The 72,089-nt window shown below is 37.7% G+C and overlaps 3 protein-coding genes across 9 annotated transcripts; 2 read left to right on the top strand and 1 right to left on the bottom strand.

Annotated features, from left to right (window-relative positions):
• Positions 1–647: 647 nt before the first annotated feature.
• On the top strand, positions 648–6,341 carry dhdh.2 (dihydrodiol dehydrogenase, tandem duplicate 2). The gene is made up of 7 exons (XM_046864372.1): positions 648–802; positions 2,736–2,847; positions 2,926–3,089; positions 3,210–3,462; positions 4,354–4,478; positions 4,570–4,720; positions 6,026–6,341. Exons 1-7 carry the CDS (start codon positions 713–715, stop codon positions 6,133–6,135), a joined length of 1,005 nt encoding a protein of 334 aa, XP_046720328.1. The 5' UTR covers positions 648–712; the 3' UTR covers positions 6,136–6,341.
• Position 6,342: 1 nt separating this feature from the next.
• Positions 6,343–23,133, bottom strand: pkma (pyruvate kinase M1/2a). 4 transcript variants are annotated; one of them, XM_046864370.1, is made up of 11 exons: positions 23,110–23,133; positions 13,554–13,738; positions 13,204–13,295; positions 12,025–12,156; positions 11,751–11,937; positions 11,304–11,574; positions 11,008–11,158; positions 10,695–10,847; positions 9,481–9,647; positions 7,983–8,164; positions 6,343–7,352 (listed from the first exon to the last, which is right to left on the bottom strand). In XM_046864370.1, exons 2-11 carry the CDS (start codon positions 13,708–13,710, stop codon positions 7,246–7,248), a joined length of 1,599 nt encoding a protein of 532 aa, XP_046720326.1. In that variant the 5' UTR covers positions 13,711–13,738; positions 23,110–23,133; the 3' UTR covers positions 6,343–7,245. The 4 variants fall into 4 exon arrangements, with proteins under 4 accessions (XP_046720326.1, XP_046720327.1, XP_046720325.1 ...); XM_046864371.1 differs by lacking the exon at positions 23,110–23,133 and adding an exon at positions 20,248–20,364; XM_046864369.1 differs by lacking the exons at positions 9,481–9,647; positions 23,110–23,133 and adding exons at positions 8,968–9,134; positions 17,253–17,385.
• A 1,677-nt stretch (positions 23,134–24,810) lies between these two features.
• LOC124396187 (protein mono-ADP-ribosyltransferase PARP6) lies at positions 24,811–53,991 on the top strand. Of its 4 annotated transcripts, none has more exons than XM_046865241.1 (23): positions 24,811–25,164; positions 26,816–26,949; positions 27,887–27,964; positions 28,870–28,964; positions 30,638–30,698; positions 30,807–30,897; positions 32,053–32,119; positions 32,717–32,866; positions 34,168–34,318; positions 35,056–35,187; positions 36,398–36,493; positions 37,115–37,207; positions 41,219–41,344; positions 41,587–41,652; positions 42,893–42,960; positions 43,075–43,123; positions 43,275–43,384; positions 43,587–43,659; positions 45,200–45,269; positions 45,919–45,998; positions 46,121–46,184; positions 48,879–48,963; positions 50,250–53,991. In XM_046865241.1, the coding sequence occupies exons 2-23, from the start codon at positions 26,935–26,937 to the stop codon at positions 50,350–50,352; spliced, it is 1,923 nt and encodes a 640-aa protein (XP_046721197.1). In that variant the 5' UTR covers positions 24,811–25,164; positions 26,816–26,934; the 3' UTR covers positions 50,353–53,991. The 4 variants fall into 4 exon arrangements, with proteins under 4 accessions (XP_046721197.1, XP_046721199.1, XP_046721196.1 ...); XM_046865243.1 differs by having other exon boundaries at positions 35,134–35,187; XM_046865240.1 differs by having other exon boundaries at positions 24,812–25,164; positions 43,272–43,384.
• Positions 53,992–72,089: the final 18,098 nt, after the last annotated feature.

Here is a 72,089-nt window from a genome sequence, read left to right on the forward strand (position 1 = left end):
TCAGACTAGTTATAATGGGTAAGTTCTGCCAATTTAGATGGTTTCATGCTGGGTCTATCTGGGTAGGCAGGGTATAACTGTTCAACAATTTTGGATTTATAGGTGGCACTAATTCTAACATTTTTGGTTTAGTCCTAGTTTTTTAGACAAGGTCTTTTGGTCAGGTTGATTATAGCTGGTTATGATGGTTCAGGCAGGTCAGCTGGTTGTATCTAGTCAGGCTAGTTATAATAAATATTTATGCTCAGGTTTGAAGGCTTTAATGTATGTTTTATTTTTTATTTATTTATTTTCAGGATGACTCTTCTCACAAATGGCATTGCAGGCCAAATCAAAGGGTCACCACAGGTTTACTTTGGCTGCTGGGCCCCAGTTTGGGCATATCTGCACTGTAGGGTCTAGGTAGATTTAACAGGTCAGGCAAAGATTCAGGTCGGGTTTAATGGTTTTTGTGGTTTTATTAGGGCTTAGACATCTGTTTTCACAATTTTGTGTGTATTCAATTCAGTTATTTCACTGCAAAACCAACTTCTCATGGTAATCGCTGCTGCATAGAAAACCAAAAGCAATACTACTTGAGTTTGGCGCCCTCTTGTGGTCCTATTTATAAACGTCAAATCCTCCATATAGGGACTGGGAAACGCCTCTATGGGAGTGTGAGTAGGAGTGTGTGAGTGAGAGAGAGTGTGTGTAATGTGCAATAGTCGCCATCATGGTGGTCAGGTGGGGAATCTGTAGCGCTGGGAAAATCAGCCATGACTTCACAGTGGCGTTGAAGACTCTTGCTCCTGAAGACCACCAGGTAGTGCAGATGCATACACACTTCCTTCATGTATTTTTATCCTGTTTGGTTTCACTCTGAAAACGAAACCGAAGTGCATTAAAAGAATGGACAGATTACATTAGATTAGACAGAGTTGTCCTGAACTTCTGCATGGCTCAAGAATAAGCTTCATGAACTTCAGCTTCAGCACTCGAGTTTTATCAAATCAAAACTATTAGATCATTGAAACACACTGAATAAGGATGTTACAGACCAATACCCTAAAAAACACCAGCCCATAAGATTATGTGCTTTTAGGACATCGTGTTCCACATTTAGTCCCTATGTGATCTTATAGTATCCTTCACTTTTCTGGAAAGATGTTCCACTACATTTTGGAGTTTACTTCTGGAGATTTGTGCTAACATTCATCCCAAAGGAATTACGCAGGGTTCAGTGTCATAGGTTTATAGCAGGAGATCTTCCACTCTTGAATGATTCGTTCATTTTAAACGAGTCTTTAATTTGACTCAGAAGAACGAGTGATTTGTTCATTTTAAACGAGTCTTTAATTTGACTCAGACGAACGAGTGATTTGTTCATTTTAAACGAGTCTTCAATTTGACTCAGAAGAACGAGTGATTTGTTCATTTTAAACGAGTCTTCAATTTGACTCAGAAGAACGAGTGATCTGTTCATTTCTACCGGACGCGCATGAACAAAACATCGCAAAATCTCCGTAGTTTATATACAGGAAACATAATTGAGTAGTTTAACTCCTGACTCTTATAGTCCGAGTCGTTTGTTCTTTAATCACGTGACTCCCATAGACGCTATGCAGTGCATTACACAGGAACCGAACTACATGACTCAACAAAAGATTCGTTCATGTAGATGAACTAGATTCAAAGAACCGAGTCACTAAAATGAGCCGATCCTCACTGCTTCCTAACATTGCTGGAATTTGTGAAGAAATAATTTCACTAATATAAAGAACATCGCAGGTATACACTGTAGTTCCAAAGGACACTTGTTTGTGGACACTTGACCATAACATTGATGTTTTTTGAGCAACGTGTTCAACATTTAGTCCCAATTTGCTTGTGCCTCATTCAGACATAAGGGTGTTGGTAAAATCAGGTACTGATGTAGGTGAGGTGAGGAGGCCTGGGGGTGCAATCAGCGTGAAAAATTCATCCCAAAGGTGTTCAGTAGGGTTGGAGATCTTCCACTCCAACCCATGGAGCTGGCTTTGTGCACAAGAGCATTGTCATGCTGGAACAGGTTTGGGTCTCTTAGTTCAAGAGAAGGGAAAATGTCATGCTACTGCATCCAAAGACATCAGATACAATCGTGTGCCTTCAACTCTGTGGTAACAGTTTAGGAAAGAACCACATACGGCTGGAAAAGTCAGGTGTCCCAATACTTTTGTCCATATAGTGTACAATATTATCAGTAATTCAATATTCTCACAGGCTAAAGTTCATGTATATTTTTGCAGATTAGTTGCAGAGTTGAAAATAGCCAAAACCAGCTCATTGTATTTATATGTTTATTAGCATATTCGTTGTTAAAATTTGCATAATTATTTTAAAGAAATGAGGCAAAATTATAGAATGTTGGCGTATTGTGATGGTCTTTTATTATCTATAGATGTTTTATATAGTAGTGGAAATAATGCTTTTTACATACTGACCGACAGAAATTTGAACTTTTGCTAGAATATAAACGTCGACTCAAAATAAACCTTAAATCATGAATATGCTCTGAACCATTAGATTCGATAAAATGGTCGAAAACTCGCCACTTTGGCAATCTCACTATTATAAGGACATGGTTTTGAGGAACAAGATCATCTTTCATCCTTTTTTTACATTCTTGAGGCACTAATGCAATCTGGTTCTGCAAAATGTCAAGGTATTGCACGTTTCCTGTTCTCGTGGACGTATTAAAGTCTATAACGTCGTTTCAGGTGGTCGCCGTGGCGGCACGGAGCTCAAAGCGAGCGGAAGAGTTTGCACAGAAACACCGCATCCCCAACGTGTACAGCAGCTACGAGGAGCTCGCTAAAGATCCCGAGATAGGTACGGAGACGTTCGCGCGTTTTCTATCCACACGAACCGAGTAGTAGTACGAGTGGAATAAAAATCACTTTATTGTAGACGTGGTATACGTGGGCACCATCCATCCTCATCATCACCCAGTAGGCATCATGTTCCTCAACGCTAAGAAGAACGTCCTGTGCGAGAAACCTCTAGCTATGAACCTGAGAAAGGTGAAGGAGCTGCAGGCTGCTGCAAAGACCAATGACGTCTTCTTGATGGAAGTAAGAAGTGTGTGTTTTTTTTTTGTTTTTTTTTAACATTTGATGAGGATTTTTACTTTGAGACATCCTGGGTGGATTTTTTTTTTTAACTGAACTTTTCTCCTCTTACGTCCTCTCCAGGCTGTGTGGACGCGCTTCTTTCCTGCCTCGTTAGAGATCTCCAGGTTGTTGGAGCAAAAAGCGGTCGGGGAGGTGAAGCTGGTGAGAGCAGATTTCGGGGCGTTTTTGAAGAACGTCCCTCGCTCTGTGGAAAAGGAGCTGGGAGGAGGGGCTCTGCTCGATATCGGGATCTACTGTTTGCAGTTTGCCCTCATGGTGTACGACGGGGAGAAGCCTGAAAGCATCCAGGCGACCGGGGTTTGTCTGGACACAGGTAGTAGCAAGGTGTTTTAATCAACATGCTACGTGCATTTGGAAAACTCCAGCTGTGGCTGATAACTGATTTATTAAATAACCTCTAAATTAGGGGTGTAACGTTACACGTGTACTGAATGCAATCCTTTTGTGGAAAATCTGAGTTTCCTTACGAATGTATTAAGTGGCCGACTGCAGCTTTGTTTAGTCCCACCTCACACTTGAGCTGTTTGTATTTTTTCATATATATATATATATATATATATATATATATATATATATATATATATATATATATATATATTATTGTTAAACTTTATACACAGCAATGCAAGGGATATAAATAAAAATTTGTGTATGTATATATATATATATATATATATATATATATATATATATATATATATATATATATGCACACACACACACACACACATACATACACACACATCTGTATTAACCAAATAAGGTCTAACAAATGTAAACTATTTAATTAAATCTTTCCATTTATTTAATATATTTTAGTCAATAAATTATATTGAATCAATATAAGTGTATTGCATTCATTTTATTCTAGTAAATTTTTATATTTCTATTTATAATTTTATTATAAAAATATTATTTAACCATTTTTTAATGGTTTTGAAAAAGTAAAAAATGATTGATGTTGATGTTCCCAAATGCTAATAATAATAAAAATAAAAAAACTGCGTTAACAAAAAAAACGACAAGCAATTTTTCCCTCTATCGTACAAAAAAATGAACCGTACATGACTTTAAACCCGTTATTTACCGAACCGTGAATTTTGTGTACCGTTACACCCCTACTCTAAATAGCAATTATGTTACGACTGTACCATTAAGACAAGAGTGACAGAGTGAAGCTTCTCCATCGACATGTGCACTGCAGGAGTGGACGAGAGCATGGTGGTCACACTGAAGTTCTCTCAGGGAAGATTAGCAGTGTGCACGTGCACCATAGCTGTGGATCTTCCAAGCGAAGCCATTATCTTTGGGACTGAAGGAACTATCAGGGTGAGGACGTGTTTTGCTTTGCTAATGTTAATTATGCCCAAGCCACATGCACAGCTAAACACATTCTGGTCATTTTGATGTATCTAAACAGGTTCCTGCTCATATGTGGTCTCCTACATCCATAATTGTAAATGGGAAAGAGGCGCAATACCCAGTACCTAAACCGTACCTGCCTCTCAACTTCATAAACAGCACTGGAATGAGATACGAGGCTGAGGAAGTGAGACAGTGTCTCCTTAAAGGTGAGAACTGGAATGAATACAAAAATGAGTGGTTTGATTTTTATATAAATACACAGTGCATCTGGAAAGTATTCACAGGCTTGACTTTTAAATTCATTATTTTCCTCAAAAAATGGTCAGGTTTGCTTCTCCTTGTACAAGTGAAGGGAAAATTTAGTGCTGCTGCATCCAAAAACACTAAATTTGTGTCCCTCCTTTTCTGCGTTAATGGTTAGGAAACAACCTCATACGGCCGGAAAAGTCAAGTGTCCCAATACTTCTGTCCACATAGTGTATACACATTACTGCCACATCATAAAATAAACCACTAGATGGCGCTTGAACTCTCGTTCTGTTTTTTCCCTCCCCATCAAGGTCACATTGAGAGGGCAAAGAATGTAATTTAAATTAATTAAATCTTCATGATTTTGGAATAATCAGAGCAATCAGATGAACGTATCACCCTAAATCAACTCCTCTGACTCCTAACTGGTTCTTTATTTCAAAGCCAAGGTCACGCTTTCGAAAAGGTCCTTAAATGATGAGAATCACGGTTTCTGTGTGATACTTTTGAGGAACTCGGTTCAGGGGATCGGTATCGATCACTCCAACTGTTAAAAAATGAAATAATCAAATGTTAAAACAAATGCAGCCATTCTAAACATGACTATCATTTTAGTGGAGCAGTGAAAATAAACAGCCACCATCACCACTATATAATGCAGTTGACTGAAGCTGTTTCATGTAAAAACAGCAAATGCATTTTTAACACCACCGATATGTTTGTGACTACATCAATACATGTGCAACACCAAGACTTTTCCAACCACAATGTTAAATATAGTGTTGTATATTTACACGGATCAGGCATAACATTATAACATGACATTATGAGCAGTGAAGTAAATAACACTGATTATCTCCATCATGCCTACAAACAGGGGAAATGTTAAAGAGATAGTGTTTTTCACTTCCCTGCTCTTAATCTTAAACGTTTTCGCCTTAAAGCTGACATGTTAGAAGAAGGAAAGAGGAAAAAATTTTAATGGCGAGACGACTTGGAACAGAGATGAACCTCCAACAGGATCGTGGGCGGCCGAGGCTCATTGATGCATGTGGGGAGCGAAGGCTGGTCTGTGTGGTCAGATCCAACAGACAAGCTCCTGTAGCTCAAACTGCTAAAGAAGTTGATGCTCGATGGGTCATGACAGTTTTGGCAGCAAAAGGGGGAAACAATATTAGGAAGGTGGTCTTAATGATATGACTGAACGGTGTATTATTATATATATATATCTCCCAAATGTATTTATTTTGTATTCCCCTCAGGACTGAAGGAGAGTTTGCGGATGTCACATTCAGATTCGGCTCTGCTGGCTGAGATAATGGATGAATGCAGGAGGCAGGTCGGAGTAGTATACAGCCAAGACCACCATTAAACTTTTCACCAATCATTCTGGAAGTTTGCCCCAGTTTTCCTCTAATAGATTAAATAAAATGTCTGGGGTCCCCCTTTCCTTTTTTTTTGTTTTACATTAACATCAAAATGCTAGAGTAAGATGGTTTTTCCAGGTTGCTCCACCTGGTACAGAGCTGTATAGAGGCTGTACATGTGTTGAAATAAAGTACACGATTGAAGACCAGAGTCAGTCATGACAGGTGCTCTTCTCTTTAATCAATTAAACCAGTATTTGACAACGCAACAAAACAAGTCTGAGCTCACAATACAAACACTTTAAATGCTAGCGTCACAATCAGAAGCGTTTGGATAAGAAAACTGCACACGGACGCGAGTTCGAAATGCGAGCCAGAGAGCAGAAAAGGGGTGATGGAACCGATTAGCTTTCATTTCTATATTCTTTTAGATTCTTTCTGAAACCCCACTGAATTAACTGAAGAACACTTACAGCATCTGAATAGGAGAAAAATATACTCTATTAGGAGGTGCTGGCTTTCCCCAAATACAGTCATCTCGGGGTCAAGTATAATACAGGATGTAACATCGCCTACAGTAGCCGTGGGAGTGCATTGCAGGTAAATAAACTAACACACAGACAAAAATCACATTTGCACATATACATTCCTCTGCACTTGGTCATTGTGAAGAAAGGTGGAAAAGTTGAAGCTGCTAGGTTAGCATTTTTGCTTCAGTACATCGTGGTTGATTTTACGGTCAATGTGGAGCTCTAGATGAATACTGAATGCATTTGAAGTACAGTAGCTCTGGCCTACGATCTCCTATACGCTGCAGTCTGACAGGTTTATTCCGCCTGACTCGTGTATGGAATAAATACATTGCCGTTTGTGAACATAAAGGACTATGGATTGACACGCGTGCCAAAAAAAAAAAAAAAAAAAGCAAATATTTAGGCAAAAATACTTGACTGGGATTAGACAAGATGTCACAACTGGCCTTGTTACAGGTGAAGCCCAGACTGGAGCACCTTGCTAAAGCTAATGCCAGTCTGCTAGAAGTGCTTTGAGTGTAAAGGAGCAAGAGAAAGGTTAGAAGTGCTGGAATGTAGAGGAGGAGGAGGAGGAGTGAAGGTCTACTGCACGGGTACCACACGCATGGTGTTGGTGTAACCAGAGCCGGGGCGCCAGCCGGTGAGCACGATAACGACATCACCGGGCTTGAAGAATCCTCGAGCCTTGCCTAAAGAACAAGGGAAAGGAAAGATGAGGGAAAGATGAGAGAAAAATGAAATAACATTTTTTAAAGTCAAATGCAGTCTGGGAGTTTAGATATTTTATGGATGTGATCACAAGTGGGCAGGTGTGAACTTGTAAATGATCTGATCACTCAAACCACTTGTGAGGGAGTCAGAGACACTTGGTATGTAACATTTCCAGAGAGAACAGATTCTAGTGCAGGTGTGTGTGTAGGGTATTTAGGGAAGCTAAAGGGGCTTTTTATTCGTCACATGCACATTACAGCACACAGTGAAATTCTTTCAAATCCATTTGATTTGCAAACTGGGCTCAGTCCTAAATAATGCATTTCTGTTTGTAAAAAGTTTTCTTGAGAATTTAAAACGTACGAATAAGTTAAGGAATAAAATTAATAAATTAAGGACAGACACCCTGGCAAGTGATCCAAGGATGCACCTGGCATTAATCCTTCCCATAGTTCAACAGTGTAACACCTGATTAAAATGCATCTAATGCCATGAGCCACTTGAATTTATTCTTTAGCTGATGCAGTGCTGCAACTGGTGAAACCAGAGACAATCAACACCACAAACAATAAAAGTTTATATTTTTAAGTCTTCCAGCCTCCTCTTACCAACTTCCATGGCAAAGTTGACTCGGAGGTCAACATCCTCAGCCCAGACGTCATGAGCGGCTTGGTTGTAAAATACGGGGAAGATGCCGCGATACAAGTGAGCCTGGCGGGCCGTCTGCCCGTTACGTGTCACGGCGATGATGGGGGCACGGGGGCGATACCGGGAGAGCAAATGAGCAGACCTGATAATGAAATGACCATGATGTAACACAGATGGTTATCAATAACGGTGAATAAAATAAAATGTAATAACTTCTATTAATACTGTACATACTGACAGAAGAGTTAATAAAATAAAAAATAAAAATTTATAAGCTTTCAATTAAAGTTTGATACTTAACGCAGAACTCCTCATAGTCTAAAAACTGCTCAGTACTTTCACTTTTAAGGGGAAATGACAAACTTTCACATTACTTTTTTTAAACAAAAAAGAATAAAATAACTTCTACACTGCCCAGCCCTATTCATAGCCATACATTATTACTCACACATTCAGAGGTAGAACAGAGGAAGGAAGATTCATATTTATACAGTGAACGTGTAATTTCCCCTAAGCTCTTTTATACATTTCCCAACACATGTACGTTTAACACACTCATTATCTTTTACTTCCCTAGGCTCCGGGTCCAGGGTAGGGGCACTGGGGTGGGGAAATACTGTAAACGAGTATATTTGGTTATGCAGAACAAGCTTGTGCTATGTGATGAACTTATCCTACAAATAAAACAAAAAGATCAACACGCATTGTGAGCATGTGCAGAAACACGTGCCTGAAAAATAATCTATATCCATATTTAGCGGTATAACAATAATGGACTGGTTTCCAATTTTACACCCTAGCCAATTAATAAATTATTTATAAGAAAAGAAAGGACTGAAAATAAACCGACAAATGGCAACCGAGCCATTGTAATATGGTCATACAGAGTAGTTAGACATCCTGGCACTGGTTTCCTCCTTCCCTACCCCAGCAGTCTTATCTTACCTGCCAGTCTTGGTGAGAATAATTAAAGCACTGGCACAGCATTTGAAGGAGGCCTCGACAGCCCCAATGGCTACGGCCTCGGAGGGATCTTGGCTTAGTTTCGTGGAGCGCCTCAGCTCCTCAAACAGCTGCCGGTGGAACATGGCTGCTTCTGCCTCTCTGGCAATCTGAGTGTGTGTGAGGGAAAGGAAAGAGTGCCACCAAGGGGAGGGAGGTGGAGTGAAAAAGGGAAGGGTTATAATAAAGCAGTCACACCGCCAATAGCATTCGCACTGCCCGAGTGAGAGCGAGAGACAGAGATGGGCCAAATGTTTAAGAGTTAACTTGGTTGCCAAAAGTCCATAATTTTATTTATGTTTTTTTTGTTTGTTTGTTTGTTTTTTGATTAAGATGAACATCAAGCCCATTGTAACATTCACGTCTCTCTCTCCCCTTCTCTCTCATGCTCCCTGTCTGTCCCTGCTGTACACTTCCTGGCTGCGGTTGTCCTTCAGATCTTGACCTCCTGCCTACCTGCCGGAGCCTGTGAGCACTATGAAAGCGGAGGCGAGGATTTTAAGTGAAGCCTCCACGGCCCCGATGGCGATGGCCTCAGCAGGATCGGTAGAGTAGGCTGTGCAGCGGCGCAGGTCCTCAAACAACTGCCGGTGGAACATGGCTGCCTCTGCCTCACGAGCGATCTGACTCAACCATGCAGCAAGCACATGAGGCAAAGGCATTGAAAAGAGGGGGGAAAAAATAAATAAATAAAAAATGGAAAGACAGGTGCAGACAGTGAGACGGGTCGGGCAAAGAAGGAAATCAAAAGATGAAGTATGAGAGAAAATGTTGCAAAGAAGACACAGAAGGAAGAATTAGTGCAAGTGTTACACCACAGAATACAGATGAGTCAGGAGGACACAAATAAAAAACAAAAATAAATTGACTATGTTAGAATTAATCCCAGATTCATGTGGCTATTGTCAGTCATGCAAGAATTGTCACAACAATTATTCAAACACCAATTATGATTTATAAGCACATTTTGGCAAATTCCTTAGTAAATCGCATCTGATCTCAAACAAAGAATGCTGGAGGAGAAAGAGGGGGGATTAAGTTGCTTAACGGAGGCGTAACATGCAGGTACACAGGGTTAGTCCACTGCTCATGCCTAGCACTTTATGGAATAGTTTCACCAGAACAGTGCTAAAAATCCATTAAAAGCTCATGAATCTGCTGACATTTGGTTGCACTACACTTTTAAATAGCAAGCAATGATAGGAAAGGGGAGACGTACAGAAGCCAAGCTTGCGGAAGACAAACACTGACACATGTATATGACCCTGCTTTGAAAATAAAATCAAATATCCGTGTTGGAGATTAAGGTTAATAAAGCTATAAGCCACTTGGCACAGTGTTCAAGGCTAACGAGGGCTCAGCATGCACGTCATGCTCCCATTGGACTGCCCGGGTGACTAAGCAGCCAGAGTGCGACACCAAGTGAACACTAAGAAGCGGAAAACACTGAATCAGCCGAAGGAAGTCGGCAGCATGCAGACGTGTTAGGAGTAAAGACAGCAAAGCCATTCTGTTTCTCAACAACCAAAAATCAATAAATCAGCTGCCAATATGGTTCTTAAGCTCTCTCTGGAATCTGACCCTACTGTAACGGCAAGCATCACCTGAACACATTAACGAAGCAAGTTTAGCGTTTTTGTTCTGAAATGCACCAGTTGCGGCGTACGTACCATATGCTGTGTGCGCACGGCTTCCAGAGGATAGTCTCCCTTTGCAGTCTCTCCACTCAACATGATGCAGTCGGCCCCATCCAGAACAGCGTTAGCCACGTCACTACCTTCGGCACGTGTGGGCCGGGGCTTTTTGATCATGCTCTCCAACATCTAGAGGACAGGAAAGAGATCTGAATCAATTTTCTTGTTCATGTTCTTGATAAGGAGAAAAGCAAATTATACAAAAACAAACAAAAAATAAATAAAAAACACACGACACTCAAACACAAACACCTATAAATGACAAGAAGAAAAAACATTAAATCATAACCTGTGTGGCGCATGTAATTGGCTTGCCGGCTCTATTACAGCGTCCAATCATCATCTTCTGGGCGAGGAAAACCTTCTCAGTGGGGATCTCAATTCCCAGGTCACCACGAGCAACCATGATGCCATCACTGGCCTCCATAATCTCATCAAACCTGCAAGTAGACAATTTTACATACTTTTTAAATTCTTCATACAAATCAAGTATAAGACCAGGAGAATACGCCAGCCAAAAGAAATTCTAGAAATAGAGCTGTAAATTTTGCACAGCCATATGTATTAACCCCAATTATTGCTTACCTACGAACTCCTTCATGGTTCTCCAGCTTGCTAATGATCTTGATGTTCTTTCCCTTCTCTCCCAGCACCTTCCTGACCTCATGGACATCAGCTGCTTTGCGGATGAATGAAGCGAAGACCATGTCGACTCCCATTTCCACTCCGAACTGCAGGTCCTTGATGTCCTTCTCGGACACGGCAGGCAGGTCCACGGCCGCCCCAGGCAGGTTGACGCCCTTCTTGCTGCCGAGGGTACCGCCGTTCTCAATGTCACAAATTAGGTAGTCGGAGCCTGTTAAATACACGAGGCGGATAAAAACCTTTGAGTTAAAGTCACATTTACACAACTGTAAAGCAGAAACAAGTGACTGGAATATAAAATATTACATTGTTGTACTTCTGAACTCCACTTTCCCCCATGTAAATCCAGCTTTTACAATTTGGAGAAAAAGGAAACATTATGCTCACCAATCTCTTTGACTTGGAGAGAGATGAGGCCATCATCGATGTAGACCTTGCTGCCCACTTCCACCACATTAGTGATGTTCTTGTAATCCAGCCAAAGGACGTTCTCGTCACAGTTCTCCATGTAGCTATCATCCAGAGACACCTTGATCTGGTTCCCTTTCTTCAGCTCCACCTCAGCAGTGCCACTCTGTCATACACAGAAATTAACATTAGGGAGTACTTTTCTAAGCATTACACCCGATCTAGCTTTCCTGTAAAAGATAAATCAAGTTACCCCTTTGATGAGTCCAGTTCTGATCTCTGGTCCCTTGGTATCCAGGGCGATGCCTATAGGCCGGTAGTGGATGCTGCCTGCTTCAAAGCTCTCGCACGCCTCACGGACATTCTTTATGGTCTCACGATGATACTGTAAATACATGCAACGTAATGTTTATGCCCAACAAGCTTCACCTTTTTCAATTGAAGAAATGAAAACTAATGCTACAGTACATAACGCTATTCTGTTTATACAACAGTGTGATTTTGACAGAAAAACAGATATGGTCTAATAGTCAGGTGTCCTGAATTTCATTACAAATATAACGCTGGTGCTGAAGATGCCGTGTGCCTATGCTGAAGATTTGGAGGTAGAAAAATCTATGCGATTTTTCTTATACATCTTGTCAATTTCCTTATTTTCACTCAATATCTAGATCTATAGGTTTTTCAATTGGTGCGTTGTCCATGATTTTTGTTAATGCCACAATCTGCTATCGATGGCAAAAGCAATAACATGTATCCAGTTATCAGGAGAGGGATTTTGATCGGTCAGATCACAAACATCAAAAGAACATGGACCTGATTTAGACCTTTCAATGCCAGCCAAGAGTTTCCACCAATTACATCAAGTCTCGCTCTGCCGTGATATTCGAAATCTTAAAAGCCTCACAAAAGGTTTAGTTGGGTTTGACCAATATTGTGCCGTTTTGCACAGGAGGTATGAATGGCAGTGGGAAAGCTCTAGAAATCCTGGAGAGGAAAACATTCAAGTTCTCACTAAATTAGATAAAAAAATGAAATCAACTGCTTCATTGAAAGTCCATGAAAAAAGAAATTTAAGGATTTAAAGAGGCTGAAGGAAATTAAGAATTACAAAAAAGGCCTTTTTTTCCAAATCATAATTTTTAAAGTTCGACAGAGAATACTTGTTTGGGCCACTGTAAGAGAGCCTCAATCTTTTTTGTTTAAAGGAGATAAGGCTCTGTTGAGAGTCTGAAGAGTTATTTATAGCGCCATCGCTCTCCAGTTTAGTGGCCACAATGACCTTGAAATCCTTATCATGATCATGTGACTGACACTGGGACTGTCTGCGATCTTTGAGCCCAAATGCAGTTGAGCTCATTTAGTCACTGTCTAAGCGCTACATAATTTCATGGCGTCACATAGATGATAAGCGAAAAGCAGAAGGTCGAACCTCGTGGGAACCGTGGGAGAAGTTCATGCGAGCGATGTTCATTCCTGACTTGATCATTTCTTTCAGCATATCCACTGAGCGGGAGGCTGGTCCTGCAAAAAAAATAAATAAATAAATAAATAAATAAAAATTATACATTTTATATTATAATCCAGATTATATATGTTATATTTAAGTCAAAGCTGCTTTACTGATACATCACTGATCAATTATCATGTTTTAAATAAATAATTTAAAATACAAATGCTGTTATTGGCAAAATTCAAAACCCTCTAATAATATGGAACATTAATAAAATGCCAACATTAATCAATCCAACACTAATACATGTGCAATGTAAGATGACGGACCGATGGTGCAGATGATGCCAGTGTTGCGGGCACTGGTGGGCTCTGAGTCGATGTCCAGCAGGCACATGTGCTCCAGGAAAGTGTCTGCCATGGCAGCATTCAGCTGCTGCGTCTGAATGAACGCGGAGCCCAAATCCGGAGTCTTCGTTTGCGACATGTTGAGAGCAGAGTTGCCTGGTGATGTCCTTGAGATAAACAGGAAGAAACAGAGTGATCGATATAAGAAGGTGGACATAATAGGCATTAGTTGTGCATTCATTACAAATATCTACACTATAGGGATAAAAGTATTGGGACACTTTACATTTCCAGCAATTTGTAGCTCTTCCCCAAAAATGTTACCACAAAGCTATAGGCACACGATTGTTTAGTATGTCAAAGGATGAGACCGCATGGCATTTTTTCCTTCAGACCCGAACCTGTTCCCACATGACAATGCCTCTGTGCAAAGCGGTGTCCCAATACGTTTCTCCACATAGTGTACGTTTCAGTCTTTTCCAGGAAAAACTTGCATGTGCTCTACATCCCCTCCTCCCATCACTTACAAAAAGCTTTGTGTTTTAATAACTGAGGATGTTGGGTAATTCTTTTGTGCAATTTAAAAGAAAAAAATATATTTTCACATTCTATGCCAAAAATGGGCATTTTATTTGCAGGGTTCTATAAATACTATAGTGGAGTCTAATAGTACAAATCAATAGGGCATGCAATTGATCTTCTGTGGAGGACAACAGACAGGGCACACTGACAATTTTAGCTCCAATCCTTTTCTAATCATCCATCAACATTTCAGAGCCATGTGATTATCTTCTTGGATGCACAAAACAGTAACAGACTTAATTTTCACTCCAGTGTTTAAACAGCAGGGAAGCTTTGGAACGGTTTTCATTTTCCTATTTGCTGTATCAGTTTATTCACCATGTCTACATCTCTTTTCTTATTGTGTCTAGGATTTGGAGAAAAGCCACTGCAGCAGTGTTCTTCCCCACCCTGAAATATATGGACAGATTGTAGCATTGAAAAGAACAAATCAAACAGTACCAAACTAAATATCGTTGAGAGATTACAGCAAATGTTCGAGACAATGCGAAGGGCAGGAGCATGAATGTCCTGCTGAGCCCCATGTTTCACAAAGATCAAATGATAAGTCCAAACTTTCTGAACAATTCATGACTGCCTACAGTTTTACACTGTGCGAGAGTGTGAGCACAAGTGTGTGTACGCTTTGGGGAGTCCAGTGTTACACAAGAAAGGAATGCAGTGAGGGTCAGTACAGCAAGTGGCGAAGAACAAGACATTTCAATAGTCACAAGACTGCTGGAGAAGATCAACATGAATATTTAATGCAAAGTAAATCCAGAAAGCCTTTCCCAAATCCCAGTGTAACTTAAAAACAGGAGATCAGTTCCCTACAGTGCTATGTCTCTACACACACCCACAAAATGCACATGAATAACAGATTTGTCTCCACCTAGAATCAATTAATTGGCATGACAATGTGAGAAATCCTTACACTGTTCAGATCTCTTTAAATGGCATAATAAAAAGTTGCAAATCTTTTTCTTCCTCTTACCCACAAAAAAACAAAAAACAAATAAGTAGACGGGGAAATACGCCACCATTTTAGGTTTTAGGAGCATAGGGGAGCTTGTAATAATATTATAACCAATAACATGACCTGGATGGTGCATTGTTTCCATTCACTGTGACACACAAAAACCTGTAACCAAGATATAGTGCGATTTGGAAAGGAAAAAAAAGAAAAGAAAAGAAAAGTTTAAAGTCAGGCAATATTTATATTAAGTTTTTAGTAAGCACTTTATTTTTCATCAGCTAAGGATGTTTTAATGCCAAGAACATTTATTTGCTTATCAAGTAGCTTACAGTATAGTGCTTAACATCCATCCAAATATAAAGGTGTTTAAAGCATTAAAATATTAGCATGACATGTTTAAAGAGAGTCCAGTAGAGAGTCTGCCCACCCACAGATTTCCTGAAGTCCTCATTTATTACACGTGTCTGACTACCAGTAAATTCTGACTCATCACAAACAGTCACACAATTTATTCCACTGCAGCTCAGACCAGGATGGTGAGACGGGGCTGAGCCAGTAAGCTGCTGTACGTGAGGAATCTCACATCACAACACTCACACACATTCTGACCAAACCCTACTGCAGTCAGGGATGAAAATCAAATCCCAGCTTGCTGTGGACAGAATCACCAGAGGTTTAGATGTACAACCTATAAAGAATAAACTGCTCGAGGCCTCAAATGCAATATGTTATAATCAGAAACTTTAGAATCTGATGACTAGCAACCAGCATCTTTGCATACACTTTCAGCACATATAACATGTATAGCAGAAACAGCGATTTGTAGGATCTAAGCAACATCAAGTAGCCGGTTCTTGCCAAGTTACAATAAGCAATAAGAACCAGTGTTCTGAGATACTTTTCTGCATTCCACCAGATGCAAAAGGGTAAATACTCCAAAGGTCTAGACACTCGAGATGCTGTAGCAACACTGACTATGCATCCAAATTCATTTTAGAGGTGGAATAATAAAACATGGCCAATATTTTTCCAGTCTGAAAGAAAACACAACCAGCACAAGTCATGATTAGATTAGATTACCAGTGTCAGATATCAGTTGGCCTTCTGAAGATGATCTGATTAAACAAATTTGCACAAATTAAGCACTTCTGGTTTTCTCAAGGTTGCACAAGACTGTCCTCTTTCAAAATCAAGATGTAAAAAAAAAAAAAATAATCCAAGTTTTCACAGTATTATTACAAAGACTTAAAAAGCATTTAACACTTAAGTACCAAAGGCTTTTAATTTAACACCCTAAAAAAAAAATACTCACTCAATTGTATGGAAAAACATTAATCAGATTTGACATTAAGAAAATATGTGCACCAGCCATGAAGATACAGCTTTAGAGAGGATTCAAATCAATTTCGAGGACGATGAAGCAACTACCTGCCGCTGTCGATCTGTACCGAGAGCTGTTCAATATTGTAAATGTGCCACAAAGCATGTATAATATAAACAACTCTACTCACACACAGATACTAAACACATCTTCATACAAGGGGACATTATTAGTTTCAGGCAGATGACCAAGTGTCCATAAACCGTTTTCAAAGAGAGTTTGGAAAAAGCATGGAAAAGGATGTGCTCTGGTGAGGGCGCACCACAATATATTCTAACTAATAGCTTTTCATTGTCCAGGAGTTTTATATCTGACTGCTTGCTGCTGTAATTATTTTGTTCGATGACCGCTTCAGTGTACACCTCCAGCATGCCTGCCCATAAAGCAGCTCGATATCAGCGTAGTTGTTAGATTTGCTAGCGGGAAAAAAAAAGGTCACCAGGCTGAAACCACAGAACTGACCCCCATCTCAAGCATAAGAACCCACTGGGTACCATATAAACACCGTATTGCTTTCTACGGCTGCTGAATAACCTTGTGACTAAATTTATGAGATTTATTCATTCAAAAACCTGACACAGCCGCAACACTTTACACCATTGTCCGTTAACCCACATACACCTACTCACTCTCACACACACACAATAACTCAATAAGCTCCCGTACTCAAATTCTTATCTAGTCTCAATCCTTCATGTCTTAACAACCTTGGCTACACTCCAGTCCTACATAAGACCTTGATTTATTAAATTAATACACATACCTGTGGAGCTCCCAGATTTTCTGTGAACTATAAGAACACCGAGTCAGCAGAATCGTCCCCAACTGGTCCGATCTGAATATTGGCTTTTCCCTACCCGAGAGATTGAACCGAATGAACCCGGGTTCTGCATGCTCTGCAAAGACTTGAACATGAAATCCTCTTCCCTTAAGAACGGATAAACTGCGCAAGTCAATCAGGCCTTTCCTAAAGCTTTGGACCAACATGAGTCAACGGAGAGGTTAACTGCTTTAGCTAAGCAAAACCACCACAACCTGGATCAGGTTACATGCACAGACACTAAAATAGCAAACGGCCTAAAATAATACTCTATGTGAGGGTATGTTATAGACCGATCAATCAAAGAGGACCTCGTATACATCCTGATATTCACTCATCAACTTTGGGTTAATAATTGAGTGTTATATATGAGAAAGAGAGAAGGGGGTGGGGGGGGGGGGGATTATTGCACATTTATGATGACCTCATTTCTGTGATTTAAACACAGCTCTTGTATCCTGTGACCATTAATTAATGCTGATTGAGGAACATAAGAACATCTAAAACTACAAAGTCATGGGGTAATTTCTTATCTTACAGGTGCATTTTTCTGTTGATTTCCTTTTCAGCGGTATGACAGGCTGAGGGCCCCCCCTCTAAATTTTTTTATATTGAATTGAAACTCAATGATTTGAATGATGCAAACATCCAGGATCAGAGAATATACAACTCTTTTATTGCTGTTCAGATGAGTGTTTCATAACCAGGCCCACACTGATATCCACCCAATCCAAACAGAGCTCTACAAACAATTTGAATACGACCAACATGCAAATTTTACACATTTTTTTTCCCCCCCTTGCCCAAAGAAATGAATCACAAGATCCTGAAGTGTCTTTGTGGGCAGGAATTTTTTTTTTCCCCCACCGAGCCTGTAATTACTCAAAACCTGCCAACGCATTCTTAAAAAAAAAGAAAAAGATGACTAACACTCTGTTCTTTGACTTGGCTTCAGAAGATGTGATTTGAGTCACTGCAAAAATACACAGCAAACCACCATTAAGAACTGACTGACTATTTGTTTCTTTACTATAAATGATTAATTTCCTTTCTTTCCACTCAACGTGAATGCCCCTAAATTTTATTTGTAAATCTTTCTGAAAGCTCGAACATTCTAGAATGAAATCTGGTTGATTGAGTGCCTGTTTGTATAACTGCATGTACAGCAGGCAGACTTCTGCTTCCTCTCCATCATTGTGAAGAGCAAAAAAAGGGCCTGGTTACCCAACCTGCCTTCCTGCCAAAGGGTGGGGTAAAGGGGCACATGACACTGCTGATTTTACTTGATAAGAAAACAAATGAGCCTGGTAACAACTTTGGATGTTCCACCATTGCAACTGCAAACCATCAAACTAATCAATCATTACAGCTCAGAATACAGTCACACTAAACCAGATAAATCTGAAATCACGTCTTTTCCCTCTATTTCTTTGCCGTTCCATCCACATCAATAGACTCAATTTCAGAGACATGGAAAGCAAATAAACACCTGATGAAAGTGATGCCAACCAGAAGCTTCTTGGCTCCTCTACCCCCCCCATCAGGATCTGAGTGAGGTGCTCGGTAATCGGAGACGAGCGAGAAATAAATGATAAACGTATCAGGTTTTCCTGTACCCTTTCACCACATGCACAATGTGCTGAAAAAGGAATGAAGCAGACATTAGGAAACAAATAATGGTTTTCAGTGCACCGGGGCGTCGAGGGGCACAACGGAAAAACATTTTCACCATCATCAGGAGACAATCCCAAGGACACACGGTGCAGGGAGCCAAGAGAGCAAAACGGTTATAGATGCAATAAATGGCATAACACAATCGTCAGAGTGAAATGATCTGTTTTGCAAGCTCATGCTTGAAGGAGCCTGAAAAGAGGAAGAACGTGGTACGTGATTGAGAGAACATGGTACGTGATTGAGAGAAGGTAGACCTGGCTGGTGGGTGGGTGGGCATATGGGTGGGCAAATGGAAGGGAGGGGCAATTTGGCAACACACCAAGAAAAACAGGGTAGAAATGCATTTATTTTCTCTCTTTTTTTAATGCATCATTGATCCTTAAAGCTATTTTTGAGAGACAGATTTTTTTCCACATATAATTCACATAATCTAAAACATCACTTCAACCTTGGGCAGATTTGAAGATCAATCTTAAGGATGAATCTGTGTTTTTTGCAAAGCAGTCTCTCGTGTATTTACTGAAGATCTCATTAATCCCAGGGATGATATATACGGATACACAATGTGGGTTTTTCCTGCCTATTAAACAGCATTGCGGCGGATGTGTTCAAAGTCACGTTCACGCTGCGTCACATTTTCCTCCAAGTAGGAAGCAGTGGAACTGAGCCAAAAAGGACATAAAACGCAGGCAACGTTTACCCTCCGACCTACACGTGAACAAATCCGTGCTGTCAGTCAGATCATTTATAATTATAATAATTATAATAAAAAAAGGTTGCGCGGTATGACATCCACCACAGTAGAAAGCAAACCGCGCATGCGCAATACGGCTAGTTCATGCTAGCACGTAGCCAGGAAATAACGTGGGAATGTAATTCTTAGTGATTAACCTTCAATTAATTTAAAGCTTACTTAATATATGTTTTGGTTTAACAACTGTTCCAGCATTCCAAAATGTTTTTAGCACATATACCTCGTTAAACCTGCAGCGATGGGCAGAATCGCAAATAGCAGAGTATTTCCTAAACATGCGCACTACCTCAGGGACTAAATCAGAGAGAAATAGTTCACTACAGTTTCTCCACATGAAGATTTGGGATACAGCCATCTGACGTGAAAACACTGAGAAAGGTTAGGTTAATTTCTCCAAAAAGAAAAAGCTTGCTAGGCTACTTATTAGTTAAACAGTACATATGTATTTATGTATTTATTAGCGTGTAAAGCCATAATAACGGCTGAATTTTGTGCATCAGTAAGCCTTACCTTCCTGAAATGACCGTCAGCCTCAAGTGATGCGCTTCACAACGCCGCCCGATAGTCCTCAAGGTGATCCGAGTAATCAGCCGGCGCTACTTTAAACCACAACACGCGAGTGTATTCCTACGCAACCGAGCAAATAGTTTCCTTCAGAAACATCTATAACTTTAAACTTCATTTGATATTACAATTTATTTTGTATAGTATCTAAGTTTATATATATATAAAGAAAAACTCCCACTCCAAATATAAAACAATATTTCCCAAAATGAACAATGTCAGCGGAAGGTTATGTGGCACAAAAAAGGAAGAAGTAAGGCTTGCCGGGATAGCCAATCAGAAAACGAGATTAGGGCACGTTGTCGTGCATGAGCCGCGCACGCGTCTGACAGGAGATGCTGTACACTGCAAAGGCTTGCTGCAGAAACCTATGACGTTATAACGCGCTATAAAACGCACAGCTTGATTATATTCAAGCATGCATCAGTCCTCTTTAATATGCATTGCAGCGCAGAGCTTAAAATCAACCCATTCTAATTATGGATTATAATGTGTTTAATTAGCATAGATTGCAATGTATTTACTTTTTTTTCTTCTTTTTTTTTTTTAGAATCTCAGCACTAAACAAAAGCACAAATCTGGAGTGCAAGGATATTTCTGGACTAGGGCTAAGATCCTGAGATGTAAATTCCTAACAGAATCAGATTTTCTTTTCCATACAAACTTCCTGAAATTACTTCTGCTACAAAAGCTCCCTCTATTGTCCGACTGCGACATTGCAATTATATAGTTCTACCAGAGCAGCCATTTTATTTCATACAAGTCCAAATCAGATTTGACACAGTTTCTTGGGGAAGTTGTAGCTCACATGTTTAGGCTCTGGGTTACTGATCGGAAGGTTCAAACCCCATCATGGCCAAGCTGCCACCGTTCTGCCCTTGAGCAAGCCCCCTGTACTCCAGGAGTGCTGTATCATGCATCAGCTTCCTAACATCATTGGGATATGAACAGATAGAATTTCACTGTGCTGTAAAGTACATGTTACAAGTAGAAAAAAACCTCTCTACTGTAAGTGATCATATATATATTTCCTCAGAAGCACCTTTTCTCCATGGCAGGCCATCAGGACCAACAAGACCTTCTCTGCTTGCTTAAACCCTGTTAGAATCATTGACTTAGGTTTTAATATATTTTTTCCATAAACATGTATTTAATTATCCCCCAAAATCTATTCTGTTAATTTTATAGGGTTTTTCTCTATTGTGCTGCTGCAAATTAGTGTCTGTATGCGTTGGAGTTTCTATCCAATCAGATGTCACATCACATGTTGCCGGGGCAAAGGAATCTATCTGCCGTAAGGCCTTCAGAAATCATCACTGCGGGCTTTTGGCAGCGTGCAGTACATTAGAATGAAGCTGTTGGCTTAACCAATTAGACTGCAGGTTTTTGCAAGTCATGTCAAGTCAAGTCAAATCAAGTCAAGAGGCTTTTATTGTCAATTCAACCATACACAGTGGTACACAGTACACAGTAAAAACAAGACAACATTCCTCCAGAACCCTGGTGCTACACTAAACAACATAGAGCTACAACACAACACAAAGCTACATAAAGTGCATCGAGTGCAACCTAGTGCAAACAGTGCAGAAGAAAAACAGTGCAGACAGACAGACAGACAGACAGACAGACAGACAGACAACACAAGACAAAACACATAACCCAAGATAGCGCCGAAAGGGCCCTCTAGAAGGCGTCCAGTCATGTCGGCATTTTCACGTTCTTTGATTAGATGGTCAGAGAGCACACTAATCAGAGCTCGCACACGGCATCTGTAGAAAACTGCACAAGCTCTATATTCAGTAGCTGTATTTTTATTCCTCAATGGCTGACAGAGGAAAAGAAATTGATTTGGTCACAAATATACTTACAAGGACATTTACAAGATGGAATTTTCTAAAAAATAAAAAGCTGGACATTGTAAGGAAAAGTCAGCCAATACAGGTTAAAACAGTTGTTAAGCTTCTTCATGAACCATTTTTTACTTTTGTGTTGTTTTTGCCATTAAATTTTACACAAAAACAAACAATTAATTTTAAACGCTCAAGAAAACCATAACGCACAAAAAAAATACACAAAAATGCAGGAAAAGCCCGGTGTCATTTTATAAGGTTAATATTGCTGCTTCTGCTGATATGATGTAAGAGATGATGTGCGGGAGGTGACTCTGTGGTTGCAGTGACTGCAGTGACTTGTTGGATTGTGTTACTTGGGTTTCTTGCTTTAGTAATGGCGTTCATGCTCGCTGCATCAGATACCTGTCTGATGCAGTGCTCTATTATACTGCATTTCTCTATAATATTGATAAGTTCTATACTGTAGTTGTGGTGTCATAATAATGGTATTAAGAGGTGGATTGATTCAGGCAGGACCCCGCTGAAGGCCTACGTGTGAAATGCACAGCCAGCCACTGCCTTTTCTTTTGTCACAACTATTCCTATCATCAATTGTTACTATCATTATCATCCCATCTTAAACCAAATGAAAGCTATTAACATTCTTGTAAACCTGAATCATTCAAACAATCACCACTCCTTACTCAAACTGTGGGTGTGCCTCTTAGTTTATTTAAAGAAAATAATTGCTGAAGCTCAAATCAAGTTCAAGTAAGGTGATACATATTTCGGATTTATTCCACATTTCAATATAAGTAAGCTTAATCAGATAATGGCTTCTTACTGAAAGGATCACACACACACTCACACAGTCATCTAGGTAGCTCTCGGGGCAGACATTATTGCTCTGTAAATAATATAGCAATGTTTGTCGCAAAACTTCATCTGTCCCAGGTGAACCTGTGTATTTACTCACCTGAATGCTGCGACTGTTTGTGTGTTGCTGCTGCTCCCAATGCCCATGCTGCCCCGTCCTTAGCTGGAGGCATTATCTCTAGCTTCTCACCTGAGCCTTCTCACTGCTGCTGCAATCCAATCAGCCCACACTATCAGAGCAAACCCCTAACTGTCAGTTCGCATTATAATCTCAAAGTCAATCCCACTGCATGTCCTCTGCAAATGCTAACCCAGTGCTAACTGTTTGGGTTCAATCAAATAGTCCTGTTTGCTCTTTTCTCATGTTAATATAAAGATGTGAGTGTTTGGGAAATCTAGTTAATTGCATAAAACTTTCTAGATAAATCTTCCCAAAACTTTAAAGGCTTTAAATGGCCTTAAATCAGGCAATACATGATGACCACCTTCCTAATCTTGTGATGGTCCCCCCTTTTTCTGCGAAAACAGTCGTGACCCATAGAGCACTAACAACATTAACTTCTTCAGCAGTTTGAGTAACGGGAGCTCGTCTGTTGAATCGGACCACACGGACCAGCCTTCGATCCCCAGGTGCATCAATGAGTCTTGGCTGCACTGCTTCCAGTATGTGGATGTGGATGTTAGATTTTTTGTCCTATCAGATTTCAGCCTCTATGTGCTGCCATGTCAATCTTATTTGCCCAGGGCCTTCAAAGTCAGTACTGTTGGCTCTTTTACCACAGAGAATATTAGCAATGGGTCTGTTTCTATAACCAATCAGATTTCATATTTGCCTCACAGGGACAGCTAGCTGGCCCAGAATAGCGTCAGCATTTTTCCGTCCTCTGACTGGTTGGTCAGAGAGAAACTGTTACAGTCAAGTTCGACTGGCAAAACACGTGTGTAGCTCTGCACACATTAATACATCTGAGTTACACTTTTTATGCCTATGAAGGAAGATAAATTGATTTGGTCTTGGACATAATTAAAAATACATTTTTAAGAAAAGCTAGAGGGGTTCCCTGGTGGTCTAGTGGTTAGGATGCGACGCTCTCACTGCTGCGGCCCAGGTTCGATCCCCGGTCAGGGAACCAACCCCAGCCACTCTTAGTGCCGGTCCCAAGCCCAAATAAATGGGGAGGGTTGCATTAGGAAGGGCATCCAGGTAAAAACATGTGCCAAATCAAACGTGGATGATCTGCTGTGGCGACCCCTAATGGGAAAAGCCGAAAGAAAGGTTGTTTTTTTTCAAGAAAAGCTAGATATTGTGAAGAGGTCGGCCAACCCCGATGCTAGCTAGCTTGTCTCAGCCTGGGAAAGGGTTTGTTCTCCACTTCCAGACCAGTGAATGCGAGCGGTACCACTGGATTACAGCCTCCGAGGAGCGGTGCAAATTGAGTCTGCATCTCTGGTGAATAGGTTGTATTTTATTTAAATCTTTATGTTTTTGTCATGTGATTAGACAAATATTGATTCTGAACTGCTCCAGATGATGTAGGTGCACAGTTGCGGTTGCAGTGTAGAGGTTTGGCGTTTGCTTTAGTAAAATGGTATTCACCCTCCATATGCGAAATGCGTCTCTCTCTATAATAGCAGGCGCTTTTGTATAGTATTGATGGTTTCTATAATTGCGACATGATAGTGGTGAGAGAGAGAGAGAGATGGAGGGAGGGAGGGAGGGAGGGAGGAAGTATGCGTGTGAGAGAGAGAGAGAGAGAGAGAGATTCTTTTTCTTTCCCCTTAGCCGGTCAGCTGTAGATCACATGATCTTGGAGCCTTGCTCATGCTGCGCATGCTCAGCCTGCTTCGTGTTGTCAGGCAAAGAATAAGCCAGCACTGGAAGCAGAGATCTGCAACAGATAAACACACACACGCACACACACATTCAAACACACATTTGGATGAAGCCAGAAAGGGAAAATCAGTGTCAAACAGCATGAAAACGGAAGTTACGTCCTCAATTCATTTTTCATTTTTTGTGCCCAGGCATTGGATGCTCTCCTTCAGAAGGCGCCTGTAAACCAAGAGAAGAGGGGAGGACGCATCACTGGTGGAAAAGTCCATTGATGCAAAGGGGACTGCAAAGAGCTTGTCCCTCCATCTTTTTTCCATCAAGGTAAGTGATACAGGGATGAAAGAGGAGGAGAGAATTATGGGGGGAGGGGTGGCCTTTAGCTTTGCAAGCATTCATGATGTGGTGTATAGAATCCATCGGTATGTGATGCAAACCTGTCAGAGGTATGATGTGTGAGGATAGTTGATGTCGTGTCAAGGACATGGAGGAGGCAGAAGGACAGGATGCTGCTCAATTAGAGAAATTAAACCCAAATCTGAGGACATGCATAAAGGTAGATCCAAACATGGTGTAAAGAAATGTGCAGCGTTTGTGTATTTAGTGTTATATCAAATCTCCGATTCAAGATTAATAAAAAAATTGTTTTGGCACCTTTACGAAGCCAAACAGACATAACGTGTTTTGCATTTGCATAAAAACCTTTAACATCTGGTCCAATTCTCTCTCTCACTCTCTCTCTCTCTCTCTCTCTCTCTCTCTCTCTCTATATATATATATATATATATATATATATATATATATATATATATATATATATATATATATACTTTTATACTTCATTTAATTTTTATTTTTTGTTTCTATTTTCATGTTTACATGTTGGACAGCGTAAAATGCATTACACTACACTTCGTACTCTGTATGAATGTGTATTTGACAAATATAATTTTAATTAGATTAGATTTTTAGGATCAAAACATCCTCTGAATTCTTAATTTTTCAGCTCAAATAATCGTCACAGAAGCAGTGTTAAGCGAATAGTTTTTAATTGCTTGAGATAATTAAGATATTGTTATTGATTGGAATCATAGATGGCTCAAATTTTTGTAAATATCCTAATATATCCTAATATAATATATCTGTGGTATAAATCATATTAAATCACATAGTTCTACTTTGAAATAAGCAATTCTTTTTTACTTATACATAATCATATTGGGTCTGAGGTCAAAATGATAAACAGTTGAGCAATAAACCTTTAAAATTGTTTCACATTTTTGGAGAATTGTTTTTTTTTTTACATTAAATTATGTCTCCAATTTTGTCACTCTCCAATTCATTAATACCTACTTTTTGGGTTTTTCTATTTGTTTTTTGCTATAGAAATGCTATAAAGTTATAGAATAACTATATAATATAATTATATAATAATTATATAATATTTATAAGCATATAATATAGATATAATCTTATGTGTTATTTTTTTTTTAACAATTAGCTATATTCTTTAGTAATAAAATAATTGCTAATAAAAATGCACACACACACAGACACAGACACAGACACACACACACACACACACACACTCACACACACACACACACACACACACACACACACACACACACACACACACACACACACACAGCCTCTCACCCACACACTCCGGCATGATTCATGAAACAGTTATACAAGCCAGAAATGGTGGTTGCTAAGATACATGGTAAGGTGCAGAGTCGATGATCAAGCAAAGTCAGAGATGGAGAGCGATTGTAAAGTGTGTGTGATAAAGCAGAACAGAGAAAAACAAGTTCAGAATCAAAAATGCTGATTGGTAAACGAAAGCCGAGGATCTGTCATCGTATTAAATCAGCCGCAATGTGAGCTCGATACACTTCCCTCTAAAATAATGAGATGTCATTCGAGGCTATTTTTAGGTTCCTGTGCTTTACAATGTTGTTTCTCTCCACAGTTCTTCACACAGAAGCTGCAGAGCTTTAGACTCCATTGAAGCAGTATATTCCATGCCTTCGGGGTGTTTGATGTGAAATGGATGGAAACAGTCCAAACCTGTCAGAGCTTCATCTCTAAATGACTGATCCAATGGTAAAACTGCATTTTTAATTAGCTCGGGTTTGATCAGGGGTCATGTGTATAGAATGTGGCTTACAGCTTTCTGAGTTGTTGGCTCTCGGATCGACTTTACTCAATGCCTTGAAGATAGTGACAGATGGTTTATCCATCTGTCTGGTTTAGTCGCCACGGCTTGCTCTTTAGGGATAAATGCACACGATTCACTTTGACTGCTGATTTCTGTAAAGCTGCTTTGAGACAATGTCTGTTGTGAAAAGCGCTATAGAAATAAACTTGACTTGACTTGACTTGACTTTATCCAAGGTCATTGATGAAGAAAAGCAGATAAAGGCATCTTCATTGGTGTACCAGAAAAGCATTTGCTCTATTGTCCTTTAATATACCACAAATTCCCATTCTTTATTATTATCACATGCATACCTACTAATTTGTACGATTATGAAATTAGCATTTCATGAAGCAGCAGCACAATGCATGAAATCACACTAGTACAGGTCAATAGCTTCAGGGTAAGTTCCCATCAACCGTCAAAACGGGGGAAAAATTTATCTCATCGCTTCTGACCGTGGCATGATAGTTGGTGCCAGTCAGGCTGGTTTGAGTATTTCTATGACTCAGATTCCTGACTACAAATCAGTTTGGTCAATAAAGAATGGCCTAGAAGGGCTATAGTAACTCAGCATACAACGCTGTACAATTGTGTTGAGCAGAAAACCATTTCAGAATGCATAACATGTCAAAACTTGAGCGACAAATGCAAAAGACCAAATCAGACTCCACTTCTGTCAGCCATAAACAGTAATACACTATATGGCGAAGGAATTGGGACACCTGACCTTCCCTGCATTATGATTCTTCTCCAATCTGTTACCACAAATCTGGAGGCACACAATTGTATAGGATGTCTTTAGATGCGGTATAATAAAATTTTGTGTTTAAAATAATGCAGGACATCAAAGGTCAGTGCTGGACAGATGAGGAATCAGATGGAGAGAATGAGCCTGAGCAGTTCCTCTATGGAATTCAGGTAAACAGCAAACACCAGAAGCAAGTTAAAGAATTAGTCTTTATTTGTAAATATTTAAGCTTAACCTGATTACATTGAATGGCTTTCCAATATTCAGAGTCAACATACTGGCAAGGAAAGAAAATCTGTAATCGTAGATAATTAACATCAGATAATCTGTGCGAACTAGGAACTAGCAAAACACTGAGGAAGTTAGCTCTTTAAACAAAATACTTGTCTTGCAAAAGACAAGAGTTTGCAATCTGATCTTAGAAAACATGAGACAGGTCAGAAAACAAATCAACTGCAGAACGATAGCAAAGACCTGAATTTAATCAAACTGTCTTGCTGTAGAATTAAAGTGCATTTCATATTTAAAAGTAAAAACAAAAAGAAGTAAAAAAAAATTGTATTTAAAATGTAAGTATAAATATGATATGTATAAAGCCAGTGAATGTGTTAGTAGTTGTCAAGTTCTAATTACACGACTGACAAACTGTATAATTATTATAACACAGATGCTTCACTTAGTTTCATTCATTCTGCAACTTTAAATTTTATTTCATGTCTTGAAATTAAAATAGTCAATAAATTCACTGCATAATTTATTTGGTTTATAAGCTCCTAGAAAAGATCAGTAAGAATTCAGCCTTGTTAGAATATCATTTACGATAATGTAATATAATGTTAAATAAATTCATAATAAATTCGATGACTTCAGGATTTCCAAACATGTACAGAATATAAAATATATAATTGACATGATCTGTACAAGACCCAAATTCATAATTTAAAAAACCAACAACCTGAGGGAACTCTGTGAACTTAATACAGCACATGGGGATACCTGCTGTAGAAAGTTGTAGAGTAAAGTTATGTAGCTTTAGTGTTATAATGAAATGTTCTTTTCATTTTTCATCACACAGGGGAGCTGTGCGGCTGATCTGTATCGCCATCCCCAACTGGATGCTGACATCGAGGCTGTAAAAGACATTTACACGGATAGTGCAATATCAGTCAGGTAGCGTAAGATGGATCCTTGATCAACAACGTACAGATATATTTTAATTAGAATAAAAATTATATGTAAATTTAATTGATAATTTATAGCCAATTATATTGAATTCGCAGGTTCAAGTAACTAATTAGGAAATAGCAACTGGCAACTAAAAGTGTTACATACAGATATACTTTATTATAACAAAAAATTATATGTAAATGTAATTAATAGTTTATAGCCAATTATATCAAATTCGCAGGTTAAAGTAACTAATTAGGAAATAGAAATTGGGAACTAAAAGTATTACATACAAATATATTTTATTACAACTAAAAATTATATGTTCCGGTAAATGAAATTTATATTTTATAGCCAATTATATTGAATTCGCAGTTTAAAGTAACTAATTAGGAAATAGCAACTGACAAATAAATGTGTAACATACAGATATATTATATTATAACAAAAAATTATATGTAAATTAAATTTATAATTTATAGCCAATTATATCAAATTTGCAGGTTAAAGTAACTAATTAGGAAATAGGCTACTATTTCTATACATTTCTATACATCATTTTATGTGTATGTATAATATTTCCTCCACTATCATTGCCATACTTATAAATATGAGCAAAGTAATCAAATTTTGTCTTTAATATTAACCAGTTTGAGCTTTCATTAAAAAAAATAAGCACAGAAATGCTCAGCTCTCATTGAACAATTACATACACAACACAGTTATATTTGAAAATATGTATTAAACATGTGTGGCACAATTATTAGCATACATATGGATCTATGAGTAAAATATATTAGAAGGTTATTCCCATGATATTTTCCATTTTTGAATACACTTGGGAAGTAACACATAGGCCAAATTCTATTGGGCAATGACTAATACACTTGAATACACTTGGGAAGTGGCTACTCAGTAGTAAAGCAAAACATACAAACAAAAACACTATTCGAACAAATAATACATTATTTACAAGTACCTACAAAGTCTGAATTTCCTAAAAACAGGTGAACTCTGCATATGATTAAGGCACTGTATCAGATCCTGTTTCTCTTAATTAACAAATCTGATAATATTGGTACCCTTAGTAAATATGAGCAAAGAAAGCTCTGAAATATTTTCTCAGAGCTTTCTTTGCTCATATTTACTAAGGGTACCAATATTATCAGATTTGTTACTTAACTTTTAACATGTACTGACATGGTCGTTATTCACACAACTTGACCTCACAAGACTTATGCTCTTGCAAAGGTCAGGCTTTTATTTGTGATTAGTACATTAATTCATTCACGATAAGTACATGCCTTGACTCGTCATGTTTAAGCAGGGATTAATTGCGGTATTAGTGCATGATTACTTGTGAGCTCTTATTGTAAATTGTTACTGATATAATCTTATTATTAAAAAAAAAATTCTTGCTATTACTGTATGAGTAAATGTTTAATTGTTATGAACAATTTGTTTAATTTTGACGAAAAAATTTAAAGATCTCAATTTTAGAAGAAAAGCATCTCATTATAACCAGAAATAAAAACATCTTATTAAAAAGAAGCATTTCATTATCCCAAGAAAAGCATCTGATCATTACAAGAAAAACATCTCTTTATTATGATATAAGCATCTGAATATAAGCTAAAAACCCATCATTGTATTTATTGTGTTTCTAAACCAAACAGAGAATATGGCACAATTGATGATGTGGATATCGACCTCCATATCAACATCAGCTTCCTAGATGTATGTAATTCTCCTCTAATGGTCACAGTTTTAATAAAATAAAATAAGCAGAAGTGCTCATGGTGTTTTGTCCTGAGTACTTGGTATTCTGCTATATGTCATTTGTAGGAGGAAGTTGCGACAGCATGGAAGGTCATTCGAACAGAGCCCATCATCCTGCGCCTCCGCTTCTCCCTCTCGCAGTATTTGGATGGACCTGGTAAGCAGCAAGTACAGTACCTGAATACACTGCTATTTTTAGAGCAGCATGAATTTGTCTGTGTGTGAACTGTACAAGATGCTCAATAATGTTGAGATCAGGCAAGTCTCAAGTCTGGTGCTAATACGGTTCACCAATCGTCCTTTCTGAGAAATAAGTTTAGATCAAAATAAGGTTTTAATATTTGGCAAATTTTTCAAAAAAATTAATAGAATTGTAAGTTTTACGCTTCCAGGTTTGACAGCATGTGCTATGCTTGCTGTTGACAGTTCGTCTAGTCGTCACAATTTGTCAAACTTGTTTAAATCTTTACGCTTGCCCATTTTTCCTGCTTCGAACACGTCAACTTTGAGAACAAAATGTTTACTTGTTGCCTAATAAAATCCCACCCACTAACAGGTGCCATGATGAAGAGATAATCAGTGTTACTCACTTCACCTGTCATAATGTTATAGTGTCATAATGTTATGCCTGATTGGTGTATATTATGTTTCTGGAGGTTACATGGTAAATTATTGACAAAAGATCTCTGACATGTTCAGAAGATGATGCATGCATTAGAATCAACTGCTAGTTTAAATGTAGGGCAATAAACTGGCATCTAAATGTATATACAGTTTATACATACACTGCTGGGCAATAACTGACAAATCCTGACGTTTTTAATGGTCTTAATAACAAATAATTAGTCAGAAAATCATCAAGAACGTAACAAATTGGCAAAGTAACTTGATTTTTACAGAAAGAAAAGTCAATATTGTTCCATGTTGATGAGCTTCGAACATTTGAAATGTGTTCGTGAACCCAAATGTGGTGAATTTTACACCAAACATTTGAAACATGATCATGATTTGACCTTTAAGTACAGAAGAATTATTGGACATTTACAGCATTTGACAGATGTCATTATCCAGAGGGACTTACATTTAGCTTGTTTATACAGATGAGCATCTATGGGGTTAAGAACCTTGCTCCGGGGCCCAAGGAGTGGCTGCTTGGTGTGGCTGGAATTTGAAGTTCAAGTTCAATGTCTTAACTATTAAGCTACCACCTTCTTAATTACCCATGCTAATGGTGGTACATATTATCATATTTTGCTATTTGGTCCGTTTCTTTTGTGTTTGCTACATTATAGTATAACTAAATCTGTTGCAGAGCCCTCAGTCGACGTATTTCAACCTTCTAACAAAGATGGATTCAGCCTCGGACTTCAACTGAAGAAGTAAGACATCTTAAAATTTGACAGCACAGAGTTTGGCAGCATTTTTCACTTTGTGTACATTAAATTACATTCCTTATCTTTAACATTTTCAATTATCCGGATGCCTGGCTTACATTCTATCATATTCTATTCACATACTCTTGCATTATACAGTCATTACTAAGTAAATAGGAAATAAAATGCACTGGGAAGATAATAAGGTGACCTGATGCAAAACAGAGTTACTCTCAATGCCCAAGTTCATTAGTTGAAATTTGTATGTATTTAAAAAAAAATTACAGACATACATTTTTTTGAATTTTGGATTTTTTACCTTTTTTAAAATGATGTGGAACGTCTGTGAAACAGGTTCATAGTTTAAATAATTTGAATAGTGGATGTGTGTGTGTGTTAAAATGCTTAATGATAATATACAAGGACATTATTGATGAGCTTTTCATAATACCTTATTTCTGCTCTTTATTTATTTGCATCCCATTTAAAAATTGAAAAAAATTCCCAAATTAATATAAATTCCTTAGAAATACGAAATATCACCAATAAAACTTTTTCATGTTTTACAATATACAAAAGTACAAAATGTGTTTAATGCTTCAGGATCCTCAGCACCTTCATCTCCCAGCAATGGAAACACCTGAGTAATGAGTTCCTGAAAGTTCAGCAGGAGAAGAGACACAGCTGGTTTAAGGCTGGAGGGACTATAAAGAAGTTTCGTGCAGGCCTCAGCATCTTCTCCCCCATCCCTAAGTATGACATCTGTTTCTAATTCATTTTTTTATATTTTACTACATTGTCATTATCATGCAATTTGGTGTGTTTCCATTTGTATTTGTAAATTAAGTGGAGAACATACAGCATATAAACTGTACACAGATACAACATAGTACTGACCACAGGCGATGTTTTAACAGCAAAACCAGACACAGAGAAACAATGTGTACAATGTGCTTGTCACTTGTCCTGCCCGGATACACGTCCTCTCCTTTTGACGATTACTGGCCCTCTCAATAGGGCCAATCATTACATCATAAATAAACATGACTTACCGGTCAAACCTAAACATTTTTGCACCATTTAGAATTACTTGGAGAATGCTCTAGACATGTATATATGTAATATAATAATATATAATATAATATGTATATACAGTGGAACCTCTGAGCTCGCGGCCTCAGCGCTCGCGACCTCGCATGCTGGCGACTTTCATTCCGACCAGCGACTCTCATTCAGATCGGCTCGTGAGCAACCGCGAGCTGCTCAAAACGCTAGTTTTAACATTTCTAATCAAGGTTTATCTCATTAAAATTGTCTAAAAAATGCTTTAAAACTATTTTTATTATGTATGGAGTGAAATAGTGTTATTTACTCATTTGAATCGATTTCGTATAGTGTTCTTTGGGTTTTTACTGGGTTGGAAGGGGCGTATCAAAAGGTCTCGCGAATTCAGAACTCGCGACCGGTCTTGGTCCCTAACCCTCACGAGCTCCGAGATTCCACTGTACTGTAAATAATATCTAGATGTAATATTGTAAAAAAAAAAATCCATAACTATAAAGTCCTGTTTTGATTTCTGAATTTCAAAGTTAATTTGACAAGCTGTCCCCTTCTTCTAGGAGATTTTTGGGATGACATGCTGACAGGGTCTGCTCTGATTTTAGAAAAAGTCTTGATGTTTGCACTGATGCTCTTGTGAGCAAATGAGCACAAATCTCAACAAGCACACTCCAAAATCTGGTGGAACATATGGCCAGAAGAATGGAGGTTATTATAAAAGCAAATGGGGACTAAATGTGGATGGAAATGTTCAAAAAGCACATACAATCTTATGGTCAGGTGTCCATAGACTTCTGCCTATATAGTGCATCATGATTATTATTAGTGATGGTAACATCACAACACTATTGTGTTGAAAAGATTTCTTTAATTGACAAGATTCCAATGATTATGATAAAAACCATCACTGCATTACAGGATAATGCTATAGATTCTGATATTATTTTTATAATCCTGATCATTCTTCATACCCAATGTCTCTATATTGGCTGCAGATCTCCCAGTTTTCCCCTGATCCAGGACACGGCGCTGAAGGGGAAACTGAACGTGCCTGAGCTGAGAATGACTCGTCTTATGAATCGATCCATCTCCTGTACCATGAAGAACCCGAAGGGGGAGCTGTTCAGTTATCCCCCAAATAGCCAGGTCAGATAGCAGCCTATTCATGACTCATGAACACCTCACACTTCACCCATTATGCTGAATTACAACAAACAATTGAAATGCAGCCATGTAACGCTTCCAATTCTTATTTGTCAGATAAGCAAGCTAACATTGTTTAAAAGAATAGCATCACAGGTCTAACGCATTGAGAGATTAATTAAAAATAGTGTACACTGGTTATACACTGGTTGTCTGGTACACTTTGGATTCCAAATGTTTAGGAAATCTAAAATACATGGTAAAAGTGTAAAGGTTTCAGTTTTGCTTTTGTGTTTCCATATTTGCGTTTGATTTTTTCTCTCTCTCTGTTTCTGTGAGGTTTTTGATTCGTTGATGATGTTTGTGGTTTTGCTGTGGTGCTCTTTTTTATGTGGTTTAATGGTCATGATTTTGGATTTGCTATTATATTTGTTATAAAGTCATGTTTCTTTATTCTATAATGTCCTTTATGTATATTATAATGATCATTCTTTATTTGTTGTTTGAAACTGACTGAAAAGGTTCTTACAGTGCTATTTTGCGAAGCCGAGCGTTTCCAATCAAATGGTTCTTTGCAGCTGAAATTCAGTTACAATGAAGCCATTTTGACAGAAGATGATTTTAAAGCCACCACAGGTCCCCCTTCCTGAAGCCTGTCTCCCCCCTCGTCTGCCTCTGCCTAGCGTGGCTGGCTGGCTGGCGCCCTTTCCCATAATGCTTTGTCTCCATTGACCCATCAGACTGTGGCAGTCCCGGCGGGCAGGGCCCCGGCGCAGATTACCACGCGGCAGCTGATTGAATTGTTTTTCTCATCCCAGGCGGGCGGCCACTGCAAGAACATCCCCACTCTGGAGTACGGTTTCTTAGTGCAGGTACCATCTTGGTTCAAGCTTTACAACCAAAAAAATCAGTACAAAACTTCATACATAAATAGACTAATCACTTCATCTGATGGATTTCATTCATGTTATTGTGCTGATGAACTGTGAACTCAACAAGTCTAAAATGCGTGCATCCACTCATGTGCATGTTTCACCTTGCAAAATTGATGATTTGTCATAAATCTGTCAGAATCATCAGTGACGTGCAGCATTATCGTGGATATCCCACAATTTACTCATCTGTGTGTTTGTGATGTGAAATCGACCCGAACACATGTTGTAGAACAATAATGTAGTCAGTGCAGATGTACAAAACAATACATGAAAGGCACATTGCTAAAGAAATCAACAAAATCTCAAAAAAATATTTTTCTTTAACATCTCCCTCAAACAAAACAACAAAAACATTTATTTACATATTTACATACATATAAAACAAATTAATTAATTAATGAATTTTCTCTCTGTCTCTGTCTCTGTCTCACTCTCTCTCTCTCTCTCTCTCTCTCTCTCTCTCTCTCTCTCTCTCTCTCTCTTCCTCTCTATGTAATTAAAGAACAGGTGTTTTTGGTTAAATCTCAAATAGTTATTTCTTTACATAATTTTTTTTGTAGAATAAAGTTTTAAGACATTATCTCCACAGTATCTCCAATAGTTTCTTTTTACATCAAGTTTTATATATATATATATATATATATATATATATATATATATATATATATATATATATATATATACACACACACACACACACACACACACACACACACACACACACACACACACACACACACACACCTACAAACACCATGTATACCTACAAACAAAAATATCAATCCAAAATCTAACTTTGATTGCTTTCTCTAAATACAATTTTTTGGGAGAAACCAGCATGTCAATGAAAAAACACAACCACAAACATTTTTTTCCTTTAATTAAATTTCTTCAGTGGGAAAAATCTTTTCTGAATTAGCGTTCAAGTACAACTAATTCCTGATCAAAAGGTACATCAAAAGTGTACAGACTGCACCTTTAAATCTACTTAATATTTCTTATGTATTTGTAATAAGTGCAGGTGTAAGTTAGTCATCCACTTGTTTATTCATTTTTCAATTCATTTTTATTTGTATAGCGCTTTTAACAATGAACACCGTCTCAAAGCAGCAGCAAGTTTATTCTTCTTCTTCTCTTCCTCTTTCAGATAATGAAGTATTCTGAGCAGCGCATCCCGACCCTGAATGAGTACTGCGTGGTGTGTGATGAGCAGCACGTCTTTCAGAATGGCTCTATGCTCAAGGTACCAAACACAGACACACACACACACACACACACACACACACACACACACACACACACACACACACTAGCGGTGTTCATTCTGATTAATTCCAGTGACTCCATTCTGGTCACCAAAATGAATTTTTTGTAGTCTAATTTCATTAGTGGTAGCTCAGTGGTTAGATGTTAGACATCTGGTTGAAAGGTTGTGAGTTCAAATCCCAGCAACCCCAAGCTGCTCAGTTGTATAAGCATTGCTCTGGATAAAAGCTCTACCAAATGTTAATATAAATCATGACCAACAGTTATCTGTTTGTGTAGTTCATTCAGTTGATTTAGTACCAGCGCCATGTTTTTTTTTCAATGGGTTAAATCAACCAATGACATGCAAGCAAAGCAGTCACATGTTCAAATTGGGCTTTCAGCGTAGAAAAAAAAAGGTTTCAGAATGTTGAATTGAATGAGAAAGCTTCATTCACTCAAACGAATTGTTTACGAATGTAGCACCTCCATATGGCACTCACACAGAAAGAGACATTCCACCCTCGTCCTATTCATCACTGTAAAGTGCTGTATTGTATAATTAATGATAGGAGCGTATTGTGTTTCTCTGATAGCTGTGGTGATCTTTTTTTTCTAGCCTGCAGTATGCACCAGAGAGCTGTGTGTGTTCTCATTTTACACTTTGGGAGTGATGTCAGGTGCAGCCGAAGAGGTGGCTACAGGAGCTGAGGTACTCAAACACATACATGTTAACAGTTTTCACACGCACTTGTCTAGGATGCTCTGTGTGCATTGTTTAGAGTTTGTTTTTTTTTTTTTTTTTTGCTGAAAAATAAGGTATCATTTACAGATCAGCAGCTCTGTACTAGCAATATTCACTCAAGCAGGGCACTAAGCATCTCAATTACTTCATTCCAAGCCTGATTTTTCTTTATGATGTCCTTATGCAAACAAAGGGACCATGAACAGATTTAAACCTGCATGCAGGATCCCTCTCCTTACTGATAAATGTTTTTACTTTGACCTTTTTGATAAAAAAAAGAAGAGAAATTCGATTCATTGCTATTATACCATAGGCTACTTGCCAATGTGTTAATGCCAACAGCATACATGACACGTTTCACACAAATACACTTCAATGTCTTATTAGCAGTGGCGGACAGTAACAAAGTAAATGTAATTCGCTAGCTTTTTCGCACATCTGTATTTTACTGAAGTATTTCCTTTTGGGGGTTAAAGTTACTTCAATTTCACTACATTTCAAAGTCTAATATCTTACTTTTTCTCAACTATGTTTTGCGAAATCATTCGTTCCTTTTTATTTATGAGTGGATGAAAACTAAAGCACAGGGCAACATCCACCAATCAGAGTCGAGCGTTCGCTCTTTTATGAACTTGTTTCGATTGGCGCTTGGTGTATCTACTTATCACCAATATACAGATCAGCATCAGTTCAACAGCAAGCAGAACATTTAGAGAGGAATAAATGATGAAAGAAACTCCAGACTCGAACTCGCCACAACACCCGCGACCTTATTTGTGTGATTTTTTTTAAATAGTTGAAAAGAAGGTTTTGAGCTCATGATAATTTCATAGATCAATCAGTGTTAAAATCATTAATATCATTCTAATAATAGATCAGTGTGCTGAGAGTCACATAAGAGTCTTTTCACATAAACTGAGTTGATTAAGAGAAGAGTCTTGTGACAAAAATTATAATAGGAACATTATAGCCATAATAAATCATAGTACTTTGGATACTTAAGTACATTTGAGGACAAATACTTTTGTACATTTACTCAAGTGGAAGTTTAATGGGAGCACTTTTACTTTTAATGGAGCAATATTTTATAGTGTGTCTCTACCTCAGCTCAAGTATATGGTCTGTGTAGTTTGTTATCTATTGCTTATTATTAGAAATAAACACCCTTACACCTTAAAATAAAGTAATTTGTAAAATTTTTCCTTCCTATACAATAAAATAATATCTAACACATCAGAAATGCAAAACTCCGCAACAAACAGGAAGAATAGCTGCAGAGCTGCCATTTTTATCACAAAATCTTATATTAGTAATCGATTTGTAAGGAAAACTTTGAGCGTTTTCTCTTGATAAGTGCCTCTTTCCATCCATCGTGGTTTGATTTTGCATTGTTAACATCATGTGTGCTGTATTTTGAATCGACTAAGAGCAGGGTTTTACATAAATGTACAAAACAAACTCAAAAATAATCATTTAAAATTTCAGATTTTGACCCCTTATAAAGTACTTTATGCACATTAAATGATCGATCATGCTATGACAATATCAAATCCAACCACAGGTATAAGCTATTTTCTTTTTTTCATTATTGCACATGAGAACTAATTGCAGATTGCAGGTGTAAATTCAGATGGACATACTCTTACAGGATTATGGCAAAATATTTGTTTTCCACCGGCAACTGCACCTTCATTTGCTATGTCACATGACCTCTGTACCTATTTTACATTTCTGTTCTAGGTTCATTTAGATTTTATGCACTTGCATCCATTTTCCTCATTACATGACAGTTTCTCCAATATCCAGGTTCATAGGTAAAGAACAGATACATGTGAGGTAAACCAGAGGTCCCCAACCACTTGGTCATGAATCAATAAAAGGTTGTGAAAGAGTCGCAACCAGGTTGCACAAGCGTTCATATTTTTGCCCTTTATGAGCCCTCTCTAAATGTACACAATTAAGAAAACGTTGTTTCTACACTTGCATCAGGTTTAGCTAATTATTAACAAGAGTGTTATACAAACATTCCTCAAAATTTGCTTCATATTTGTGGTTGCTATGGATACGCACTTTCACAGTTTAATGTAAAAACAATCTTCAATAAGAAAATCAATGATTGTACAATATAAATAAAATTAAAAAAGTACCAACTGTGCTGCAAGTGATCCAGACAACAATAATAATCACAGCTCAGATGAACATCACCAGCTTGAAAAACACAAAAACAAGCACTTTCCAGTCATCGATGATTGTACAATGATGAAGGACAGGTGTGTGAGTGTGTGTGTGTGTGTGTGTGTGTGTGTGTGTGTCTGTGTGTGTGTCTGGGCAGGACAACGCATCTGAATGCAGCATGTGTAGGCGTCTAATGAGGTGGTCATAGCAGTGATATTTAACATGGATTCAGGGAACATTTGGCTTGTAGCTATGACTCATTCCATCTGTCACACCTGCTGTGGAGAATTCATTTCTGAAGGGCAAATCAAATCTTTTTCTATCAAAGTTGCATTAAATACAGTTGTTCCTGAACTAGTTTGTATATGTTTCCCTAAACCCTTTACACAAGCGAACAAAATGATTTAAAGGTTTCAGTCTAATCACTTATACATGCATTATATGGACAAAGGTTTGTGGACACCTGTCCATAATTGTTTTGTGCTTTTTGAACATCCCATTCTACATTTAGCCCCTGATAACCTCCATCCTTCCACTAGATTTTGGAGTGTGCTTGTTGAGATTTGTTCTCATTCAGACACAAGGACATTAGTAAAGCTAGGGATTGATGTAGGTGAGGTGAGGAGGCCTGGGGTGCAGTCAGCGTTCCAACTCACCCCAATTAGGATGAAGTGAGTGCTATATTGCAGCGGATAAGGGAAATAATTAATGCTAGCACATCCAAAGACATTCTATACAATTGTGTGCCTCCAAATTTGTGGTTTGTGGAAGAATCACATATGGCTGAAAAAGTCAGGTGTTCCGATACTTTTGTCCACACGCTGTATGTATGTAACCCAATACTTATAAAAAACAAAAAAAAAAAACGATTCTAGCATTTTATTATCAGCATCATCCACATCAGTGTCTCACTCAAAAGTCAGCCTTATCATTGTTTCTTCACTCAACTCAGTGATCAATGCTCATGTAACATTGGTATGAAAATAATCATCAAGACATACAAGTCATACTTCTATTGTATTTGACTAAATTTCTTTACACTAATAATATGATTATCATAAATTCATGGCCATTTAAGCATTGGTATGGAATATACATGTGCTTTCGCATTTTTTTTCATGATGCTTTCCTAAAATGTAAATCCTCCAACATACAGTATCTTTTTATTTTCTGTATATATATATATATATATATATATATATATATATATATATATATATATATATATATATATACATTTATATATTTTTTCACTGTAAACTGCAATTAGATTTCACTGCAAAAATATTATATTAATACAATTATAATAATAATATAATATTTTATTATGTAGTAAATTCTATTTCATTTTCTAGCCTATTTTTATTCTATATAATTGTAACTTACTGTATATCCATTATTATTTTATTTTATTTTTATTTAATTTTATGTCAGTCGGTGTCATATCATGAACCATTTCACTGCATGTGCTACTGTATATAATTACGTACTGTACATCACAAAATCTTTAAATTTGAATGTGATGATGGTATATGCCCATCATCCCATTAAACACTCAATTGATTAGACTTCCTGATGGACACTATAGCAACTTTTTCGAACTGCGACATTTACTGTGTCATCCATTGTAAAAGCAAATACATGAACCTAAATAAATGAAATCCAGTTAAATATGTCAAAGTACCTTTTCAAAAGTAGAAACATTTGCCTGGTTTTCCCAAACCACCTCGCACACAGTCTGTCATTATTACTATAAGTCAGGTTGACTCTAGTTCCCGTTTTCTGTTTGCTCTTTTTATACAGGTTGTGGATCTTCTAGTTGCCATGTGCAGAGCTGCTTTAGAGTCTCCCAGAAAGAGCATCATCTTTGAACCATATCCCTCCGTAGTCGACCCCAATGATCCCAAAACCCTCGCTTTTAATCCCAAGGTGATTGCCCATCTTCTCAACATGGACTTAGTGTTTGTATATTACAATTTCCGCTATGATATTACTAGTCCTTACTCTCAAATACGTATCAAATTTGTAGATATATATTTATCAGTGTTATATGATGCGATCTAGTGATAAACTTGTTTTAAACTTGACATTTTCATCAATCTATGCAGTTTTACACTTAATTACGTTTCTGTTTGTATGGCGCATGCTTCTCCATGGACGCTGGGCCACAGAAGAAGAATTATGAAAGACTGCAGAAGGCGCTAGACAGTGTTATGTCCATACGGGAAATGACCCAGGTATGGTTTAGTAATAAAATAATAAATACTAATGCTGTACCTATTCCAAGGATAAATTAGTGTCATTCATGAGATTTCTGTCTTTGGTATACTTTGATGTGTCTGTCTTTGGACTTTCCATTTTTTATTTTTGCCTTAATTCTATTGTGAGTAACTGTAACTGTGAGTGTCTTTTGTGTAACCGTATCCTAAATGAGAATGTCTATAGTGTAACTATGTGTGAGATACTGTCCTTTAAATGTCGAGGATGTATTTCGATGTGTGTCTTTGGTATTACTGGTAATGAGGGATGAGTGAGTATGTATTTGGTATTACTCTGCTAAGAGACATGGATGAATACGACTTTGGTGTTACTGCATTATGATAGTATGAGTGAGTGTGTGTTGTCTAAAACTCTCCTATTAGGAATAAGTGACTATGTCTTTTGATTACTGCGCTATCAGGAATGCATGCGTGTGGTTTTGGTTTAGTGCGGCACGGTTAATTGTATCGCAATCGTGATATCGGATTGTGCGATTATACGACGGCAAATGTTGTGATTTAATGAACAAAATAAGTGCATGTGTGGACACGTGACTTCCCGGTGTGCAGTGCGGAGAACACATGTAGATGGATGCAGAGCAGACCGACACTTTACTGGTAGCCAAAAAAATAAAAATAAAAACGCTGTTATATGGCGATATTTCAGCTTTAAGATCATCAACACTAAACAGAAAGAGGAATTGTGCAAGATTTGCTAAATTAAATATTCTTAAAAAAAAATTAGGAAAAACCCATTGTTTTAGAAATACACATTTCAGCATTATCACTAATCTGTGTGCAATTTCCTTGATAACCAATCAAGTGGACTCAAGATACCATTTATTATATTGCATTCACAATATTGACCACAATAATCGCAATATGCCATTTTTCCCTATTATCTGAGGGATGTGTGGGTGTGAGGCATCAGTAAATATGTCTATAGTTCCTAGGATACTGGAGCATTGGGTCACAATACTATATGAAATTAGTGAGTGTGTCTTTACAGCGATTATCAGGATAACTAGTGTGGGAGAATTTCTTGGTGTTCTTGTATAAGGAGAGTTTAATTTTCTGTAACACAAGGGATCAGTTAATATCTCTTTGGTTCAACTTTACTATGAGGAATGAGGCGGTGTTTGTTGTTATTATACTCGAAAGGTTTAAAGACATTTGTCTGTGGTCTTTTGTGTAATTGTGGCTCTGTGTATAATAACAGGGATCCTATTTGGAGATAAAGAAACAAATGGATAAACTCGACCCCCTGGCTCATCCTTTATTACAGTGGTATGTGACATAAATATATTCAGCTGTTATAGACATACACAGTTTTTTAAACTACACAGATACTAGTCTGTCTCTTGTATTTGCTTTCTGATTGTGTTCTTCTGCCTTCTGTAGGATAATATCCAGTAACAGATCTCATATCGTCAAATTGCCTCTAAGCAGGGTATGCTACGGTAGATTTTTTCTTCGAGGCTGGCATGAGTGAAATTTTAGTATTATATGATACATTTATATTTAATTATGTTGTATGCTTGAATGCTATTTACTTTATTTAACCTGCTGAGTCTGGGCATTACAATCTGTTTAATTAGCAGCTGAAGTTTATGCACACGTCCCATCAGTTCTTGCTCCTGAGCAGCCCACCTGCAAAAGAAGCTCGATTTCGGACAGCCAAGAAGCTCTACGGTAGCACCTTTGCATTCCAGTGAGCAGTTTTATTTATTTTTTTATTGCTTATATATATATATATGTGTGTGTGTGTGAAAAGAACCCCAAACACATCAGTGATAAATGTGACGGAAAGAAAGAAAGAAAATACCTTTAGTTGCAGAAGTAATTATGCATAAATGTATACAATCAGATATTATATTCACATGCTTTCACATGAATATTCCTTCTCATTGTAGTGGTTCACATATCGAGAACTGGCACTCTGTTCTGAGAAATGGACTAGTCAACGCCTCCTATACCAAATTACAGGTAGCTATCTACAGGCTACAGATTGCCTGCTGGGGCACAAATGCATTTTACTAGTACCGAATGTCATTTTACTTTCAGGTTTCAGGTCATAAGAGATTTTGAGGTTTGCTATGCTTATGACTACACACACTCCAGAGTGATGTTCATGTTTTACAATCATACTAAAGTAATAAATATAATAGTTCGAAGGAAAACTGGATGTGAAATGGGGATACACCGTGATTAGGACTCCAGTTCAATATCAACTCGTCTTTAATTATAACCAGTCATCCAATATGTAATGTAATGTAAGGACATTTTAATGGACTGATGTCTATGTTGAGAACATTCCCATAACAACCCAATGTATGATGAAGTGTTTACTAAAAATGAATGAGTAAATACAATGAATTATTCTTCATAGGAAAAAGATGCAGGTTATTCTGTTATATTTCTGTTTCTGTCCTTATTCACACTTTATATGTGACTTTAAATGTACATATTGCAGATTTAGTGCTTCTCTTTTAATATTCTCAACTCTTCTGTGAAGGCATTTGTCTAGATTTCCTTTAGGGATTTGTGTTCATTTAGCAGTGAGGTCATGCAATGATTGTCAGACGAGGACGTCTGGGGTGCAATTTAACTCTGCTCTTCATCCCAAAGCTGTTTATTGGGGTTCAGATAGACCCCTAAGGATACTCAGGCTCTTCCCCTCCAATCTTGATAAACCATATCCTGATGGATAAGGCCATTCTGGAACTGGTTTGAGTTTCAGGGAAGGAAAATGATAATGATGTTATGTATGAAAACATTCTGTACTTTCTATTTTATGCACCAGTTTGCAGGCATAACATTATGACATTATAACATTAGGACAGGTGAAGGTAATAACACTGATTATGTCTTCATCATGTCACCTGTTAGTGAGTGGATATATTTATTAGGCAGCAAGTAAACATTTTGTCCTCAAAGTTGTCCTCAAATGTGTCAAAAGCAGGAAAAATAGGCAAGCGTAAGGATTTGAGGAAGTCTAATTGTTTTTTCAAATTGCGACGTCTAGACGATTGGGTCAAAGCATCTCCAAAACTACAGCTCTTGTGGGATGTTCTCAGTCTGCAGTGGTCAGTATCTATCAAAAATGGTCCAAGGAAGGAAAATTGGTGAACCAGCGACAAACAAATGGGTGTCAGGAGTCAAGGCTCATCGATGCACACGGGGAGTGAAGGCTGGCCCGTGTGGTCCGATCCAACAGCTGAGTTCCTGTAGCTCAAATTGCTGAAGTAGTTAATGCTGTTAATGTAGGACAAGTCGAAACTGTTTTGGTAGCAACAGCAACATAATGTTATGTCTGATCAGATTATGGGGTGATGGTTAGTGTCCACATACATTTAACTATGTAGTGTACTTCAGAGTTGTAAGGTATGAAGTTGTAAAAGTCAATGATGTGATTTAGTAAATTGAATTAGATTAGTTACAGTCGACATGAAACCTTATTTAAACCATGACTAAAATATAACATAGTTAGACTAATATCAGACAATCTTCCTCTCTTCAACCCAAGCTGCATGGGGCAGCCTATGGCAAGGGCATCTATCTCAGCCCCATCTCCAGCATATCTTTTGGATATTCAGGTAGGCCTCACAGCCGGAATCGTGTCATGGCACCATGCGTCTCTGTCGTGCTCACCTATGCCTCATCATGTGCTTTCGGTGCCGTGCTGTTTATACCATGCTCGTGAATGTGTGTTGTCCAAACATAACGTCATTTACATGATGTCTTGTTGTATACATATTTCGGATTTGTTCGTTATACTATTTGTACTGTTGTTTCTTTCGTTTTTTTCATGTATTTAACCGACAAATACATTCAGTCGTAAGCTCAATTCTTGGAAGAAGCTGACCACATGATTGACAGCATATAAACAAAGATTGGTGTACATGCTCAGGCCAAACAAAACATAAGAAGTTCCCCAGCTGATGCTCAGAGTGCACACAAATGGGTGTTATAACTGTTTTGGATGTTAGGACTCATAACTGCTGTAGTATGTGGACTGTTTTATTGTAGTTAGGGTATAATAATGTTTCATTGATGTGATTAATTGTAGGACCTGCTCCATTAATTCAATTGCATTTTTCATTCATCATCAATGCTTCATGATGTGATGCATGGGCTTTAGTGGGAGTGCTGTATAAAAATATTGGTTATGATGGCTCAGTTATTGTATGTGTGTGTGTGTGTGTAAATGTGTGTGTGTGTGTGTGTGTGTGTGTGTGTGTACAGGAATGGGTAAAGGACAACACCGGATGCCAACCAAAGATGAACTGGTGCAGCGCTATAACCGTATGAACACCATCCCTCAAGTAAGAGCTTTACTATCTCCAGGAATGTAATGCATTTGGCTCATTTTGTACCCAAGGTATTAAAACTAAGTTAAATTAAGTATAAATGTATTTTTTTCTCTTTTCTTCTCTTTTCTTTTCAGAGTCGTCCGATTCAGTCACGATTTCTACAGAGTCGGAATCTAAACTGCATTGCACTTTGTGAAGGTAAGTAGTGCAAACGTGTCTAGAAATGTCCTAGTTGAGTGTAAATCTAAACCTTCACGCTAATGTTGTTTTTCTATAGGCAGATAAAAACTAATTTTAACATTTATTAGTCACATACGCAACCATACAGTGTGTGACAAGCAGTGAAATGCCAATGACACATACAGCATATGTGTTCATTATTTATTTTTAGGAACGCAGATGAAACATCATATTTCTAACTATACGATAATCAGCAGTCAAGACATAAACTTTGGGGAATAACTTATTTCCTGCACAAATTTACATACAGTAAAATCTAGCAAACAACCGGCGACTCACAAATAAATTCAGAATTGATATTTACTTCACTGCACTTCTATTTTATTTATTCATTTTTATTCTTTTATATTTGTTCTAACATTATAATTTGGAGAAAGATAGAGAAAGGGGGGATAGATAGATAGATAGATAGATAGATAGATAGATAGATAGATAGATAGATAGATAGATAGATAGATAGATAGATAGTGAGAAAGGACGTTAGAGACAGACAGACAGACAGACAGACAGACAGACAGACAGACAGACAGACAGACAGATAGATAGATAGATAGATAGATAGATGATAGATAGATAGATAGATAGATAGATAGATAGATAGAAAGGAAGTGAGGGACAGACAGACAGACATACATACATACATACATACATACATAAAGACAGACAGACAGACAGACAGACAGACAGACAGACAGACAGACAGATGATAGATAGATAGATAAAAAGATAGATAGATAGATAGATAGATAGATAGATAGATAGATAGATAGATAGATAGATAGATAGATAGTGATAAAGAAAGTGAGGGACAGACAGACAGACAGACAGACAGACAGACAGACAGACAGACAGACAGACCGACAGACGGATGGACAGATGATAGATAGATAGATAGATAGATAGATAGATAGATAGATAGATAGATAGATAGATAGATAGATAGATAGATAGATAGATAGATAGATAGATAGATAGTCTGCAGTGTTTAGTCGTTTGCGAGTCTCATGCTGTTTGAGAGACTTTACTGTAAACTTGGGTGGGAGATGAATTATTCCTCCTCTACTAAATATTATTTCTTGCCTGCAGATTATTTTGCAGGTGCAATAAATATTATTGTGTTTTATCTGCATTCCTAAAAATAAATTATGACCACTCATTTTTATGTGAACTCGCACAGTAAGCATAAAATATCTAAAAGTTGCACAGTGTCCAGGGGTCTGTTTACCGAGTCCGATTAGTTTATATTTAAGAGCTTTAAGATTTACTGAGTTTATTCCCTGGTGCTTTTACCTTCCAAGTGTAGACCAAAATGTCTACTTACAATCATTTCCTGCAGGAAGTGACCAAACACACTCCGTATTGTGAGTCAGAAGAAGCATTTTATGGCAAATTCCCGGCCAAAATGTTCTTATTATTGTACTTTAGTTCACAACAGCCCATTCTTCATTCTGCTATGAAAGATTTCATTCCTATTCTGTGTCTAATATGTTATCATTTTCTATAAAGATTTGAATGGTGATAAATATTTTTGCTTTCCAGTGTATTGTTAAGAAGACTAGTTTTTTTTGTGTATTATTAGCTTAAAGAAAACGAGTATAAAATACAGGCAAGAGATGGGCTGTCTGTTTATGGCTGTGTTTCACAGATGTCCGTACATCATTAAACACATCTAAAAAATTAAAAGCTTGGCAAATTGCTGTAGTAGAAGACGAATAAAAGACTTTAGGACGTGCTGTCATGAAAAAACATTAGTAGTAACATTAAATCAGTCAATGAATATTTGGAATATTTCATAGTAACAGCAGTATAATATCAATATAATATAGAAATGTCATGTTTTTATAGCCAAATGTGTTTTTTCTCCAAACTGTTAACCATAAAGTTGGAGGCACACACTATAGGACGTCTTACATTTTCCCTTCACTTGGACAATGCTCTTGTTCACAAAGTCAGCTCCATGAAGATCTGGTTTACATGGGTTGGAGTGGAAGATCTTGATTGGCCTGCTATAGAGCTATGAACACAACTCCCCAGGCCTCCTTACGTGACCTACATCAGTACAAGACTTTACTAACACTCTTGTGGCAGAATGAGCACAAATCTCCAAAATCTAGTAGAACATCTTCCCCTGAAGAGTGGAGGTTATTATAAGAGTAAATGGACATTACATGTGGGATAGCACACAAACGTTTGTCCAGATCTTTGATGATTTCATGATTTTTATGACTAGTCCAGATTGTTTCCAGGTCCAACCACTTACCAAAACACCCTCAGAATTTTTTTCCCCATAAAAAAATCCCCTAAAAATTGGTATTATGAATTTCATGCTGATTTCAATTAGATTTTTGAATAATTTTTTTTATATGTTAATGCGGTGGGAAGGCACAGGGCTGGAAAAATACTCTCGGATGAGTTTTATGCAGTAAACATAGTTACTTTCTTTATAGTGAGATTGTATCAATACTAGATTGTGCCGGGTCTGTGTGTTTGAACAGACCGAGATGATCTCAGGCAGCTGCTCTTAAAAACGATGATAGAGAAGCTTGCACTCGAGCATAATGACTGTGTTCTTCTCTTCGCCATGGTTTAACTAAAACATAGAAAATCCTGCAAGAGTATGACGTTAATTATTTGTAATATGATCTGTTACAGTGATCACATCCAAAGACCTCCAGAAACACGGAAACATCTGGGTGTGTCCTGTTTCAGACCACGTGTGCACACGCTTTTTCTTTGTGTAAGTACCCAGGAACTGAGTGTGTGTGATGTTTAGTGTGTATAATTTTCTTTGAACATGTAGAGTTGCTTTATGCTCTCGCACCAGGGGGCGATGTTGGACCAAACATGAATCCATGCACATCCTGAATCTCTGGTTTAGAGTTCCAGCCCCAGTCCTGGAATAACTGATGACATGAACATGTTTAAATTTTTTTTTGGTTTGAACACATCTGTTTTTTTCTCAGCTAAGGTGTGCAGAACAGAGCCAGAAAACTAGTCCAGGACCATGGCTATGAACATGCAGTGACCAAAAATTTAATTTTGTATCAAACCAGATTATTGTCTTATAATATATGATTATATAATAATTATTATTTTTGAATGATTATAAGATACATCACCATTTAATGGCCAAGGGCCTTGCTCAAGGGCCCAGCAGTAACAGCTCGTTAGTGGTGGGATTCAAACTCATGACCTTCAGATCAAAAGTCTAACATCTTAACCACTAATCTACCCCTCCACATTGTTTGGTAAATGATTCATAACCAGTTATATGTATAATGTTGGATCTGACTTCAATGAGATTTTGGAGACATTTAACTTTAAGGAAAAACAACCTCTTCATCTGCTGTTTCTCCATCATTAAAAATGTAAAGGCTTTGGCATGAAGGAGTTGGTGTTGAATCTCTAATTATCTCAGATGTTGAGCTAGTTTATGAGTTGCTGAGGAACACCTGGTTCTAACTCCAATTGACTGTAAAAAGAACAATACTCAAAATCACACACCCTGGTGCTCATGATATTTCAACTCTCAGGTGTTTTTATTGTTTTTTATTACACGTGTATCAATGAGTCTCGGCCGGCCATGACCCTGTCGCTATCACTGTTCCTTCCTTGGAGCACTTTTGATAGATTCTGACCACCGCAGACCAGAAACATCCCACAAGAGCTGCAGTTTTGGAGATGTTCTGACCCAGTCGTCTAGACATCACAATTTGTCAAACTCGCTCAAATCCTTACACTATTTTTCCTGCTTCCAACATGTCAACTTTGAGGACAAAATGTTCACTTGCTGCCTAAAAAATCCCACCCACTAACACTTCTCTGCTCATAATGTTATAATGTCATAATGTCATGCCTGTTCGGTGTATATTATGTCTTTAATATATGAATGATTTATTGCATTCCATAAATGAATGTTTTATTGTTCTATCTACTTTATAACTTAAAAAGTTCTGGCTGCAGCTAGTGGAAGTTTGTGACACTGTTCTTCTTTCTTCCTGTCTCTTTCTGTCTCTCTCTCAGATATGAAGATGGCCAGGTGGGAGATGCTAACATCAACACCCAGGAGCCCAAGGTGCAGAAGGAGATCATGCGTGTGATTGGCACTCAGATCTACTCGGGCTGAGAGGGAACCTCGGGGCTGTCTCCAGGGACTTGGTGCTGCAGAAACACAGCTGTAGCACCTTAGCTTTTGCTCAGAGAGAAGAAGCAGGAGAGCCGAATCTTTCAATCCACCCTCTGTCCTCCCTTGTGCTTCTCTTCTGCTTTTGTTCCTTCTTCTTTTCCTGGACTTTCATGAGAAGGTTTGGATGTGCGTCCCCTCTCTTCTCCCCGTGTCCCCTTTCGAGGCTGCTGAGTCGTACGGACCCGTCCTTTCCCTCCATCTGTAGCAGGAAGTGATAAGAAAGTACGAAGCAAACTTTATGTGGAAGTATTTTATATGGCACACTATAAAGACCCAACTTTTGGCACACTGTGCCCAAAGGCAGTTTCACTGCCAACGAATGCTAAAGCAAGAACAGAACTTCATGACTTGTGGCATCTATATACCACCTCCTTCCATCACGACGGACGAGATGCCTGATTGGATGCTTAAATCTGTCCATCAACCTGATGTGAACTCACCAATCACACCATGGCCTCCTATCTTTCGATCCTCGGACACTCGCTTTCATTTCCGTCCAGTCCTGAGCTGAATAACCGTATCGCTCCATCACACCTCTTCTACTGTTTATAGCGTTCTCATTCACCAAACAGTTATCAGGCGGAATCTTTAAAAAAGTATATATTTCAGGTCTCGGGATCGAGAGCGCCAGATCTTCTTGCACCCTTATTGCGTTTTTACAAGAAAAAAAAAAGAAAGAAACATCCTGCTCTTGATCTGTTTACTTTCATATTCTTTGAGTAATGGCGTATTAATATCCAAGATGCGGTTATCTCCGAGGCTGCTGTTGTTCAGCTACTCCTTCTGGTAAAATCAATTTCCTTTTCTTTTGTCTCCGGTGCACAGCATGGCAGAAACACGATCATGAACATGAACACACACACACATACACATGCGCTGGAAAGATGTTTACTGTTAATTTATCAGCGGGAGCACGGGCGCTTCGGTTTGACAAATTAAATAACGGAATTTCATTATTGCTCATATTCACAGCTATTCCTCCTAATCACCGAGTTCTCTAATTTCATTATGTCCTGGGCGGGGAAAGCTCTCTGACAAGGTCATTTAACATAAATCGAAGAAATCAAAACCTCATTTAACATTCCTTTACAGCTACTGGTTATGGACACAAACCCTGTTTCTTCATAGTATACAGTATAACTGAGAGGCGTCGAATCCTCCGGCTCGAGTTCTTTTGAAATATATTCCTTCAGCTTGGTGTGAGTTCTGAAAATGCTCTTCAAGCGTGAACCACGTGTTTCTCCACATACAAGCTCGGAGTCTGTTATCACTCAAACAAACCCGTGTAACGTGAGAACGAACACTACGGACTTGACGAATGTTTGCCGCCGTTTGAGGCATTTGAATGAATGCAAGCAGTTTGTAAATAAAATCTCTGTGTTAACTGCAAACGAACAAACAGGATAGCCGTCTTTCGTCTCCTTTACAGGCTCCTGGGTGCATTTATGTCTGTCCAGTTCTGCTTTATTATTGCTTTTATTGTGTGCCGGTGCTCCAGCATAAAAAAAAAAAAAAAGGAAAGAAAAAAAAGCATTCGAAAGCAGTAACCTAATGAAAAAATTAAGTTGCTATGTGCACAATTGTAGATAATTCTTTTTTTTTTGTATTCAAAGAAAAATGTAAGACTGAATAGAGTCTTGTTGGGTTTTTTTTATTGAATATTACTTCGAATTCCCGTGTCCCATAATTCCCAGTGTTCCTGAGTTTTAAAAATTTTAGATTTTATTTTTAAATGACATGGCATATTGAAATTTGTAGGCATTTTCTTCTCAGAAAGAATATTGAAAAGGTTCTAGGGTTTATGTTTTTTTAGGCTCAGGTGGTCCTGATGAAATTACCAGAAGTAATTTGTTGCTAGTCCTGAGATGCAAACACCAGACATTACAGTCTAACAAAAGTTGGCGTTCCCTTTGTGTGTTCCTGTAGAGGGCGACCTTCAATACAACAATACAACATTAGAAATACACCTGTGTGGAAAATGAGGCCTGTTTTGTCGATCAATGCTTTTTAACTGTTGCGCCTGCAATTTTATAAGACATACGATCACCTCAGACTCTTTTTAGAGTGTGGTCTCTCACACTCCTGCAGTTATGTGTTGATCCATTGACTGTCAATAAGATAAAGCCTGGATTTAGTTTTAAATCATTTATATTCTAGCACGTTTACAAAAACAATATATGGACAAAATGTTTGTGGCACCTGAGCAGATTTTAATGTGCTTTTTAATCATCCTATTTCAAATGTAGTCTCCCTTTGCTCTTATAATAACCTTCACCCTCTGGGAAGATGTTCCACTTGATGTTGGAGTGTGATTGTGGAGATTTGCTCTAATTCTGGTACTGATGTAGGTGAGGTGAGGAGGCCTGGGGTGCAGTCAGCGTCCAAATTCATCTCGGAATTTTCAACAGGGTTGAGGTCAGAGCTCTATTGTTGACCACTGAAGATCTTCCACTGCAATGCTTCTAATGCATGTATTCATGAAGCTTGCTGTATCAGGTTTGGGTCTCCTAGTTCATGTAAGGTAAAAAAAGAGACGTCTTATACAATTGTGTGCCTCAAACTGTGTGCTAGCAGTTCCACATATAGCTGGAAAAGTCAATACTTTTGTCTAAGCATCTTAAGAATGTTATCTTGAACCTATCCAAAGAAGAAGGAAGAGGTGGTCTTTAGTGGAATTCAATGTCCTTCGTCACCCTTGTACAGCTTATCTAGATGTTCTTTAAGTTCCTGGTTTATTGATTACTGAGATCGGAACATGGAGGCTTGACCTTTTATGAATATCCTCCAAAACCGCTTACTTTTTTCATTCATTGGGAACATACTGAAAGATCTCCTTTTGTCACGCAGTTCCTTTAGGGGGAGCTCTGGCGCTGTTCAAATGCATCCTTTTTTTTTCGTGTATGTGCATAGTATGTGAGGTTACACACACACACACACACACACACACACACACAGAGTGGCTGCTTGTTTTGTTAGATAAAAGTGGGCTGACGTGAGGCTGCCAGGTCAGAACACGTGGCCTGCCCTCTCTATGGTGATGCTCCCTTTCTTGTGCTTCCTTTTGCTTTTCCTTTATTTGCCTCCACAAACAGTTACTTTTGTTTTTGGCACAAAAGAAGCAATTCAATCGAGTTTTTTTTTTTTTTTTTTTTTGTAATAACAGCTTTTGGAAAGCTGCCTTTTTGCAGCAGAAGGTCAGATGTATAACGAAACACCACGGGTCTGGTTTTTCGCTTCCTCTATCAATAATCAACCATGATTGTGTTTTGTTTAAAGATCCCTCTGTGAAGAGAAAATAATGACAGACAAAAACTATATCCTCAGCTTTATTTCAGTTATGGATATAATTTATGTTTATGTCATATATTTACTAAGAAGTGTCTAGTTGCTATTAGGTGTGAAGTGGAGATTTATGCTACTCACCGGAATTAAAGAAAACAAGCCATGATACAATGTTTTCAAAACCGATACTGAAAAGTCAAGTCAAGTCAAGTCCAGTTTCTTTCTATAGCGCTTTTTACAACAGACATTGTCTCAAAGCAGCTTTACGGAAATCAACAGTTAAGGTGAATGGTGTGTGTTTATCCCTGATGAGCAAGCCGTGGCGACTGTGGCAAGGAAAAACTCCCTTAGATGTTATGAGGAAGAAACCTTAAGAGGAACCAGACTCAAAAGGGGAACCCATCCTCATTTGGGTGACATCAAGAGTGTGATCATAAATCTTTAAACAATACAGAACACTGAGAGTAAGAACTAACATGAGTACTGGAGTGTCATATTATAAGTAATATATATATATATATATATATATATATATATATATATATATATATATATATATATATATATATATAATGCAGATTTCTCCGGAGCCGCAGCCTATCAAGCTCGCTTTTCCATCTACATAACTTCATATCCACATTCAATCAATTTATCCAGAGTGGCTTACAATTATGTGATTAATACAACCAGAGCAGTTGACACTTAAATGCCATGCTCGTGGGCTCAGCAATGGCAGCTTGACAGTGCTAAATTCATGACCTTTCAATCAGAAGTCTCATATCCTAACCACTGAGCTACCATTATTCTCACTAATGTTCTCGTTCTACCCTTAAACTCTTAAGAACCTCTTGTGTAGATCTTCCATAGGGTTCCTCTAACTCCATTCACAAACAAACAAGGTTATGGACTTTGCTTAAGTCCCCAACAGTGGCAGCTTGGTGGTATCGGGATTCAAGAGTCGTCATAGCTGGAATAAAAAAAAAAACAAATTCAAATACATGGCGGTTCTAAAAAAAACAATATCAATCCTAAAAATAAATTTATGTCTTTGTGTACAACGGTATGGTTCCAGTACCAGTCAAGATATTGCTACAGTACAAAATGTATTAAAACCTGGGTATTGGATCAGTTCCAGCTCTCATTGTATGATTATTGTTAAAATACTGGTCTAAAAGATATCAATGACCATGAATGGTTTTTATTTATAATTCTTCAAAAAGGAGAAAATTCATTGATTATTAATTAATTAAAAAACCCAGCATTTAGATACACAGATCAGGCATGACATTATGAGATTATAATATTATGGCTGGTGAAGTGAATAATACTGATTATCTCTTCATCATGGCACCTGTTAGTTTGTGGATATATTTATTAGGCAGCAAGTGAACATTTTGTTCTCAAAGTTGATGTTTGAAGCAAGAAAAGTGGGCGAGCGTAAGGATTTGAGCGAGTTTGACAAATTGTGACGTCTAGACGACGGGGTCAGAGCATCTCCAAAAACTACAGCTCTTGTGGAATGTTCTGGAACTGCTGAAGAAGTTCATGCTGTTAATGATCGACGGGTCACGACTGTTTTGGCAACAAAAGGGGACCAACACAAAATTAGGCAGGTGGTCATACTATGCCTGATCTGTGACCATAAAGCTAAGCCTAAACATATATATATATATACACACACACACACACCATTCTCTACTGGTATGCATATATCTTATTTTAATTACATTTTCTGTCATTTAATTTTCCTGTTAGTAAAACAGCTTGTCTTTATTTTACACTCTATCATTTCTAATAGTTTTTATTTTCACTTTATTTCTGTAGCTTTTTTTTTTGCTGTCTTTATTGTTTGTTCTATGAATATGTATCCTAACTTTTGGTGACACAAATGTTAATAATCTTTAGAAGGAGATATAAACACAGATAGAATTGCCCTTGTATTTCTTCCAGTTGCTATAATTGTTTTTTTTTTCTTACCTTTATGAAAAATGACATTTATTCTGCACTAATCTTAATTCATGTATATTAACTGCATTTGTTTATATGTTATATGTACAGCAATACTGCACCAAACATTCACCAATACTTTTCATCAATAATTAATAATAATATTTTTTTAAAACAATAATTGGATTTCTGCATTTTTTTCCAAGAGAGAGAGAGAGAGAGAGAGAGAGAGAGAGAGAGAGAGAGAGAGAGAGAGAGAGAGAAAACAATTTGGCTATATTTCTCTTCTCTTCTCTCTTTCTTGTTTTTATCCCATTTGCATGAAATCTCTTGTCTTGAGAGACAATCTTAATTCCTTATTATTTCCACTTCACAGCGTAGATGACATCTGCACATCAGCAAACTTCACACCCACCAGGCGAATTCTCTGCTGCCACTCGTCTTTCTTCCCATCATTTATCCATCCATCCATCCATCCATCCATCCATCCATCCATCCATCCATCCATCCATCCATCCATCCATCCATCCATCCACACTTCCTCCTCCTCCTTCTCCTCTTTCTCATTCTCCCGATCCTTCTTTTCCTACTCAATGTCATCTATTTCTCCATATGCATAGTTCATGGTGATAACATTCTCTCTGGTTCCCTCTCATGGTTTTGGAGCCAACGTAGAACCATTGGGAAGAGAGGGGAGAGGGGCAGAAGAAACTAGCAGTGTGTTGATGTTCACTAAGCGACTGTACATTCGCTCCAACACACTCGTTTCCATCTGTCAGCCGAGCCGGCAGCTGTCAATCCGCTTCTTTTGGGAGTCTGTTCAAGGACAATGACACTCTGATGGGTCGTCCTGCCAAGCTTCAGAGAAAGACACAGAGAGGAACTGTGTGTGTGTGTGTGTGTGTGTGTGTGTGTGTGTGCCTTTTCATTTGTGCAAATAATTTGAACAAACCAAAAAATGAGTTTACTGCCTTCGCTCTGGATGTACAAAAAATAAAGATTCAATACTGGGCAATTAGAGCTTACAGTCCTTATTCATACATACACCGTATGGGCAAAAGTATTGGGACACCTGACTCTTCCACCGAATTACCAAAAATTCTAAGGCACACAATTGTATATACAGTATGTTTGCACTTACAAGGAATTTGTTTTTGTGACAGAAGCTTCCAGTGGCACATTTAAAAAATATATAAAAAAATAAAATGCAATTAACAAAGTACTACTTAATTAACAAAGTAGTATTGCACATTTTAAAAACAAATGAATAAAGAAAGAAATATTACACAGGCAAATGCAAAAACAATTTTCTGGATATTTTTCTACTATTTTTTTTTTTTTCGCGCAAAATGAGCAGAGCATTTAACCGTTCAGAGATACACAATATTGCTAAACGTTAGCGGACACCTGGTCACATGTATAGTATGGGATTTTTGAGCATCGTATTCCACATTTAGTCCCAATTTACTCTTATATAATTCCCTTCACTCTTCTGGGAAGCTGTTGCACTAGAGTTTTGAAGTGTGATTGTGGACATTTGTGCTTTTCAGACACAAGGCTGTTAGTAAAGTTAGGTACTGATGTAGATGAGGTGAGGAAACCAGAGGTGTTCAAAAAGGTTGAGATCAGAGCTCTATAGCAGAAGATCTTCCCCTCCAACCCATCCAATGTATATCTTAATGGAGCTATCTTTGACTGTTCCAGCACTATTGTCGTGCTGGAACAGGTTTGGGTCTCCTAGTTCAAGGAAGATGTAATGCATCTTTAATGCAAATGCTTTGGCTTTGTGATAACAGTTCAGTAAAAAAACACACATATGGCTGAGAAATTCACATGTCCCAATACTTTTGTCCATATAGTGTATGATAAGATACAGTGCATCCAGAAAACATTCACAGAACTTCATTTTTTGCACATTATGATATGTTACACTTTTATTCCAAGACATTTAGACTTCAATGGATTAAGTTTTGTTTGTGTGTGTGTGTGTGTGTGTGTGTGTGTGTGTGTGTGTGTGTGTGTGTGTGTTAGATGTGTTTCCTTAGCGCTTCTCTTACACCTAGGCTTTAAATAAACTCTGTTTGTGTTGCATCAATCAGTAATTCAAGATACAAATTTAGATTTTCAGGTGAAAATGCGAAAATGAAATTTGTATTCAAATCCCAAAAATCTTTTTATGTGCTAAGATACACTTTTAATGTCAGTTATTGTTTGTTGACTTCTTGCAACAAGAAAAATCTTTGTTTCTTCAATGATATTATGATCAGGGTGCTTTAAGAGTACAATCAACTCCCCATATTATAGCCGAATATACAGTATATTTATACATTTTAATGAAATATATACATATATATTTTTTATTTTTATAAGTGTAGCATTGCAATGTCGTCAATGTTCTCACACCATTATCTGGGATGCATAAATGATTATGTACTTGTCAATCCTGGTATAAAAATAATTAATTACTGTCATGGATATTGATGTGGATAGACACGAAAGGGTAAAAAAGGAACCCTGATGCTGCAAGACCACTATTACAAAACTGCAATGTAATATTTTAAAGTAACATCGTGCAATATATTATAACGAGGCAGTGTTAAAAATACAGAGCTTCATCTGGTACTGCTTCAGCAGCGCACTTAAAGCCAATCGTACAGTACATTATGTCCTAGAATTCTTTTTAATTACGCAGCATTGTGTTGATTTACGTTTTTCTTCAATCTTTCAGAGTATACAGCCTGCCTTAATGTCCGCTAAGAAGTGCGACGGTGATAAGAAAAAGAAACCTCAGCAGAAAGCAAAACCCAGCAGATGTAAGCAGGAAGAAGGCCATCATTCACACTTCCAGCTACTAATGATGGTGTAAATCATGAGTCAGTTCTGTTTTAGATAATCCAGATTACACTCGCAACAAAGGTCCCAGGAAGAACTGAAAATGAGATAATTGTATGTTGTTCTGGATCAGGTTGTCTGCCAAATGCCATAAATGTTGACTACCTTTATTTTTTTAAATTGTACACAGCAGAAAGAGGAATTAATTGTTTTAAAGAGAAAAGAGAACAGGAGCTTGTGGACTTCAGGATGACAGTTTTATTGTAAAGGAAAAATCCATCATGGAAATCTTTCTTTTTTAATATGAAGTATGTTTATACTAAAATGCTCTTTTGCGCCTCGGTCGTGTAATCTCTCAAATGTTACCCAGCATGATTGCTTTGATCTCACAAAGATAATAACTCTGGCATTTAAACTAGCTGACTGCTAATCGCTAGCTGCCTGTCAAGGATGCAAAGGCGTACGCAAGTAGAGGTGATTTGATTAAGTAAATTGCTAATAAAACAAAAAAGGCCTAAAAACAACGACATTAACATGGATTACAAAGCAATGAAAATACAGATGATCGGTGATGTAAGAACATAAGACACTGAGGACTTGTATAATGATGCTGATGTGGAAAGGACACACAGGTGTGAATGACTGAGATCATGTGACATGCTGGGGCTGAGGGGAATGTAGATGAGTTTGGCATTATCAGGAAGCTGTCATGATAGAATGCATTTATTTTTGACAAACGCTGAACTCTTAGAACCGATTCATGTGTATCTATGATTTGAATTTATCAAAATGATTACAAATAGAATTTCTACTAAATCTTGAATCTCTATCAGGTTTTGCTTCGTGATATGACATTTTTTGCCATTTCGCATACTAAGATTTTTTTCAGATGTGATTATAAGAAAATTTAGGGAGGAGAAATTTTTTCGTCCAATTTGTTTTAGTCAAATTGTACTGAGTTACTGTGAAGTTCTAGCTCTGTCAAGCTGCCACGTTTGAGCCCTTAAACAAGATCCGGAAACCTCATTGCTCCAGAGGTGATATATATAATGGCTAACTTTGTGCTCTGATCCCAGCTTTCTAAAAGGTGTAGAAAACATTTTCCTGTGCTATAATGTGTCATTACATATCAAACAAATAAAGTCATTTTCTTTTTGGACAATAAAGGTTCTGAGTTACTGATCAAAAATGCCATGGGTTCAAACTCCAATACCACCCAGCTGCCTCTTTTTGGCCATAGGGAACCATTACCCCTGTCTGTTCCAGGGACACTGTACCATTGCTGACTTTGCACTTTATAACATATCTCTTACTTATATATAACATTGACAGGTGACGTGAATAACACTGAATAACACTGATCATGGCACCTGATGTCATGATATGCGAATTGTCTGCCAATTACCAGCCTGATGCACTATCATGTGTTGTGGGGATTGGGGAGGGGCGAATGCAGAAATAAAGAACATGTCTGACATTTTGGTTCTCTGTGTTGGTGTCTGCTACAATAATCAGTATTAAAACACCTGATAGTGGGTGGGATTTATTAGGCAGCAAGTGAACATTTTGTCCTCTAATTTGACGTTTTAGAAGCAGGAAAAGTGGTGTAACGATTTGAGCGAGTTTGACAAATTGTGATGTCTAGACGACTGGGGCGGAGCATCTTCAAAACTGCAGCTCTTGTAGGCTGTTCCTGGTCTGCAGTGGTCAGAATCTATCAAAAGTTCTCCAAGTCAGGAACAGTGGTGAACATGGTCATTGGCGCCCGAGGCTCATTGATGCATGTGGGAGTGAAGGCTGGCATGTGTGGTCCGATTCAACAGATGAGCTCCTGTAGCTCAAATTGCTGAAGATGTTATTTCCAGTTTGGGAACAAAAGGGAGACCAACACAATATTAGGCAGGTCGACATAATGTTATTCCTGTTTGGTGTATGTTTCTTTATTTAGTGATCAGTAAAAGCAAAAGTAATAGTGACTGTGGCAGGATAAAGCTGGTGAAAACCATCTCCTGACTATCATTTCCTCTCTCCTGAGCCAACCAGCTTTCTACACTGGTGGCAAAACCTGGGATTGTTCACTTGTGGTGGAAAGGAAATTACACACAGGTGTATGATAATTACCACTCACCGCCCCCAGATTTGTCCTCCATTTACAAACAACGCTTGTCCATGCTCCTTCTGCCACTGCAACAAATATAGTTTGGTTTGCTTGTTTGTTTCTCTAAATAAATTTCAGTAACAAAATCATTGCCAGTGAAACAAGTACTGACGAGAAGACGCAGCTTCACTTTTCTCTGAAGTCAGCATCTCTATAAATCCATGTGCTGAATTTCCCCAGAGCTGAAGCTGAAGTGTTGTGCCGTGCACATACCTCCTGCATCGTCCGCAATTTCAATTACCCTCCTGGAATCTGAAGGATCCTCTAAGACCTGCTCAGTAGGATGTTTGTGTGTGTGTGTGTGTGTGTGTGTGTGTGTGTGTGTGTGTGTGTGTGTGTGTGTACTCATGTGCACGTCTCTGTTTTGCAATTTGCACGTGTTCATTCTGATAGCTTCCTTCTTTGTTTGCCCTCCTTTTCTTCCTCTCTTTGTTCCCTTCGTGATAACGTGCTGTTTGTTGGATTTTATCTTCTGTCAGTCTCCTCACACAGGTGCGTCTCCTTGTTCAATGTCATCACACCGGCAATCCCGAAATCAGCAAACAATTACGCCCTGAACGTTCTTATCCCTCATTTATTCAGTTATTCAGGTTTACAACCTCATTTGCAGTGAATGTCAGAGCTGACAGAAACGAATTTGCATATTCGTGTGTAAGCGTTGATGATTATTTCTGAGTGATCAGTGTGTATTTGCGGGTTTTAATGAAGTGTCTAGTGCTGGTTTTGAAAAAAAAAACAATGTCTCTAAAGTCTCTAAAGCCTGTTTTCAAGAGAACAAGACACACACTATATGCAGAAAACTTTGTGTGAGACCTAACCATAGAACTCATATGTGCTTTTTGAACATCCCATTCCACATTTAGTCCACATTTGCTGTTATAATAACCTCCATTCTTCTTTAAAGTGGAGATTTGTGCTTATTCAGACACAAGGGTGATAGTCAAAGTGAAAAAAAAAGTTAGTAAAAGGTAGTAAAAGGTACTGATGTATGTGAGGTGAGGAGATCTGGGGTGCAGTCAGCTTTCACATTCATCCCAAATATGTAGGGTTGAGATCTGAGCTCTGTAGCAGGAGATCTTCCACTCCAACCCATCTAAAGCATATCCTCATGGAGTTTGCTTTGTGCACAGGGGCATTGCCATGTTGGAACAAGTTTGGTTCTCCTAGTTCAAAGGACAAATGTAAAACTACTGCATTCAAAGACGTTCTGTACAATTGTGTGCCTCGAACGTTGTGGTAACAGTTTGGGAAAGGAGCACATATGGCTGGAAATGTCAGGTGCCCCAATACTTTTGTTGTCTATGTAGTGTTCCTAAACTGATCAGGATTTTTAAACAGTTTTGCCTGATATATTGGAAAGAAAACCGATTTCAGACATTGATTTATATCAGCAGGACTCTTTTTTTATCTCATTACTAATATTTTTAAATGAGATTAAACACAATAAATCATTTGTCCAATAAAAAAAAAACTCTCATAGCTGCCGCTATATAAAAAAAAAACCCAAAAAACAACACCAGACATTTTTTCTGTACACAAAATATAAACTCTCTCTCTCTTTTTCTTCTTTCTTTCATGCTGTCTTTCTTACTGTCTCTGACCAGTGACATTCAAAATCTATGGTTGTGGTGCTGCCAATAGACCTGACATTTGTGCTTGGCTTTGATGACAGCCTTTTGAACACAGGTGTGTGTGTGTGTGTGTGTGTGTGTGTGTGTGTGTGTGTGTGTGTGTGTGCGCTTGTATTCCTAGGAACCAGATACCTCTTGCATTGTTCAGAGTAAGATGTTCCCTCATTTCTCATGTGTAAACCTTCAAAGTCCAGGAACACTTACCCCCAACCTCCCACTTTAAATCACAGGTCCAATTCCAAATATCCCACATCTTCTACATCACCTGGCTTCATAATCATGTGTTCTCACTACTATTTCTGTTGTTTAGTAGTGAAAAAATAGTGCACAAGGTCACCTTCTATATTCTCTTTACCTCCTTTTTCCCAAGCTGTGTGTCTCCTTCAGTATGACTCGCGGTGTTGTTTTGTAGTTTCGTAGGAAAGTCACTGAAAAACTGCTGCGGCGTGCAGAAAAAGGAAGAACTTGAACTTTTAAAAATGAAGGTTATATTAAAATCGTCGCCGTTTGATTTCTGGTTGGAGTGACACATTTTTGTCATTCAGACGTTTAGATTTCTGCTGGAAATCCTTTAGGGTGTTTGTCATGCGACTTTACTCAAGGACAGCTAGCAACGCTTGCTTCGGCTTCTGCCGGCTTCGAACCACCACACACCAGCTCAAATCTTCTTTTCATTTCATCATAAATATTATATACACACGCTGAGTTGCCAGGTTTTTTTATATGATGTACATAAACAGAAACTACTGCATGTCTTTACAAAAATCCCAGAGTTGCCAATTACTTCAGTTGTCACTAAGCTAGGACCAAATAAATCAATAGTCTCTCAACATTTCTGTGTTCAGACAAAAAAAAAGAAAAGGGAAATAAAGAAAATCAAGTGGTTCAGTAAGGATTTGGATCACTTCATTCTACATTATAAACACATGAGCATGGATTCTATGAATCTATGGATTTATGCTCTTTAGACAAACACATTTACATTTATGGGGAGAGGTCGCTTAATGGTTAAAGCATTAATCTTTGGATCAGAAGGTCATGAGTTCAAATCCCAACCTCACCAAACTCCTACTCCTGGGCTCCTGAGCAAGGCCCTTAACCCCATAGCTGCTCGGTTATTTGAATGAAATGCAAAGTTGCCCTGGATAAGGTTGTCTGCCCAAATACCATAGTCTCCCGAGGACAGAAAGGTTAAAGAGCCTCATTTTAGGGCCCGACAATGGCAGCTTTGACATTGTTAAGATTTGAAACTGCAACTATTCGATAAATGACCTAAAGGTTGAACCACTAAGCTAACACTTCCCCTATACCAGTTCTGTAATATAAAAGTTGGATACTTAGTGCAAATGTTAATACAGAGTTCCTCAAAATTCCTCCTAATTGTCCATACCCACAAATGTCTTCTTGTAAAGGTGTCCAATTTTATTAAAAAAAAAAAAACTGTTTTCTCATTCTTCAAACTTTTAGGAAACAAATTTTGGCTTGCTCTAGAAAATCACTTCAGTCTCAGACACTTATTCACTCTGCTCTTAGTTATATAAATAAGACAAATGTAAGTCGTTCTGGATAAGGGCATCTGTCAAATGCCATAAATGTGAATGTTATCAATAGCGACTAAAATAGCAACTAAATATAAATATTAATCATACAACTCAGCAGCTACAGGGTTAAGGGCCTTGCTCAGGGGCCCATGAGTGGTTGGGATTTGAACTCAGGACTTTAAATCCAAAGTCCAATGCTTCAACCACTAAGCTGCTTCCACCCATATTCTTCTTGTAGATTTTCCTCAACAAATTTAGTATGTCAGGAGTTTGAAAACGTCTACAATCCTGCACTCAAAATCTTTAATGACATTGACTCCACTGACTAACCATGTAGTCTGGACAACAATCATTTGCATGGATTCAAAAAAAGCACTGCAGCATGTCTACGAATTATCCAAACTTTACATACTGTGACCATAACAACAAGTTTTTCAACTCATGTCAGCTATTATTAACAATAATAAAACTGAAAACTCTGGTGATGTGAAGGATTGTTGGTAGCAAGTACCTTTTTCAAAATAGAGCACTTACAGAACCCTTACTTGTAATTAAACAGTGCGTCTCAATCCGGCTCTATAGTTCACTTGTCAGGACACTGATTAGGAAGTTTGTTCTTCATTACAAAAATCTTTTTCAGTGCACTGGACAGTTGGCTTTTTTCGAAAATACCACAATTCACTCCAAATCCATGATGCATCAATACTGAACAGAAAATGATGTCACATTTTCTGAAGCATGTCAGCTCGATACTGGTGTCATAGCCGTCAAATTATTACTTTAGCGATTTCTAAAATGTATTTAATGTTCTGTTAACAGTTTGTTTTGATTTTGCTTAAAGTAAAAAATTGCGTGATTAGGTTGCCATATTTACATGATATATTCTATAAACTTAGATTTTTGATGTATTTAAAAGGTTATTAGATAGTTCATCTTGGCCTGTTGTTGATAAATGCCAGTAGTATTGCTCTAGAACTCAAGGACATTGTCATGTAACTGGACATTGAGTCATGAGTGTCCCAGGGTCCTCATCAGGTCCAAAACTCATGTACACCATATACTTAACCTTGGGAGCTGATTGAGATGCACCAACTTGCTGTTAACAGTGAGCCTCGGTTGTTAAGCAACATAACATGCAAAGATATAGTACATTTCGTGGACATAACCATGTCTAGTGCATTGATACAGAAGTCAATTTTTGCGGTACCTGAGTACCTGAGATTTTCAACACGTTTTAGCCAATTAGATTTCCGAAGCCACGCTTTCTGCCAGATTTCTAAACAATGCAACTTTTATGAGTTCTTCACCAATATAAATAAGACATGGCATGCTAGAGCTTGCACCTAGGCACATATCAGCCCAAGTGTGTCGCGCTGCCTTATTGCATTACACAAGCAACGGTTTCTAAAGATATAGTGGCTTTCCCGATGACCAGATGTTCCCGATTTTCATTTTCCCTCTCGCAGGCTGTATGCGAGTGTGATATAAAAGACTCAGCTAGCAGGTGGGAAGTGGCTACGACTAAATTGGGAAGAATAAATTGAGTTAGGTGCTTAAATCTTTATTGGGTATCATGACCAGTAATATCTCTGTCTGTTTTTTTTTTTATACCTTTAGTAGATGAAATCTTATATCGTGGCAATATTGTCAAATCACTTCAAAAATTGTATTTTCGCCGGACTCTTTTCATCAGAATTAATATAATTACTGAATTTTGGTGGTGTGAAGTTCAAGATCTAGCTCAAGTTTAAGAGCCGAAACAAACAACCAACAACAACATTAACATTAACTAAGATTATAGCTAATTGCAAATCATGCAATAGCATAGTTTTCTGAGTCAAGCTTTACCTTTTGTTCTGTTTGGGTACGGTCTGTTAGAGCACACTGCAATATTATTTATACATATTCAACATGTGCAAAATCACCTTTTCATACAATGTGCAGTATTACATATCTACAAAATGTTCAATAGAATTACTATATAATACTACTCATACAATGTGCAATTTTATTTACTTTCACTGCTATGCAAAATTTCTCTTTCTCTCTCTCTCTCTCTCTCTCTCTCTCTCTCTCTCTCTCTCTCTATATATATATATATATATATATATATATATATATATATATATATATATATATAAAAATAAGAAAATGAATTTATGTATTCTATTTCATGTGAATACTGTGTAAACCTTTTGTGACTAAAACTTACTCTGAGAAACGCACATGAATTACTGCAACTTACTTGATAGGGATAGATCCTAGAACTTATCCTTGGAATACAATGCACCAAGAAAGGTTAATTGGATTGTATTTACACCAGTAGTGATTAATTGATAGGATCTGTATGTTTGGATGCTCTCAATGTAAATGTAACCAATAAGGCAATAGAGCAGATGAACTTTTCCACTGATTGTTGTTTTTTTTTATAGGTTTAATACTGAGATGTAGATAAGAGAAGCTTTGCATCGACATTATAGGAAGGTATCATGAAAATGTATAATTGTACAACCCAATAGAGGAAGAATTTCTACTCAACAACTGATCCATATGGTTAATGAATTAAAACTCTAATTAAAACTTTTGTTACATGGCTATAAAAAGTATACAATAAGTGAAATTCTCACATTTTCAGCACTGTTAAACTCAGATTGGACTGGTGGTACTGAATCAGGAGTAATCCAACATAGAAAAACATCTAATCATGAATGGTGAAGTTTTGTTTAAGTAGATGTTATGGAGTCTCCAGCTTCAATAAACTCTACTGGTCCTGAATACTCAATCCAGCACTTTTTCACAAGTGCATATGCGTAAAACATCTTAAGGGGTAATTGATAACCAAGTCTAGCAATACTTTTGATTGGGTGAAGGATGAGGTTAGTGGCTGTAGCTTTTCTGATGACTGGATTCAAATTAATTCCAAAGAAATCGCTCTCTCATGCTTTTACTTTTAAGTTGAGTTGCCCAAGCCGTCAAGATCCAGCCAATGGACCATGACTGGGCTGATAAAGCGATTGGACTCAGAATAAAGATCAATTTTTAAAGGAAGTGTGGGTGTGTATGTAACACCACTGGTTCCACCAGTGAATAACTGTTGGCCCGCCATATTCCTACCTTACCACTCCCTTCTTATTACTCCATCTGTTGCTTGTTACTCCTTGTACTGCTGCTCTCCATCTTTCCATCTTCCATTCTCTGTCTTCTTTTTCTTCTACCTATGCTTCTTATAAGTTGATTACTTTTTATTTCAATATTCATTCTGTTTTAGTGACTAAGTGAAAAAGGAACTAGGTAATACACAGGAAAGTTAATTGAATTGTTATTACACCAGCAGCAATTAATTGATTGCATCTGTATGTTTGGATGCTCTTATTGTAAAGGTAAGAAATGAGGCAATTGAGAGCAAATTAAATTTTACACTCATTTTTTACGTATGTCTAGTACTTAGATGTAGATAACAGAAGCTTGGCCTATACATTAAAAGTATACCAAGGTACTAAGGTATATAACTGAACAACCCAATATATATAATAATTTCATAAGAATTAAAAACATTTAAAAGGTAATCTCACTCAATTGTTAGTGAAGCCTTCTTTAATCAGATTATTCGATTCTTTAATAACATTTATCTCCAGTTTTAATACAGGAAATTGGTTGTTAAGTTTCCCACCGCAGGAAAGTCTTCAGGATGCAGAGATGGGAAGTAACGAAGTACAAATACTTCATTACTTAAATAGATGTTTCTGGTATCAGTACTTCACTATTTATTTTTCTGACAAACGTTTACTTTCACTAATTAAATTTTTACACAAAAGTCTGTACTTTCTACTACTTTTTTGGATTTTCAAAACAGGTTCATTACTTTAGTTTTAATCTATTTGGTGACATGATCAATATTTTTTCGATTTTTCAACTCAGCCCATCAACCTATTTCTTGTTATTATGCAGCTTTTTCAGCCTACCACTAGTGTATCATTTCCTGGCTCTCACACACCACAGACGTAGGCTAGTTTATGAAGATAACAATGAACAGGAAGAAGGCATCAGGAAGTCTGGGGTTAACGTGGATGAGACAGAGGGAGTAAGTGATGTAAACATGACTGAGAACAGACACATTCCTGATCATCTGATCATCATCTTTTCTCTGCTTGTGTTCTTTATGCTGGATGTTCAGCCTGGATACATTTATTATATAACAAAATTAGAATTGTTTTTATTTTAGTATATTATTCTGATGTGAGGTTGACGCTAAAACAGGTAGTAAAAATAGTTACTTTTTACTGAAGTACATGCCGGAACCCAAACTTCTGGGTGTAGTCAGTATTTTACCTTTAACCAGAGTCTTTTAAAACATGAGTGTCTGTACTTCTTTTAGAGTGAAGGATGTGTGTACTTTTGCCTTCTCTGTCAGGATGTATGTGCTTTCCGGTTTTCTGGTAATCTGTAAAGCAACATTTTTTGTTAACGTTTTTGTTTCCATTGAATTTAATAAAGAAAATAAATAGTCTGGTGAGGAAATAGGGATCTAACATCAACGATTTAAGAATTATTCTCTTGTAGATTGTTCTAACCATTTAAAATGAAATGCATGCATGTCGTTCATAAACTAAAAAAACAATGATGGCAAAATGATGAGATATACAGTGCCTGTGAACAGATTGGAAACACCTATACATTTATCGTCTTTGAGAGACGCATGCATGTTCCTTTTGTTTATATGCAACAAACAAGGTAATTAAATACCATTCATTTTCATCAAATGGTCATCATACAATAACAGTAGATTTTAGATCAAATACATGAAGCAAATACGTCATTTTCCATTTCACAAGTTCCTGTTTATATTTGAAGAACATTATATACATCCATACATATATATACATGTAGTTTAAATTGTGAAAAGAATACTAAATCAACATGGCTACCGGTACCATTACATACTTCAACACCATGCAGATAAATCTAGACTTCAGCTAAATAGAACCATATAACAAGACAATGACCCAAACCATTTGTCCAAGTTCTGTAAGCATTATTTAGAGAACAAACAGTCAGCTGGAGTGTTATCTATAATGTTCAGTAACCACACGTTAATCCTATTGAACTGCTCTGGAATAAGGGTCAGAAAGAAATCTCCAGCTAGTGTAGAACACCTTTGACAAGTTTTACAAGAAGCACAGCAAAGTATTTCATTTGAATGTTTGCCAAGGGCGGAAAAAGAAGGAAAGGTGGATTTTTCAATGAAAATAAAGTTAAACATTTGTACATTTCTATATGATCTTCGGGACAAACTTGTCAGCAACACAACGCATGTTCTAATCACATGTAAAGATCGCCTGGACTTTTCTATATAACACACCGACAATGGAGGCAATGTTCTGGATTGTTCTCCGGCAATCATCATGCACAATTTACTGAATGGTTTCCACTTTTTGGGGGGTTGAGCTAATTAAATGTCTTCCTGATCTGTCATGGTCTTCCACTTATATTCTTCCCCTCTTAAAGCACTTGCTTCTCAAAATTCTCTAAATTGCAGTCCCTGGTAAAATTGCAGATGTGGTAACGCATGTCATAAAGCATGTGGACAAATTCGCAACTTCTTTTGGCACACTGACTTATGAAGGCTGGTGCTCCCTGTGACTGTGCATGCAGTTTTATGCTGCAATTTTTTGGTATGTTACAAAACTGCTCTTGAACTTTTTTGATAGTTTGTTAGATAAAATATTTTTGACTAGATTAAACTTTTGACACATTTACTATACAATGAACATTTTAAAGAATGTTAAAAATACAGCAATTAATGTTTGTCAGAACACATATGAAAAGGAAATGAGCATATCTCTAATATTCCTCAGGTATTTAGTGTTTTTTATGGTTGTTATGAAGTGCAGTTTTGCATAATTTTTAGCTCAAATCTTCTCTGTAATAATATGGAAATAATAATCTAATAATGACCGTCATGTGATCGTGCAGTTAATGATACGAATTGTGGTCCAGGGCTATATTTCTGACATTAATTAAATTTATCCAGCTGCAAAGATCACATGAAGACTAATAAACACGAGTATGCAATTATATTTAATCAGATGCATTTTTATCAACCATGCAAAATTTTATTCAAGCTAATTTTTTTGTTTAAAAGTGTTTTAAGTGTCTGTGCTAAGCTGTTGCTTGTGTTCTCTGACTGATTAATGTGAGATGAGGGCATTTCCTTTTTTTTTTACACACAAACAAAGATAAAAAAGCATCTTTCAAGCTTTACATGATATGAATAACAAAACAATTCTGTTATCTTTTAAAACTTGGGGATGAAAGACAAATGTTGTGCTTTGCAAAAGCTGAGAAACCAAAGATATCTGGCATAACTGTGGACAATAGATATAAATATGCACCCATGCGGACTACACATTGTTCATCCTGTGTCGTTCCCTCTTTAAGAACAAATTGCTCATTAAATAGTGAGGTGGAATAATTTGCCTTGATTTTTTTGTCTACAGTCCATGAGGAACATTGCTGAGGAGGACCACAGGAGGTTGGAATTAAGCTAATCAAATAAGCTGCAAGCTAGTCCATATCAGGAAGCACCAGACTGGAGGAACATTTTACCCATGTCTCTGAAATTTGCATTTCTTTCTTGCCCTGCAGGGAAACAGGCTCTGCATTACAGCTTAGAGCAAAACGGAGAAAGAGAAAGAAAGATAAAGAGAGTAAGAGAGAGAAAGAGAATCTAAACTGGTTTTGCGGTTCTGCCTATTTGAATCCATCAGTCTTGGACGCTGGAAATTCAGACCAGTATTACTCATGATTAACTTCTCCAAATAAAAAAGCTGCTGAACAAATGAGAATCGTCAAACCTCACTCGCTTTTCCCCATATCGCGTTCCACCCTAATTTGAGTGCCCTCAAATTGAAAGCACAAATTCAACACCACTTTTGCCCCACAGCTCTGCTTAGCCACCTGTGCATCTGCACACTCCAACAAGCTAATATAAATCTCAGCCTGAAGCTAGATGCAACCTTCAGATTGGAGGTGATACAAAATGAGACATGATGACACAGATGGAGAGTCTCAACATCTGGGGTATGAAAGTTCCTGAAGGCCAAGTGAACAAGCTTTCTCATGCATAATGAGCAACTAAAGCTGAAGCAAGAACTTGTAAAGTGTTACAGCAGACACAAAAAATTCTTAACTACGGTTAAATTGAGCGAACAGAACTTCAGAAATCTAGCACCTTTAAAAAACGAATCTATTCAAAGATCCTTAAAATAACCCTATTTCATGTATTCATTCATTCATTTGCTCATTTATTCATTGTCTTTCCACATTTCCAAGTCATTGTGATAAGAAAAGTCAGTCAGGGCTTGTCTTTCCCCAACCACAGGTTTCACCTTCACCTTGGAAAACCTCAAACATTTCCAAATCTCTTGTCATTTGATCTGTCCAGAAGTTCCTGGGTCTACCAGGGGGCCCAATTCTGTGTATCTGAAACAGCTTTACTACACCAATCACTTATTTGCTTCAATTATACCCTGGATGTCTTTTTTCCAAGTTTGTTACATTCACATGAAGCCGAAGGTCTTGGGGGAGAAAAAAAAACAATACAGTGAAACCTTAAAACTCGATGGTTTGCGACTTTTCATTTGAAACCGGACCGAGAGTAAGTCGTGAAAAATCGGATCGTTAACGAGAAGCTGCGAGTGGCTCGAAAGTTCGGAGTAACGTTTCAAAACAGAGTTTGTACTTATAAATTACATTCAAATGTTTGAAAAACTATTTTATTATTGTATTATTCATTTAAAGTAGTAAATAAAACAGACAAGTAATTCACAAGTATCGTTAAGTTTACGCTACAGAACATGTACAATTCCCTTTGAAAGGAATCATCAAAAGGAGAGTCAAAACCTCTCAATTTTTTTGTTGCTCTTAGTCATAAACCGTAACCCCCGCAAGTAATTAGGTTGCACACACATCTGATTTCACCCCCATAGGAAGTAATACAGAGAAAGAGGGAGAGAGAGAGAAAGAGAGCTTGAGAGAGATACTTGCGAACTGCTTCTGGTCTTTGTAACTTATATGCTTACAGTGTGGTGTTATTACAGCATAATTCGATTTCCCAGGTGATGAATGTATACATGTCCATCTCATCCATCAATTCTAAATCCTTTATTCATTTGTCAGTGATGTTTGCATTTGCTGTTTACTCTTTGTCTCTTGATGCATTTGTCAACAGCTTTTATTTCCATTATAGGTCTTCAATTAATACTCCCAAACGCAATTATTATGACA

Source organism: Silurus meridionalis, chromosome 13, assembly GCF_014805685.1.
Source record: "Silurus meridionalis isolate SWU-2019-XX chromosome 13, ASM1480568v1, whole genome shotgun sequence".
Lineage (NCBI taxonomy): Eukaryota > Metazoa > Chordata > Actinopteri > Siluriformes > Siluridae > Silurus > Silurus meridionalis.

Bases quoted from the DNA above. Each gene is read 5' to 3' on its own strand.
- dhdh.2 (XM_046864372.1), top strand. From the start codon at position 713: ATGGTGGTCAGGTGGGGAATCTGTAGCGCTGGGAAAATCAGCCATGAC. The intron at 803-2,735 runs GTAGTGCAGATG...ACGTCGTTTCAG, and splicing joins TTGCTCCTGAAGACCACCAG to GTGGTCGCCGTGGCGGCACG. The intron at 3,090-3,209 runs GTAAGAAGTGTG...CGTCCTCTCCAG, and splicing joins ATGACGTCTTCTTGATGGAA to GCTGTGTGGACGCGCTTCTT.
- pkma (XM_046864370.1), bottom strand. From the start codon at position 13,710: ATGTCGCAAACGAAGACTCCGGATTTGGGCTCCGCGTTCATTCAGACG. The intron at 8,165-9,480 runs GTAGGCAGGAGG...TTTCATTATCAG, and splicing joins GTGCTCACAGGCTCCGGCAG to GTCTGCTCATTTGCTCTCCC. The intron at 7,353-7,982 runs GTAAGAGGAGGC...CTTGTTCTTTAG, and splicing joins CAACTTTGCCATGGAAGTTG to GCAAGGCTCGAGGATTCTTC.
- LOC124396187 (XM_046865240.1), top strand. The intron at 35,188-36,397 runs GTACCATCTTGG...TTCCTCTTTCAG, and splicing joins AGTACGGTTTCTTAGTGCAG to ATAATGAAGTATTCTGAGCA. The intron at 42,961-43,074 runs GTATGTGACATA...TGCCTTCTGTAG, and splicing joins GCTCATCCTTTATTACAGTG to GATAATATCCAGTAACAGAT.